At 41.7% G+C, this 60,948-nt stretch overlaps 4 protein-coding genes across 7 annotated transcripts in view; 3 read left to right on the forward strand and 1 right to left on the reverse strand.

Moving 5' to 3' along the window:
- The window catches only part of RSRC1 (arginine and serine rich coiled-coil 1), a 167,744-nt gene extending 160,969 nt beyond the window's left edge, over positions 1-6,775 (forward strand). For both annotated transcript variants that reach the window (XM_056358629.1, XM_056358630.1), the window contains 3 exons: positions 4,523-4,629; positions 5,559-5,705; positions 6,524-6,775. In XM_056358629.1, the coding sequence (XP_056214604.1) occupies positions 4,523-4,629; positions 5,559-5,705; positions 6,524-6,616 (347 nt within the window). In that variant the 3' untranslated portion in view covers positions 6,617-6,775. The remainder of the gene's footprint in view (positions 1-4,522; positions 4,630-5,558; positions 5,706-6,523) is intronic.
- Positions 6,776-18,766: 11,991 nt separating this feature from the next.
- On the forward strand, positions 18,767-35,700 carry MLF1 (myeloid leukemia factor 1). 3 transcript variants are annotated; one of them, XM_056358813.1, is made up of 7 exons: positions 18,767-18,895; positions 24,113-24,275; positions 29,561-29,650; positions 30,541-30,669; positions 31,751-31,910; positions 32,503-32,635; positions 33,583-35,700. In XM_056358813.1, exons 1-7 carry the CDS (start codon positions 18,849-18,851, stop codon positions 33,683-33,685), a joined length of 825 nt encoding a protein of 274 aa, XP_056214788.1. In that variant the 5' UTR covers positions 18,767-18,848; the 3' UTR covers positions 33,686-35,700. The 3 variants fall into 3 exon arrangements, with proteins under 3 accessions (XP_056214788.1, XP_056214790.1, XP_056214789.1); XM_056358815.1 differs by lacking the exon at positions 18,767-18,895 and adding an exon at positions 19,590-19,613; XM_056358814.1 differs by lacking the exon at positions 18,767-18,895 and having other exon boundaries at positions 29,564-29,650.
- Positions 35,701-36,518: 818 nt separating this feature from the next.
- GFM1 (G elongation factor mitochondrial 1) lies at positions 36,519-60,454 on the forward strand. The gene is made up of 18 exons (XM_056358033.1): positions 36,519-36,623; positions 37,228-37,368; positions 38,031-38,163; positions 38,383-38,587; positions 39,309-39,425; positions 40,010-40,160; positions 44,312-44,466; positions 45,395-45,479; positions 46,201-46,338; positions 47,022-47,123; positions 47,794-47,850; positions 48,257-48,394; positions 49,358-49,440; positions 56,279-56,441; positions 57,527-57,671; positions 58,176-58,336; positions 59,176-59,229; positions 60,040-60,454. Exons 1-18 carry the CDS (start codon positions 36,561-36,563, stop codon positions 60,169-60,171), a joined length of 2,223 nt encoding a protein of 740 aa, XP_056214008.1. The 5' UTR covers positions 36,519-36,560; the 3' UTR covers positions 60,172-60,454.
- On the reverse strand, positions 48,962-56,272 carry LXN (latexin). The gene is made up of 6 exons (XM_056358036.1): positions 55,540-56,272; positions 54,531-54,593; positions 53,752-53,926; positions 53,025-53,161; positions 50,914-50,976; positions 48,962-49,782 (listed from the first exon to the last, which is right to left on the reverse strand). The coding sequence occupies exons 1-6, from the start codon at positions 55,693-55,695 to the stop codon at positions 49,687-49,689; spliced, it is 690 nt and encodes a 229-aa protein (XP_056214011.1). The 5' UTR covers positions 55,696-56,272; the 3' UTR covers positions 48,962-49,686.
- Positions 60,455-60,948: the final 494 nt, after the last annotated feature.

Consider the following 60,948-nt stretch of genomic DNA (forward strand, 5'->3'; position numbering starts at 1 on the left):
TTGTTTAGTCTGGTATCTGTTTGTGTTTTCTTCTTTTAATCCTCAGCTCATAAGCAAAAGAACAGAAAAAATAGCAACTTTTTTCTGTATTTCAAAGCGTGTTACTTAGAATGTGTTATATTTCTAAAGGATATTAGCCAGCTATAGCTTTTTAAATATAATTAGTAAAATATGAAGAAACATATTCTGAGGACTATTTGAGGTTTATTATGTCATTGCTTTGTTTCTTAAGTTAGATCCACTTGAAAGAAAACTCTTTAGGTAAAGGCATGGGTTGGTTTCCATGGTCAGGATTATAGATTAGCAATGAATCCAGTCAGCATGACAAATTTACACCTAAATATTATACAAGAATATTTAAAATATGTTTGTATTTCACAGGTCATTCACAAGTTATTATTAGTTATATAATGCTTCAGTTTCAATGCTTGTTAAATTCTTAGTGGGCTTCATCACCTCTTCAGAAATAAGCAAAGAAATGGGAATATTCTACACAGAGCTTGGCGGCAAGTTACTTTTTCTTTTAGCTGATTCTCTGGTGTTTCTAATTATTGTGCGTGTGAAATTTTTGGATGGCATCTAAAGGATTAATACACATTTTTATTTCTAAAGTGACATTTCAAGTTATTGCTAATACAGACTATTTCAATATGAAAACAGCAGCTATAAAAGATGTGCGTGCATGTATATATATGCTTATCTATATATGTGTGTACATGGGAAGATGTAAATAGGTGTAAATAATCCTCTATGGCTGGGGTATCTGGGGCAAAAAGCCTTAGGTTACTATAAAATTACATTGACTGAACGTTTGCCTAATAGGATCTGGTTTATGGCACGAGGCATCGCTGGGGATGCTTGCCAGGGGGGGTGCTGGGGCCTGGCTCAGCACCCCACAGCTCCCCGCAGGGAGGGCATCGCCACGGCCGGACAGAGCTGGCAACAGGAATGGCAATTGTGACTGCTGCTGGAATCACCTTTTCATAAAAAATTGTCTCAACAAGCCCTAATACAATATTTAGTTTATTTTTTTCACTGTAACACAGTAAAAAGACTTGCTGTGCAATGAGTTAGCATTGATTTTTTTTTTTTTTTTGTCTGTAGCCTTTTAGCTTTCTGACTCCATTATTTTTGATTTTACTATGAAATACATATCCTTTCTACTGACATCTGACAAACAACATATGGAAGTAGTTTTATCTACCAATAATGTGTTTGTCAAAAAAATCATACGCTAATGGGTTATGCTTCCTCCAGTCCATTTTCCCCAAGTTAATGTCACTGATGTAATTCTAAACATCTAGTGATTTTTACCCCCTTAATAATTTGTCATTCCCATAGGTTTGCGTAAGATTCATGTGAGATACTGTAACAGGCTGGGAACTGACCAGAGGTTTTGTGAAATAAGAGTTGAGCAACTGATTTTCATCCACATTCACCTGCCTTTCTCTGATACCTGGTTTGATGCTGTGACTACCAGGGACCCTTCCCATTCCTTTGCTTACCCTCGGAGCAGATGTACCCAGGTGCCTGACGAATTACGATTTCCTCTCCCTAGTAGGACAATAGTATGTTTGGGTTTAGACTTCCTATGGGATCCTTAGGAATTTTTTTTTTAAAAAGAAGACTTTAGCAGCAAGGCAATAGAACTTTTAAACACAAGCTTAAGTGTAAGCAAGTGATTTTTTTTCCTTCTACATTCAAAAGCATCAGGCTTAAAGAGGTACTTGTGTGCTTTGCCGTAGTGCAATGCTTCTCCGAAGCTTTGCCGAAGCCAGAGCTTTACTGAGGCTCCCACAAACCCCTCCAGGGGCGTGCGAGGAACCCGCACAGGGACCGTCCCTGTTCCCACCTCTCTCCGACCCAGCTGCCCCGCGAGGTTTAGCTCGCTGCTCCCTGCATGTTCCCCACAGCACTGCCAACCTCGCGCTTGGCTTCAGTGGGGGGATTAAGATGTCAGTACGGGTCCCCTGTCTGGAGCAGTCGCAGTGCTGAGAGCAGTTCCCCAGCCTCAGCAGTATTTGACTTTCTGCACATTCCACATACACAGAAACAAGTAGTGTGTTCCTGATTTTTCCGTTCATCATATCCATAGAGACTAAAAAATATTCCCAAATAATTTTTAAGCAATGAGGCAGCTTCTTGTTTGCTTGAAGTTACATCTCTTCCTATCTTCTGTCTGCCTTACCTATTTTATAAATGCCTCTCTCAGCGAAAGCTGCCCGCTACTCCCTCATACCGTGCCTCGACAATTTTGGGCTGGCCCCAGTGTGTACTAGGTAAAAGCAAATGGTTTTCCGAAGTAAATAAGATGGAGATAAATTGCTTAAAATTATAAACAAAAGCATGCAGTTAGCAGAATGAATGCAAGGTTTGCTTGTCGCTGCAGTTAGTATGTGGAGGGAGGTGAGGAAGATGAGCTGAGCTGTGACTCTGAAGAAGCAGAGAATGAAACAGACGGTAAAGGAAATACTTCTGTGCCAGATGTACTGTAATGAACAAGCCGTGCTACCCAGTGCTGAGAAGAAAAGGTTTTGCGGTACAACCTGTTGGTAAAAAATGAGGTTGTTAATTTAGCGTGCACACGTCCGTTCCAGGAGTCTTTCTGAGCTGCCATTGGTTTATTTGCTCATCTGAAGCTCCACTTAATTGTCATTAGTAGACTGAGTTTTCAGTGGTTAGTCATTGCAAAAGGATGTAAGTTACATTTATTTTTTCTTGCACAAAATAGAAAATATTTTGCAGTGTAGGTGTGTATCTAGATGGATTTGGATTTAGAATTTTCTATAGAGGGAAAGAATTTGGTACTTCTGAGTTTCTGAATAATTCTGCAAGTTCCTTCCGTCTGCAAGCACTTTTCCTGAATTTAAATATACTTTGGCTTCTTTAGAACAAGAAAAATAATATTTTATATATGCATATGTATGTCTACAAATATATAATTACAATTGCTCTTCTATTTAAGTTTGTGGTTTATATAATGATTAACATGCTCTTGTGTATTCATGAAATATTTGATCAAACTTCAAATACCTGAAAAGACAACACTGTTTTATCCCAGGTTGCTTTCTCATCTTTTTGGCAATCTCCTTTTTACTTTGTCACTCGAGACCACAATTCTGCGACCCTTAAGCTCACCTCCTGAGTAGCAGACTGCTCAGCCACACAGAGGCATGGGCAGACACAGTTGCGCTTTCAAGCTGACCAGAAAAAAACCCGGGGTTTGTACTGGTGGTGTTAGCAGACCGGCCTCTGAACTTCGGCTGGTGCGGATGCACCTGCTCTGACGTCAAGCCTACCACCACAGAACCTTTTGAAAACAAATCTGAGCTACAAGGGAGTTCACAGCACATCAGCCTGTGTGTGACGTCGCTGCCGTGTGCTGGGTCTGGCAGCAGTTTTGGGGATGATGTCCCGTTTTGGTGGACGGTGGCATGAGCGTGAGCTTTCACCTTACAAGTCAGCTGATTTAATCACTTAGGTTTTGACAAAAGGAGTAATGCCAGGCTGCACAAGGGGCTTGGAGGAGAGAGAAGTCAGACCATCCCTTTGGCAACTAGATCAACATAGCTGTAATATGAAACTTCACTGTCATCCATCAGTAGTTTGATTTTTAAAACTAAGTATATCTTGCATTACGAATGCTCTCAGCTTCCTACCAGTCTAATCTATCCAGAAGATTTTCTGACTGAGCACTGAAAGAACTTGCAAAACCTACCTGACAGCACCTCCGTTACGTGTTCAGCATAGTTCATACCACGGTTGGCAGGAGCTGCTGTTCTTCCCCGTAACATCAGTGGGAGCTTTATTCGCTTCACCAAAATAAAATCTCAGCCTGGGATTCAAAAATATCATGTGAAATCTATGTGCGCTGTAAGACCTCAGAGTATAGTAGAGAAGCAGTTTTGCTCGTTTGATTAAACAGCTGCAATTTTGTCACCTGAGAATTGTATGAGCACACAATATTTACTGTGTATGTTAAGACTATTTTATTACCAGACTCTAAGATATTTGTTTGTGAAATTCACCTGAAGATGTAACCTCTCATGCCACAGTAAGCACTTAGCTTGTCATGAGAACACAGCTGATGGCACATCTCTTGGGACATCTGCAGCTGAAGCCAAATTTGCCTCCATACCAGCAGCAGTAGTTCTGTAGTATGCTGCTACATACAGATGGTACTCCACTGAGTTGTCTGCACTGACCTCAAATCCTGAACTTCTCCAGGAAATCCTCGTGCCATAAATCTAGCAGTTATCCTGCGAGGACATCTCTAGCAAATTCTTACGTTAGTATCTTGAAGGATGTATGTTGAACAATAATGGCCAGCTCACTGTTTTTATTTTTACTAAAGGAGAAAGTTTTTCTTTGTAACAGAGTGGTTTAGGCTGCATTACATGTTGGGTTTGGGTTTTTTTTTCTAGTATGTACTGTTGTAAAATATATTCAAGGCATTGCTTAGATGCGGCATTTATCATAGGCTTACACTAATGTATACTGACATTACACCTTCTCTTTGTAGACCAAGCCACCCTAGTAGAGCAAGTGAAACGAGTAAAAGAAATTGAAGCTATTGAAAGTGACTCCTTTGTTCCACAGACATTCAGATCAAGTAAAGAAGTCAAAAAGGTAAGTTTTCAATATCCTTTCTTGGTGCATAATCCTTTCAAAGTCAGGTGGAAGCTGCACTATTAATACAGTTCCCATTGACGAAAGAGCATCAGTGTTGACAATCTTAAATCCCACCGACTCTCCTATGTTCTTGGTGTAGTGTCCAAAGAGTAATACATTTAAATGTGTTAGAATTTCAATGAAATCAGCTGGTTTGACAGTATATTCTATCTATGCTGATCAACTCCAATTTTGTAAAAAATATTTTTAATTATATAAACCCATGAAGATTCTTTTTAGGAAAAGCAGAAGAATTAAAATCCAAAAGTAGTCATTTACATGGTAATTAAAGGTAGCGATCAGTATATTGAATAAAGCTTAACTGAAGCCAGACTTTAAGACCATATTTACTCCCTGAAACGAAACGGCGTTCTTTTCAGACAGTTTTACAAAAAACTAACAGGAGACATCCAGGTTTCAGAATTCTACCTGCATTTTGGCTGCCAAGTCTCCTAGGGAACTCAGATGCTTTTGTCTTTGGAAGTATGCAAACAAAGGCTTTGTTCAGTTTTTCCATGTGACGGTGAGGTGTTTTGAATTAGCATTGTTTGTTTCCCCAGGAACATGCATTTTCTTGCCTTTTCAGAAGTCTTTGAGAAACGCATGCAGCTGCTTCAGAAAGCAATCCAAAAACGCAAAGCTACAGTTCTGCAAGCTCTCTCATTGCCTTTGGCAATACCTTTTTTATTTTTTTTCCACTTCATGAGTTCAGTCTGGACCTTAGTCCATGTCCAGTGTGTCCTGCTAAGCACGCTGAGAAGTATTTGCATGAGGATCCTTTCCTAGGCACATGTTGCAGTGGGAAGAAAGAGTGCTTGGTTAAGGTAGTGCCACCTTTGGGAGTTTGAGGATAAAACAAACACTCAGATGTGTTTCTTTCTTTGCAGTCAATAGAGCCTACTGAACTGCAATACGAACCTGTAACTATCGACATCGGAACTGTTGAGGCATCTGCTCCTGAAAAAGAGCCACCGCCTGCCAATATTCCTACTGCTATCAAATATCAAGATGATAATTCTCTAGCACATCCAAACGTAAGCGCGCTGATATTTACTTTATCTTTAGAACAAGGCAGCCTATTGAATGAGAGCAGCTTCACGTGACCCAACAAACATTTGGCTGTGCTGCTCATCAGACCCTGCAGGCTGAAGACAGTTAGCTAACGGGCCGCTCCGCGGGCTCAGAAAGAATCACACTCCCTGCATCAGCCCACAGAGAATAATTACAAAAGAAGTAGTTCACCAGTGATGTGGTTTTAGAGTTACAAACAAATTTTATAATGAATTAGCATACTAATTTACTGGAGGGGAATTTAAGATCCTGTTCATGTAAAAATTCCCGTTCAATAAAAATTCAGGAAAAATTGCTTTTGGTTTCTGTAGTAAGACATGCCCACCTTGCCAAATTGTAAAGCTTTAAATACCTGACAAACTTAAGATAATTTTAAATCATCATGGCTAAACGTACACAAATTCCTCTGTGAGCACTTGTAATTGGAAATAGGAGTGCTTACAGTAGAGGTTTTTTAAGAATTAGCAAATTAGAAATTATTTGCAGTAAATAAACTAATGTGAATTCTGTATGACAAACATGGCTAACAAAGGCCAGGACCTGTACAGTATGAGGCATTTGCCGTTTCAGGAGGAGGCTGAAATTGGAATGTCTTGGTTTTCCAGTTATTAAAAGTCTCCACCTTTACTAATGTATTTTTATCACCTTTGTATTTTAGCACCCCTGTGCAGCTAGGCTTTTTCTTTGGGTGCTGAAATAGTCAACATATATTTCAACAGATTATAAGAAATGAAGTTAATGAGTTGTGCCTACTCTTCTTCCTCTCCCACTTGTCTCTCAGCTGTTTATCGAGAAGGCAGAAGCAGAAGAGAAGTGGTTTCAGAGGCTGATTGCTCTTCGCCAGGAAAGGCTGATGGGCAGCCCAGTGGCCTGAGCGAACTGCTGCGACCATCAGATACCAGTTCTCCACGAATGCTAAGAAATCCTACCATGAAATTGTTTTATTTTTCTCTTTTGAGGGGATTTTAATACTCCATATGAATTGTACAGAGAATAAATATTTCATCTGAATAAACAAGAATGTTCTATCCTCCGTTTTTCTCCTGAGCTCATTGCTGGGTGACTTGTATCGCTGCGCTGCTGTAGATGAGGAGGCTATCACAGCAGTGTAATTTCCCCTTTTTTCCTTTTCCTCTTGGGGCACAAAAAGGCTGACAGCCCAAGGAGATGTAATTTTATACCTCCCAATCAAAAAAATATGTATAACCATGTAGCAGTTTAAAGATAAATGAAAAAACAAGACTGCCAGAGTTCAGATTTACCAGTGCTCAGACGGTAGGAGTACGAGCGACACCACCCTGGGCCACTACATCTTCTGCAGCCAGAGGAGGATTCAGGGCAGGCGGTATCACTGTTATCTCTTCCTTCCGTTCTGTGCTGCGGTGGCAGCTTTTGAATCCCAAACATCTGTGGATGGTCTCCTTGCTGAGGGGCTTTGGGGCTTTTCTCACTTGACGTGTTTGCCTGCCGGCCCCAGCCTTAGCCTGGTTCCCCACTTCTGGTGGGCTTCAGTGGAAAACAATGTTTTACATTTCCTTGAACATCTACCCACTACGGTTAGCAGCCAGGAGTAGATATAAGGAAATAGTATGTTACCCTTTTAAACAAAATTGTAATGTTTTCAGCAGGTTTCAAGAAATACCCTTTTCTGAGCAATTTTAAGCACATTAAAATGTTCGATAATCTGTAAAAGACAGCTTTCTATGAACTTTTAATGGGAAATAATGTAAATATTATTGTGTGTAATGGTACCTTTTCAAACAAGACTAATGGGCTACCTATTTCTGTATAGAACAACTGTTTTCAGTCTATGAAGCTTCTGTTTGTCTAGGTGTGACTTTAAAATAATGAAAGATTAGTACTGTTTGAACATACTAAATTTAGCCTGAGTAGACTTACAAAAAAAAAAAAAATCTGTCCATCATCCAACCAAATGCCGGAGATCAACTGAATGAAATACAAAAGTACTTATTCTGGGGTATCTAGCAAGGCTGTGAGAAAACGATTACATCAGCAGAAGATTAAACAGAGCCCCCCCCACCTCTGGACATACCTCATTGGAACTTACCTGCATCAGCTTTACCATGTGAGTGAAGAAATTCATAAGGCTTTTTTTTAGTGTTATTTTTCCTGGTTCTCAGATCTGTGGTGGAAAAAAAAATGGAGGATGATTTGGAACCGTGCTTTGGTTGTCTTACGTTTTTTAGATCGCTGCTATAAAAGGAAAATGTATTAAATTTGCATTCTAACACATTTTTACTTTTTCTTTATGAACAGTGTTAGTTTTACTTGGTCCTGCATTAAAATTACTATCTGTGTTTCAAGACTACCTTGTCTGCAATGGAGTGGGAAAAAAAATTGTTTCCCTTGTTTCATTTCAGCATTTTCAAATGGTAAATATTTGTCATTGTTCTGTTTTCTAATCTCCATCTGTGTTTCTTTCATTGTAAATAAAAACTATTTGATCTCCATGTAAGGTACAGGTGTAAATTCCTCTTCTCACACATTATGTTGGATAATTTTGGTATTTTTATTGGATGCAGAGTGGTTCCTTTTAGATAATTCAAAACCCTATTGGATAGTAAAAAGTGCTACGAACTGGTCTGTTATAAGTAAGTAAGACTTGGTGGTAATAATAGGGTGTGTCTACTTTTGTTTATCAGTTAACAATAAAATTTGTCCAGCAAGTCCGTGCTAGAGAAGCAGGATCTGGAAAGAAAATGGAAACAGCATTTAGGTAATCTGAACTGAATAGAAATATGTAATGAAACGTGCCAAACATAATTTGAAACATGAAGCAAATAATTATAAAGTTTATTTTTATAGTTTCTGTTGCAGATTAGTGATCAGAATAACCAAGAAATAATTACTCAGAACTATGTAGTTTTCTGGAAATATCTGACTTGTTTATTGCCCGGGTGTCTGTTTGGAGACAGGTCATGTAAGAGGAGGGTTTTCTGGTGTCGGCCCTATATTCTGTCACCCTGTCTCAGTTCCTACTTGGAACATTCATTATGAAGGCATTGTCAGGATGGAGTCTTTACCTAGATGCCATCTGTTACAAATCAGACAATGTACTGTCCTTGTTGTTACAAACCTGCCATTTCATGAGTACAGGTTTCTAAAGATGCCCAAAGCAAGTCAGTGATGCTCATGTGTGTGTCCTGGAGGTGAGAGCTCATCTGGAGCTGACTAGCGACCTTAGTGATGCCAGACGTTGTCTTGCGAGTTGTAATCTTACTGATTCCACAGCTTAAACCTTCAGCAAAGACAGATGCTGTTCAACTGCGTTTGCTCCTGTAGAGTAAAATAAAGGTTGTATAAGGCCAGCCATAGGGTTCTAAGTGTAAATGTTTAGACTGCAGCGCTCTTGATTCATGTTATGTAAACTATTTTGCTTTTACTTGAATAGCATCCTGTGATAAATTATTCATTTTCCTGTCAAAGGTAGGCAGATATTTGAGTATGAGAAATGAAATACAGATGAAGGCAGCAACATCAGAAATGAACTGCACTCTTTAACCAGCTATGCACGACTAAGGAGAATTTTGACAAACTTACTGCTTAAAATTATTTTACAAGACTTGGATGCATTATAAATGGATTGTATCCAAATACACCTGCAGTCCACCATTCCACGTGTGGGGCCTCTCTGCTTAAGGAAAAGATAGCATGTGTTACCTAATCAGCCAGAGACAAATTTAATTACCCATGTCATAACATGGACATGAAACCCCTATCAATGTGTACAAATCAGTTGCCACTAACTTGGAAAAACGCACTGCTGACTCTCAACCCATGCATCTCCTGATCAAAAAAAAAGTGGCATCTTTCAACAATAATCCTACTTGCTTAGTTTTTTTGCTTTAAGGTCTTCTGATATGCTCACATTTAGCATGTGGGACTCTTCCCTGTGGAAAGCTTGTTGTTGTTGTATTTCCCACTTTGCTCTGTGCTCGTGGTGAAAGGGAATGGATTCCTGATTAAGAAGGGGAAAGAAACAGCTGTTTGTTAGTTATCCAAGGAAAACACAGGACTTTTAGCTGTGTTTTGCAGTCTGTAGAGACAGCAGTGACAAGGTTTTATCATTCAGGACTAGTGACGGGGTGTCTCTGATACAATCAGCTCTAACACAAAGTTCCTCCTAAAGTCAAACTACCTTAAATCTGATGCAGACAAATGGTGTGTAGGAGTGAAAAGATAATGCTGTAACTTGAGCCATTCAGTCTTCTGGTAGTCAGCAAAGACCTCTACCCCTAGAAATTACATTAGCAAACTCATTTCACTTAGCCTGCTGAACAGCCACCATCAATTAAAGTCAAACCAGGCTGATTTTTATTTGATAACTTTTAGGTAACATGTTCACTAGCCCTTTCTGATTTCTTGAGCCATCTAAGCATCTCCACAACTATTTTTTATTATGATAATTACTTGTAAAGGAGCTGTTGCTAGTTTTTAAATAATTATTACCGCTGTAATATTTTAGAAAGATTTTTGCTGCTAAAGTAACGGTATCTAAGACAAGACTGCCAGCCAGATCAAATTTTGCTACTTCTGCTTCAGGCACTCTGATATGAGCAGGACTGGATGATCCGAAGGCCATTTTTCCATCAGTAACCCAAAACCAACCTTCTCGATGATTAGTTTTCCATTTGTCAAGTTACAAGAAGGAAGTTATTTTTAGTGGAGATCCTTGAACTCTAGAAACCTGTTTCAGGAGAGAGCAGCTTGAACCTATGACTTAATCCACATATGACACAGAGCTGCGGCAGCTCTTCAGCTTCCAGCAGTAAAGAAAAGCAATGCTAAAAGTATTATTACTCCAGACTTTAAAATGTTCACCACTTGTAATTTTGACTTAATGCAGCATTGCCTGATTTCTTTTTTCCTGTTTTCTCCCTTCCTTGTCTCTCTCCATTGCTAAGACCTAGGAAAAAAAGAGTAGCAGTGGCTGGGCCAGATTCTGTGACACTGGTGAGCAAGACTTAGACACTGAGTCATTCTGGAATTGTCACTCCGGGGTGAGATGTGACACGATACGGCTGCTCTTTCTGGAAGGAAGCGGGAGCTGAAGCCTAGCCCGGAGAGGGGAGGAGGGAGCTCAGTGCTAACACCAGCGCTGTGCTGCACTTCAGCTGGGCTGCCCTCATCAAGGTGAGCTGGACATGGCTATGCCATGATTGAAACCCAGGTGAAAGTGAAAATCGCTATTTGGCTATCGTTTTGCTTCTTCAGAAACACAATATAGACCAGGGCTGCATGGGTGTAGGGACAGTAATGATATGAGAAACTTTTCAGCCCTAGGGGCATCATTTTTGAATGCGCTGTTTTGAAAAGGCTGTCATTTAAAAGCTGTCACCTCTGCTGAGCTGCCACAGTAAAAATGTCATTCCCACTAGGTGTCTCTGCTGTCCCAGAGCAGTTGTTGCTCTGAACCTCGGTGCTGCTTAGGGAGGCCGCATGGATGGGATGCAGATAAAACAAATTTGCCTTTTTACACCCTAACCAGAGTTGGAGTTAGGGTAACAAGATGGAGCCGTTTGTCTCATAGTTTTCTGGTGCCCTCCAATCTGCATCTTTTCAAATAAAAAATAGCACTCAAAAAGGTAAGGTCCAAATATTTACTATGTGGCACTGTCTCTGGGGGAGTTTGTAGGAAGGAAAAGTGGACTCTTGCCCTCCCTCATCAGCAAAATCAGCTGCCTGAGGGCATGCTGCCCCTCGCTCAGAGCCCAGCCGTTTGCGGGGGGACTGGCACCTTCCCTGGGCACTGCAGCTCTCCACATCCCTGGAGTGAGCAGCTGGATTTCCATGTTACAGTTCTGAAAGGAAGGCATAAACAAGTCTCATTAATTATTACTAATGGATACTAAATACAGCTAACATTTGTAAAAATGTCGAATTGCATTTTTTGATTCCTCTTCAGTGAATTTCAGAGTATTTTTTTTAAAAATATATTGTCGTCTTATTCCAGCATTCGTACAAGTTACAGAGCTGGGCAGCTATGTGAATTGAATATATATTTAAATAAAATATTACCGTAAATGTTATTACATGTCTACCTCTAGTTGCTTGCAGTAGAACGATGCTTTTATCTGACATTTACGAACAATCTATAACAAACTGCCTTTGCGAAAGACTGCACTGGGCTGACGTTACAGATGGAATGTAATCAGCTTTGTAACAACACTGTCAAAAGGCCACTTCCACTAAAAATACGCTTAAGCTTCTGGAAATTGCACTGCATCTTTAAGTCTACCTGTAAAAGAACTTAACTGTAAGAAGTAAGGATACCTCATTTATGCCAATATATTTTAAATTTAAATAGTAACTGCTGATCCTTACAGAACCGACTGGGGATTGAGCACTGATTGTCTGAGTCCTCTCAAATTACCTTCAACCTTGCTTCTGACATTGCTCGGCAGTACATGGAAATACACAGCGCGCAACTGAGCCGAGCCCGCAAGTGCTCTGTTACCAGTATTTTTCCAAAATAGTTCAGGAAAAGGACCTATTTTTATGTACTGTGCTGGTTTTCTCAGTAGTTGGGTAAACAGAGCTAAACATTTTCGTGCGCTTTTGAAAGTCAGGGGCTGCAACAAATGTGATGAAAAAGTAATTGTGTAGTAAAAGCTGGGTTGTTATTTTTTTAGGTAAACAGTGAAAATTTTTCTTGACAATTAAAACCAACAATTATTTCTTGCCTTACCTCTGAAACTTGTCATATTCTGGGCTCTATAAACTTGATGTTGTGATAAGTCATGCATTTAATATACCTGTTTTCTACAGGACTGATTTAAATATGGCTTTAATAATGTCTGCCTCAACTAGAAAGATTAATTTTTAGGTTTAGAGACGAACAGCCTAAGGCAGGCAAGACCTTTCAGATTAGTTCAATTACTTGAACAAACACAGTACTGTCCGAACTGTGGTCGCAAATTTTAAATAGCAGAGAAATTTGGCTTCACCTGGTGCAAATCACCTGAAGCAGGAAAGCTTGTTTTTGAGTTCCTATGGAAATTCGTTCTTGCAGGCACTGGGTAAATCAAGCAGCTCTCACTGCCTAGCTGATTTATAGCCCTGGATGTGTGTTGCTATACGTTTTGCATTTTTCTTTGTCTGATTTTACAGCTTGAGGCCATAGCCAAATTCTGAGCTCACTTTTGGCAGTCTTCACTGTTAACCTGATAAAGATTTTGCCCCATGAATACATTTGCTGCATTTACTCCTGGTGCCAGCAGTTTGCTATTATCTCTCCCTGATTTCAAGAGAAATGCCCCAACACGCAGCCCAGTAGAACAGGGTCTCACCTCTCGGTGTACGGGTTTGGGAAGGAGTCAGCCCTCCCCTGCACATGTTGCTGTTAGCCCCGTGCACTGCTGAAGGAAGCATCAGGAAAAACAACTTGTGAATGCCATGCTGAGACTTAGAGTGTGAATTTTTTTGTCTCCCTTCCACTGCCAGAGAGAAGTTGCCACGATTTAAGAAATAAATAGATCATCTCGAGGAAAGCTGTTCAAATTCAGCATCTTCAACATGTATTTTTTGGTTGCTTGGCCATTGGGAATGGCAAAATGAGATAGCTGCAAATTACTCAAGTGACTCAGGAACAAAACTCCCTCTGCTCCCTAATAATTTAACGTGTTCTGCCAAAGTTTTATAAATCAATAGTTACTGTACATGATGGCAATGGAGACCATTTAAACCAATATTAGTTTTGGATCAAATCCTGGAATCAATGATAAAAGCTGCCACTGGGGCTAGTCTTGAGTCTTTTTTGGTTATGATGTTTTTTTAAGAATGACAATATGTATATTCATATGTCTCAGTTTTCACTCTGCTAAACAAAAACAAGAACAAGAACAGAAGATAAAGGGAAAGGTCGCAAAATTAGGGCTGATTAAAAGAAATGCTGTTTCACGTGATGAAAAATTAAACTTGGGGATTCATTGCTGCAAGATGTAATTAAAGCCAAAAACTTAGAAACTCTCTAACGGATTTTTCTTGTGTGTAGAGGATTTGAAAAGTAACATGCAAATACTTCTTGTAAAAGAAACAGAAGCTGATTGTGCAGGCCTTGGAAATGAGTTTGTATTACAAAGATGCGAGAGGCCCCAGGCAGGCTATGTCACATACTACTAAAGCCTGCCCAAGAGCTGTATCTTAGAAAACATCTACCCAGGTAACGCGTAAATAAGACACCAGACACCATGCAGGTTTACCAGGTAATCCCATCTGGCAATTGCCACATTGTTTCTATTGGTATTTTGTAAACAGCTATTAAATAAGTAAATGAAATAATATATTGATTTTTAAAAGGGAGCGGATCTCTCATGTTTCTGTGAATCCAACAGAATACATGTCACCAGTTCTTTCAGCTGCCTCAAAGAAACACACAAAAAAAATCTCATTCTTTTACTTTGCTGAAGCCTCACAGATACAGAGGACTTCAAATATACTTGACACAACACGAGGATCTCTCTTGCAGTCTAAATGATATTTGTTGCCCTGACAACGGCACGCAAGCATTATTTATTAGTTCATACATTATTGATAATCCTCTAATTTGTGTGTGATGGGAGGAAGTTGGTCTGCAAATAAGTTATAAATGGAAGGTTATCAACAACTTGTAGAAGTCGGTGACAATTCTATATATAGCTAGTCCCAGCGCATGCTCTGCTGATGCCACAAAACATGTTTCTTACCTGCCAGTGGTGCCAGTACAGGGTTAGGAATCTCCTGCAGCCATGAGTTTCTACTGCTGCCTATGTATAACAGTCTTCTTTTTTTTCTTTTTTTTTTTTTAAATCAACTTCAAAGACAGAACAGAAGATTTTAAGGATATTTTTTAATTATATACAGAGTCCAAAGGGAGTCTCAGAGTGAACAGAGAAATATTCTCTATAACAAATTCTTGGGAGGAAAATGGAAAATTTTGCAATAACAGCAAAAGACAGAAATCTCTTCCTATAAAAAGCAGGAATTAATCTTTCCCAGTCTGCATCTTACAGAAAACATGGTTCAACTTATCTGCTTAACACTGACAAAATACATCAGAGACAAGAACAAAACCAGCTCTGGTCAACACCAAGAGACATTTCTTCTTCTGTCTTGCTCCATTTACTTCATTACTATAATTACCCCACTTTTAAACCATCTGATGTTTCATCAGTGTCAGACCCAGCATCTTCGAGCACCAATGAAGGGATGGAGAGGATGCCTCATGATTCAGATTAGATTTCATAGAAAAGTCTCCTGATAATGAACTAACGAGTATTTATGCTTTCTTTTTTCTTGGTGCCACCTTTGTGTATGCAAACTGACTATTTCTTTATAATATTACTTTTTAATCTTGGTATATATTTATTTTTAAAACAAGGGAACCTTGCAATTTAGTTATAATGATTACATATTTTAAAATCTTGCAAAATATTGGCCCTTGGTGTACAATCTTAAAATGGACTCTGGCTCTCATTCTCACAAACCAGTTGCTGGCTGGCACTTTGCCTATTTCAACAGGGATGCAGGAATGCAATTTTCACTTCCAAGTGTTAAGCATCCCTACTGGTTAAAAATAATCCTTGTAGAGAAAGTATAGCTGATGACTACCCAGATATCAAGGCAGAAATATTCCTGCATTTCTCAGCAATTGCACCAAATGTTTTCCATGTGTTTTAGAATATTTTACATAGCTGTGCTATTCTAAATAAGTCGATCACAATCAGGATCTTTTTGCAGTGTCACTATAATTGATTTGTACTCTGGACATAACAGAAAACATAAGCCAAAGGGAAACAGCTGTGGAAAAGAGCCACTCAGCATAAAGAGTTAAGATGAACAGAAGTGTTAGTAGAAAATGTTTGGGGCAGGAATCTAAACCCGTATCTTTGGAATCAAGAGAGAACAGAGAATTATAAATACTAACAAAACGTCAGTATGGCAAAATGACCTTTTGTTCTAGATGAATATGTTCAACAAAGCTCTGAAGTCTGAATCAGATTTAAATAGTCATATCACCGAAATGAATAAGAATTAAGAAGGTAAATTAATTCCTAAGGGAAATCACTGTAGATCTCATTATTTCAGGAACAAGATACCTTAAAACTTTTAATTAAAGATAATATTTACTGCAAATGAATAAGAGTTGGCAGGTTTCAACAGAAACCATAATCTCATTTATGCAAAGTTTTCTTATATTAAGGCAGACATCATTAATCTCATTGGAGATGCCCTCCAGACTGACAGTGCTGTAGCACAGAGGTGATTTCTTACAGAAGTCTTTTTATCTACACAAAAGAAATCTAACTGAAGCAGACACAAACCATAAGAAGGCCTGAGCAATTAGAGATATCACTCTGTGCAAATAGAGTACTGACTTTATCGTGTTAGTGAGCCTCTCATAATGAGCTCACTTCTAACAGGGCCCATCTTCCCACTAGAAGCTAAAAAATTAACAATAACTGGAACTCATATTGCTTAGTTCTCTGCACAGTAATCCAGCTCTGGATCTGCTCTTACTTGGAAAGAAATTTAATCGTTTGGAGTTGGGGTCTGCATAAAATTAAACAGCAAACTGCAGATGATGTGATGTACTCTGAATGGCTGTCGGAAAGCTCTACGTTTCAGTTTCATCGTTGTATAGAAGGTTTGGTTTTGCAAGGCTGAATTCGTACAAAGGCTGCATGGTGCTAACTGAACTTGTAGTCTGTTTGGTATCCGTGTGCAGAAACTGTTAAATAAATATTGTTAAAAAAAACAAAACACCAAAACTACGTAGGTACTGATAGAAGACTGCAAACAAGTTAACCACACCAAAACAAATATTTTGAGAAGATGAAGCTCCAGGAGGATATGAATTTGCAGGATTTTGTATTTGGCATGCTGATTATGTTAAAGAAAATTCACCTTGCTGGTTTGTAGCAAGTAATAAGTGAATGTTCTGGTATACCATGTCATGGATATTAATGAACTGCTGTAATAGCAAACCCAAATTGATCCAGGGCATCTGTCTATTAATCAAAATATAATGGCATGTAATTAATAAATGAGCACTGTACGTGACCTAATCACTATGGTAAAGCTACTGTTTATTGCATTTCTAGCACGAAAACACTAGCTTCAGAGGAGTTTTAAAGAGCTTTAAAATCTGTGGATTGAAAGACTAACTACAGTGCAGAGGATGATACTACTACAACATTTGCAATACTTTTGTGTGCGGTTTGAAACAAAGCTTGAATTCTGTCTCTGAGCAATAAAAAAGTTCTTTGATAACATCATAACTGGCACAAGATTTTGTTATAAAAAACCCCAAAGCGGCAGAGTTCACTTCCATGACTACCGCCTGATTTGTTTTATTTGCTAATCTTTCATCAGAAATGTACAAACAGTTCACAGACTTCACCTGGATAATCAATGGGTAACCCTTTTTCTGTCATGCTTCCCTGCCCACCAGTCAGTCAGTATAAACGTTTTCACTGTAACAAGTGCTCGAACTTGGGAGTGCATCTTAAGGCTGCAATATCACCACTTGCTAAGGTCTAAAGAGAAGTCTACATCAGTAGACAGCAAAATCAATGCTCACCCGATTACAGATATTTTTCAAAAATATTGCAGGCTCCGTTCATTCATCTTTTATGTCAGTTTTCCACTTTGGGCCAAATACCAGCAGAGCTGCTTCTGCAGCATGATGATGGATCTTAGTGGAACAAAGGATCTACTTTCATGACTACCATATAAATACTCCGATGCTCTCTAATCCCACCTGGTTATCCAGGGCACACTTTCTATATTTCCCCTAAAAACTGGGATATTGAAAGAGATGTGAGGAGAGGGGGGAAGAGCCTTCACCTGTCTCTCGACAGGAGATGCTGGAGAGGAAACAGCCCTCCGGCTCACAGCTCTGAGAAGCTTTGCCCTCTAAACCAGGGGAATTTTTTCCAAACACATAAATGCTTTTCTCCACAATTCTCCCCTTTTATGAAGAATGAAGGGAAGACTCTTATACCTCTGGTTCTTTCAAGCTGTCCTCCTTCAGGAGCGAGTTTATAGGTGGCCGCTGTTCTTACGCACACCCCTACACGTTCCCAACCGCGCTGCTCTGCAGGAAACCTAGACAACAACCGCAGCTCCGTTCTGATACTGAAACCTTCCTTTGGGGGCCGTGCCCAGCCACAGGGTTTGCTGAGGGGTTCCTCCGTGACAGCCGGCCGTGGGACTGCCGCTGCCCACCAAGAAGGCAAAGAGCTCATTTTCCCTTTCTGTTTAACCAGTAACGCTAACAGTCCCCGCTCCCCAAGCCGGCACAGTTAAGCGGTACCGAATGGAGGGCAACTACCGCGAAGCCTCAGCAACGGGCTGTGCCGCGCCAGTGCTCAGCCGGTGCGGAGGGAAAGGTGACCCCGGGACGCCAGCGGCCGCGGCGGCCGCCCGCAGGCAGGGCAGCACTGCGGCCGGACACCCTCCCCGGCCGCGGTTTGTCGCCGCCTCCCCGTCCCGCTGACACCGCCCGCGGCTGCCCGGGCGCTGGCCGCTGGGGGCCGCCGCTCGGCCGGAGGCTCCCGTCCTGCCGGGGCAGAGGCCGGCTCAGCCGCGGGGGAAGGGACGCCGCCCGCCCCGCACACGCACGGGCGCTTTATTTTGCTGCCACCTACCGGAAAAACCGCAATTATTGTAAAAACCGCTCAGGCCGGGCCGGCGGCCCGAGCCGTGCGGCGGCGCCCACCCGCCAGGAGCTGAGGCGACGGCTGGGCCGGCTCCCTGCCGCGGACAGCACCGCTCCGAGCCGCGCCGGGCCAGACCCCGCGGCCTGCCCGGGCAAAGGGGTGCGGAGGGAGCGGGCCCGAGGGGCGCCGCGGGGCCGCACGACCGGGGCCGCCCCCGCTCCGCGCCGGTCCCCGCGCTGGGCCCCGGCCCGAGCCTTCCCGAGCGGGACCGCGCGGCGGCGCCAGTTGCCACGGCAACGGTGGCTCGCGGCGAGCCCCGCCCCTCTCGCTTACGTCAGAGCGGCGGCGGCCAGTGGCGGCGCTGCGAGGTGTCATGCGGGGGCGCGGGAGCCGCCGCGAGGGGCCGGCGGGGCTGGGGCGCTCACTCCGCCGCGGACCGCAGCCATGTTCGGCGGGCTGGGGCGCTGCTTCGAGGAGGACCCCTTCTTTCGGTGAGGGGCCGGGCCAGGCCCTCCGCAGCCCCGGGGCGCCGGGTCGGGCTGGCGGGCGGCGGCCCTGGGGCCCCAGCGCCGGGGGGGTGCGGGGGGTCGGCCCGGGCGGGTCTGAGGCGGCGGGGGGGCCGCCGCGCTCCCCGGCTGTCGCCTCAGCGGGTGCCGGCCCGGACGGAGCGCGCGTGTCCGGGGGGGCAGCGCCGGGGCGGGCCGCCGCGCTCCGCTAGGGACCCCAGGGCCGTGGCCGTCCGCAGTGCCCTCTAGAGCTGTGCAGGGGGTGAAACTGCCCGTGGGTGTTAAAGGCCGCGGTCTTGTCTCTTACCCCCCTCCTCAGTAACGCTTCGATCCTTACCGCCCATAGCGCGGTGGGGAGCTTAATCGTAATGTCATAGTGGTCTACCGAGAGGAAACCTTCACCTCCGCTGGTCTGAGTGTCTTCAGTTTGTTTTTTCTTGTTTCTTAAAAAGCGGATAGGTGCTGAATGTTACAGCTTTTCTGGATACTTTTTTTCCTTTGGCCACAGACTGTTCTGAATTCATGTCAGTGCACTAAAGCTAACGCCAGGTGTTCTTGCATTAAAACTTTGCAAACGCATGGATGAGATCAATAAAGGCAAGCTGTCTCCTCGTGCCGATTTCCTGAGCCGATGGTGACACTAGCGCAGCGGAGGCGTTTTCCATATGTTGAGCACAATGATAGTGCTTGGAGTAGATCATGTGTATGTACTTAGCTCTGAAATAAATTTCTCTTCTACCACTGGAACCTAAACCAAAGTAGTGTGCTGTGCAGGTGCTCCCCTGGCGTGCTGGGATAGCTGAAACTGCTGCAGGATCTAGCCTGGCCCCATTTCACGGCTTTTGCCAGAAACTGTAACCTGTAGTGCGTGAGAGTGGGATCTGAGAACTCGGAGGAGCCTAAATGATTTTAGTAAGACCGCATCTTTAGAAAAAACTATGTGGGGTTTAATTACAAGGAAAGATAAGGGGTAGTGCTGGTGGGTGGCTGAGGAACAGTAAGGCATCAGGCCTTGTGATACAGGTTTGTTGACTGTCTCTCTTAGTTACAGGGTTTTCTGGTTGGGGTTGTGTTTGTAGCTCTTAAAGAAGAATCGATTGCTTAGTTGCAAAAGCATGTTCCTAGCAGTGGGACAGTTTCTAGTTTTTAAAGCTGTGCAAGATGGATTAGTACCCTTGGTTTCTAGGAATATGCATGCTATTGTAACAACTCATCAGTTACATGCAGGATACGCTATGTAGAAAAATTCACTACGCAAATCCTCTGTGTGAAAGTAGAATAATAATGGAAATTAAGTTTTGTTTGTAGTTATTTGTAGCATGCTTTTGAAGTCTTGGTTGCTTTCCTCTTACTTATCAATTTGATTTATTAATTTTTTATTGTAGCCACCGATGCAGTTTAAAATTGTTGGGGGAAAAAGATTGTGGAAGATAGAGGGAGGGAGGCAGTGTATGTGAAATAGATGAGAGAGACTGATGTTGAGATTAATTTTCTTGGCACTGCCCTTGTAAATCTGTTTTGCGTATAGTTAAGGAAATGAGCTTATTACTTCAGATAAGATTAGCTTCCAAAATAGTGTAGTAATAGGCTTCTGTTGCCTCTTAAGGAGAGATTTTTGACTGCTGAACTGGAAATAGTGCCTGGTTTAGAAGAAAGGTCTCCATCTGTGAGCAGCTGTCCTGGGGAAGCACCAGTCAGTCAGCCAGCCAGCCAAAGTGCTGCTCAGGCCCAGCTGAGTTTCATCCCTAATAGCCTGGACAGGTGCAGAAGTTGTGTCTTCACTGCCAAGTGCAGTTGGCCTCTGTTTTTAATTCACCAATACACAGCTTTTGTTTTATTGTTCCAGGTGTTATCTCCAGTGTGGTTCTGCAACTTCAGGCTTACATAACTTCCTAAGAAAAAAAAAAAACCAAACCAAACAAAAACTAACATGAAGTACAATTTGCAAACATAATAAACTTATTTGATTATTCTAAGACACTGATTTTTCAACTGACCAGAAACATACATCGAAGGAGTAACATTGTATTTCAACCTGGACCATAGAGCCTTAAACTTTGGAGTTTAAGCCTGAATTGTGCAAGAACTTTCCAAGTGAGATGCATCTCAGTGAAAATTCTCACTTGCAAGTGCATTAGCAGCATCAGCCTTTTTAATGTCTCTTTCTCCATACAGTAGACATACTTGTTTGTGACTGTAACAGTCTCGGAGGCTGAACATTTTTATTTTCTTTATTGATCTCTGTAAACACCTGGATGTCAGGTGATCATCAGATTACCTACTTATTACACAAAATTTTGTTACTGCAGAGTAGTGGAACAACAAACGCATAAATTGTTTGTCTCCATTCAGAACTTAGTCTGGAAAATAACTTATGGTGCTTAACATGTGAGGGGCACAAATTCTTTGTGCAAAACCCTTCTAGAACCTCCTTTCTTTTTCCTCATCACTATTATGCTGTAATAGTGAAAAGTGTGCAAAAATCTTGTCCTTCTCATCAAATGTATCTATCTTTCCCCCCTAAAAAAGGTCATATTTTAAGTCAGATGTAATCAATGGTAATTAAACTAGGGTTCTACACTTACTGCTATCCTATAAAAACTATGATAGGAGCAAAGAACTTAAGATCTTGCATCCTCTATGGGAAAAGGTTTGACTTTTTTTAAAAAAACCCCACATATATATGATTATTTTTTTGTTTGTTTGTAAGGGTGACATGCTCCCTTTTGTAGTTATAGTTTGAGTTTCAGTCATCAGAGCTGTCAAAGTGGTAGGTTTAATTCCTTGGAAGCCTTTTCTTCCAGACAGATTCTCTGTTGATTTTCCATTGGTTTTGCCCTACTCCAGAGTATACAAAAATTGTAGTATTTTTTTCAAGGCTTGACAAAGCTAGATCTTTTCATGAATGGTTCTCTAAAATGTCCCTAGGGAACTGGGAGACTTCTGTTCCTAAATCTGTCACTCCACAGCATATATCTTGCTTCCCTGTCACTGACAGTAAGAAGCTGTATTTCTACATTGTGTCATAGATTTTTCATTAAAAAAACCCAAACAAACAACAAAACCTCACAGTTTTAGATGCAGGTATAAGTGTGTCAAACAGATGTAGCAGAGGGTAAGCAGCCAAGAGGAGTTGCCAGAGAAATTGAAATAAGGCAAAAAGGACAATTTCAGAAGGTATAAAGCATTGTTTTATATCAGATGAGATGTACTACAGTGTGTTATGCACACTAAACCAATTTTTCTTACCAACATTAAATATATGGAATCTTGTTTTGCTTATGATGTGTTGTTGAGTGCTTATTTTACGACTGTCCTTCTTCTTTTGAACTGGAAGGTAGCAGGGAGAAATTTTTTTATGTCTAAGTTACTGGTGGAATGAAGTTCATATTTTTTTGTGTTTTGAAAACCAAATCTAACTGAAGTGTGTGGTGCCAAAATAGATTTGATGGAAGTATGTATACACTGTGGTAGTGTTTGCGTGCTTCCCTCATCTTGGATTCAGCAGCATTTTTTCCGTCTGTTCTTCATCCTGTGAAAAGTGAGGGGACACTTGCTGTGCGAGCTGCTTATCACATTAGGACTGAAGTTAAAGCTAGCAGTCATGTGAGTGGGGCAGATTAGTGTCTGCTTAATGACAATGGTAAAACTAATTCTAAACTATAAGGGTCTATTTGCACTGGAAGAGTTAAGTATGTATGTAACTTAAAAGGATAATGTGCTAAACAAAAAGCCTTGTCTGAAAATTAATCCAGTGTTATATTTGGAACTTTATTTTTTTGAATTGAAAAGGAAAAAAACCAACCAAACCAACAACCTATATGTAACTTTGGCACAAGAAGAGAGTACAAAGTGAAGAGATGAAAGCGGCTATGTGGCATGGAAACTAGTTTTCATGGGACTGGAGAGACGAGGTGGGAAGAATAAAAAAACTGTTCAGGAGGCCTTAAAGAGATGATTGGGCTTTGAAGAAGTCAGAGGAACGATCTGAGGCTTCTCTTCATAGAGGCATGAGATGTGACAGGAAAGGTTGTGGCGTTCTGGAGAGAATGAGGGTGTGAGGTGTCTGGGGAGTGCCAGGAAATTGATAGGAAGGAAGATGAGGTGCTTCTAAGTAAACATACCTTGGAAATGACTGTTAAATGTTAATAAAGTGACTTTCAGCGCAATAGCAAAGGGGAAATTAGAATGGAGATGAAGGGAGGAGGAAATGAAGCATGTTTTTTGTATGAAGTAGTAATTTGTAGCCTTGGACCACAGGCAACAGTACTGATCATATATTGTGCTTCTGACAAAATCCTGTTTTGCTCCTCCTCTGGCCTCAGTTACAAATACTTAATTCTTGTTTAAATTAGAGAATGCAAAGAATGAAGTGAGTAGTAATGGAGAGCACCTTGAGCAATGTTTTACCTGCAAGCCAAGCTTTGGGAAGAAAGAGGGGGAAAACTTAACAGGAAAGCAAAAAGCCAGTAGGAATATTTCTTCCTAAGCAGAGAAAAGGAATGTGGGAACATGATTTGTGGAGGGGAAGGAAAAGGAAGGCAAAGATGCAATAGCGAGTCACTAAAGTAAAGGCAATGGAGCTGGCTTGAGTTCAGAGGACAGTGTGCATTATTGAGCATGTGGGTCAAGGAGGATGAAAAGTTATCTTGCTGGCTGCTCCCACTCAAATTTGAGGGATGAGGGGGGGAACATAGTAGGACATGATGACATTCTGTGAGTGGTACCATGCTAAGCTGTGGAAGATGAAAGTGAAAAAAGGAGAGGAAAAAGAAAGAATTCCTTTAACATCAGGGGTTGGAGGTAGAAGTAGTGACAAAAAAAAAAAAGGTCAATTTTATAGTTTCTGGCAGATAATAAATGCAGGCTGGAGTGAAAGGTGGCTGTAAAGGACGGAATCTTTTTGGAAAAGATGAGGAAAGAGAAAAAGCAATACAGGCACCCAAGACCAGAGGAAAGCGATGAAGGTAGCTGAGAAGACAAAAGACCCTAAACACCCAACCAACTTGAGAGGTGGGAAGAAAAGTGAAAGAAGTGAGAGTTTGTGAGGAACAGAAGATTGCCCAGTTGGGTGCTATTAAATAATATTAATAAAGAACTGTATGGAATGATTTAAAAATTGAGTTTTAAAAATTTCAGAGCCATTTTGCATAGCTTGGAATAAACACCAATGACTTCCTATGCAAAATATCTCTTTTTCAGTGATCCTTTTGTTGCACACCATGAATATATGCGGCAGATGATGAGAGGCTTTTCTGATCCTTTTGGACGAGATCCATTTCTCAGTATAACAGATGGTGGGGAGAGAACAGTAGATCGAAGAGCACGCCAGGACTCTCAGGTTGCTCTAAGAGGAAATCGCAGAGTAAGTATTTTCTTAATCTCTAGGGATTGCTACATGGAATTTACATTTACTGGTAATACAGTTGGCTTCACATTTCCATTTCTGTTAGATTTGGTCCAGCGGAAACGCAGGTCTGGCTGGGTTATTGCAACCTTGGGCAGATTGTTTTGTTGCTGAGTTAAATGTAAATAATGTCTCTCTTGGTTCCTTAATGGCCTATGACTTAACACTGACAAGCTTCTGTTAGGACTAATAACAAAACCTGTATGTTATTGAACATTGAATATGCAATATTTAATGAAACAAACTAAACATATTTATCAAATGTTTGGTTTAATAAATATTATGTATTAAATGTTTCTGTTGCAGAAAGGCATTAAAAATGCCCAATGACAGCCTTCTGTGAATGCTTATTTCCCTTTCATGCCAACTTAACTTAAAAAGGGACCTTGATGTATTTATGCCTTCACTCTGCATTTTAGTACCTTGTGTCTAGTTATTAGCTTGATTTAACACAAACTTGTGGTTCAGCCACCTAAGCAGTATCTACACAGGTATTTTAAACCCTGCTTCAACTTGGCAACTGTGAATAAATGCTTAATATTCTTTATTTGGTCTGATTCTTAATGCTTCCTCTAGATATAAGACTAAGAATTAAAGATCAGGGAAGTTGATAGGAAACCTAGTATTTCTGTAAATTACCACCTGAAACTGAGAAGTTGACAGTAATCTATGTTTTACGTAAAGTATCTTTCCAACTTTCTCGGCCTGTGGGACGATTATATCTTATACTTCTGTAGCTAAGCCTTATCTAATTGCTGTATTTAGAAAGGATATACATTTCAGGTTTGTTCCTTTCCTTCCACCAGGCTAAATATTTTGCAGCTGAATGATTTCTTACTTTAATGAATCACATTTGATTTTAAAAACAGTTGAAAGACAAGACAGATTACAGGGGCTTGTGGAACTCAGCCAAATTTGGTGGTGGTTGTTCAAACCTAGATAGTTAGAGCTTAATAAACACAGCTGAAACACAGACTATCACCTACAAGTCAAAAGGGTAACTGTCAGATTCTTTCCTCTGTGCTCATACATTGCCAGTTAGTTTCAAATATAGATGCTGCTGGATCTAATTAGGGCTTGATCTTTCCTCTGCTGAAGCAGATTCTTAGGCCTTGGTTCAGTAGATGCCTAAAACCAGATCAGACTTTTTCCTTTAAAAAAAAGAATGTCAAACCTTATCCTAATAGCTTAGGGGTTTATGTCCCTTGTTGTTGGCGGTGGGGGATAAATGTGAGGCATGGAAAACATTTATCTGTGGTTACAGAAAGAAGTTAAAGGCACAAGAGTGCTGTGTTATTTTGATAAGCACAAAAGAATTCCACACATGCTAAAAACTTTCCAGTATCTTTTCATGTTCCTCATGTTTCACCTAAGAGTTGTCAGATGTCACAGAAGACTTGGCACTGAGTACTTGAGCCTTGTTGTGGTCTCAAACTGTGTTGACTGGTTTCCCTCCAGAAATGATTCAAACACTTGAAATAATCATCTTTTCCTACATAAAAATATAATTGTCTTCACTGCCATGTAAAATATACTTTCTTAAAATGACCCATACTGATTACTGATACTGTAATTCTATGTTTAAGCAAACTAGCATGCCTAAAACTGCTTTAGGAGGAGCAGAATGTGTCAATAATAGCGTTCAAATTTGGAAATGCTTTTCCTTTCTCAATCAGGTTTGCAGCATCAGGTTTTAGCCTCTTGGAGGGAGGGGAGGAGGAGGAAAGAATATGAGCAGGAGGAATGGAGTAAAACATCTTAAGGGATACTGTCATTTGGTTTTGTTTGGGTATCTGGTATTTCTGAGGATATCCTTTTGCGCTTGGTATATACAGAAAAAATATATTAAGCTGTTTTCTGTCACTACATATTAGAACTGCAATCTGAAAGAGTTCATGAAAGTATTCAAGAATTGGCTAATTCTTTCCTTTTGTACTTAAAACTACTGAAAAGTGTTTGGTAATTCTGTCTAACCAGTCTTTCTTTAGGTAGGCTTTTATATAACTCTCCAATCTTAGTTTCCTGGAAACATCAATGTGTTTTCTAGCATCTCATTGCCCTGTCTTATAGGGATATTCAATATCAGTTGGTCTAACAGGAACTGTATTTGTGGTGTTTATAGCCACATCTATTTATATGACTGCAGAAGAATATAATTTGCTCATGGGGATTTGTCTTCGGGTGATTCTGTATATGATGATAGATTTACCTAGAACTTCTTTGCAGTGACCTCTAAAACTGCTGACAAGTTAGACTTGATTTTTTTGTCGTGAGGGATGTGTGGATATTTTAAAGAAATACCTTTATACTTGTAATACATAAAGAGTGCTTGTGAACAGGTCAGCTGCATCACTTAATTTTTTAAGCTCTAAAATTGGATGCCAACCTTCTGAAATTTAATTACATAAATTTACATTAAGGGGACTATTGATTTGTTGATTTTAATCAACTTTCGGTGATGGGCTTCTATTGCATGACTAGAATGAAGTGTTTTCAGAGAAGTGGGTGATGTCTGAAGCACTGTCATGTTTTACATGATTTTAGTACAAAGGTTGCTATGGTATACAAATGTTTCTCAACTTCTAGCTTTAAGTGCTTCTAGTACATACATATGAATATGACTTATTAAATGTGATGACAGCTATCATTTTCCAATATCGTTAGTATAAATATATTGCTTCTATATACCCAGAGACTACTTCATATTATACGGTCATAGCACGCTATAAATTACCAAGGTCCTCTTGAGTGACTGTTTTTATTTGATCGGAAATATTTAATATCACCTGCTGTATATGAAAGCACACTGTGTAAGTGCTGTATATGCAAGTTACTTCTGCTGTGTCTGATAATGAGTATAACAACTAAAAGATGCTGGTACTTTTTCTTCCAGGCAACAAGCTGCTCCCTTATGCCCTTTGCAGGCTTTGGTATAGTGGTTAGTATCCCAGGAGCAATAACCGTGTAGCTCTTGCTAGTATGTGTATACTGTCTGCATAACTAACGCATGGTCAAAGTCTAGTCTCAGTGTGCCTGCAAACTGCTTTTGTTGGTGTTTAGACATATGGAACAATATTATTCAAGAAAGATATCCCCCCCTTTAATAAACAAAAATGCTGGGATAGACTAAGTATGCTGATCTCAAGATTGGAGAAGTTACTACTGAGCAGCTGGCTTTTCTACTTGGCAAAGTATCTATTGGTGCTTGATCTCTGATGGAAATGAATGAAATAATACCTGGAGAGAGAATCCAAATTTGGGTGCTCCCTGCAGATGGACACTACCGGCTTGGAGTGTTTGTGGGTGTAATACCAGCAAGACCTGTAACGCTGGTCACAGCTGAGACACGCCAACTTCTGGAGACAGTTTCCACTGGAACTTGGAATAGTTGGGGGGTGGTGTCTGGAATATCTTGTAAAAAATTGTAAAAAGTGCCTGAGGGAAACAAAACTTATTGTTATGACCCTCGTGGAGCTTTTTGCTTCCTTTGGAAGGCTTTAGAGAGTCCTCAGATCGAAAACCAGTAGCTTAAGAGAGTGGCTCTCACAGAGCAGATAAAAATAAGCATGGGTCGTCTTGAATTTTCAGGTCTAAAAGTGTTACTTATTTAATCATCTTTTGCAGTTGCGTGAGTTGGCAACTTGCTGTATGCAGAAAGTGTTTTAGCTAATCAAAGTTCTTTTGCTATTAACTGCACAGGCTATGGTTTTACTCCCCCCACCCCAGTGTATGGTATGTAATTCCATAGGTACAGCTGATTACTATGTAATGGCATAGGTCATTGCCCAGATTCAAGCTGAAGGCAGTTTTCTGGAGTTACTGACACTTTAAATCATTTGATCCTCTAAATTGTCTGTAGTTGTTGCCCAGAGATTTTGATATCCCTTAAGGATTCAGATTTCTTGCTACTCAAGAAAGAAACTGAAGATCTTCTATACCTGAATTTTACTGTTTTTTGTGCTTAAACTGCAGATTTTATTTTTAAACTTGTAAATACATAGCTATTTAAATGAATTTACTTAAATTTAATTCTATATATTTCCCATAGTTGGAGGAACATGGGTTGTTTGCTATTCTAACTAGCATCCTGGTGTTTCATCGCACCTCAGTTGTGTGAAGGGCTACTCTGTGCAGCCTGGCAGCCTGCCTCTTGCCAAAGCTGCTGGGTTTTGCAGAGCCCCTGGGAGCTGTTTTCCTTTCTTTTCTTAAGGCCTCACGTGGACCGGAGTGTGGTGCTGGCACAGTGGCTCTCCTGGGAAGCAGCTAGGCATGCCTGTGTCCAGAAGCCCACCAGCCACCAAGTTTGCTCTCAACCATCATACTCCAGCCAGAGCTGCTTGTCTTGGAAACCAGGCAGCCCCATAGGGAGTTTGAAGAGGTCCTAAGGAAAAGCTCTTAGCAAGAGAGGAAAAGCATGGTGAAAATCATCTTTATCATCACCACCTGCTGCACTGGAGAGGAGCCCAGAGAAGGATGCTCATTTGGGACAGCATTGCTATCTTCCCAGATGGTCACTTAGGATCCTGAGTTCACCCTTTCTCTACTTCATCTCCCTGTATTTATTTTTTTATTATTTCTTTGGGGTTTTTTCTTCCAAAGTTAGCTTTCATCAGTATGCCATCAGTATCTGTCTTTTGTGCAACACCACTGGATCTCCTGCTTTCATGTAGAAATAACAAATGAATGTTTTGTTTAATACCTCTATAGTGTCAAGTAATTAAGCTGCTGTTAAAATACCAAGTTATGGTTTTCCGATTTTTCTACACTGTCTTTTTATGAGTAATGTACACTACTTTTGCAGAGGAACACCTGTGTCTGCTGGGATGCATTTTCAGTGTGATTCCTTATGCATTAAGGGATTTGCGTAAGAGAGATAAGTTATCTTCAATAGATTACAAGGCATGGAGGGTCACACACTATTTTACAGAAGAAGCTGGTTAGGTTAGAAGGTATATGAAAATATTTCTTGTAAACTGGCCACAATATGAGCTTATTTTGACGTGTGAGAGTAAAATCTTTCACTTCTGTCCTTCTAGTCTCTCCAACTTAACCAAGCTCCCCGTGCTAGCTTGCAATTTTCCGTTTGAAAAGATGCGTTTTGGCTTGTCTATGTCTATGAATTGCAATCTGTGGAAGAAAACCTTTTTGATGGTCTGGTTTGCATTAAAAAATGCATGTAGAAAAAAAGCTTCAGAACCTGAGGAGTCAGAAGACTGTCTTAATTTTGATGTCTTTTCTTTTAGCAGGATGCAGATTTTGGGGAGCCTTTTTTTGCAATGGACAGGATGATGTCAAATATGAGAAACAGTATGCTGGAAATGCAAAGAAAATTTGTAAGTGAAGTTGTTAAAAATTTGTTCTAAAATTAACTGTATTGGAGAATTACAGTTGTTTAAAATACTACTCGGAAAGTCCTGCCAAGGAAAAGGTTACTAGTCTCAAGCAGATAGCAAGAACTTTTTTGGCTTTTTTCCTCAGACTGTATGATGGTTATAATTCTCTGTGCTGTCACTGATTATTTGCTAACAACCGTGCTTTAAATACATGCTTGATTCTCTAGGGGTTAGAACTGCTGTAACTTATCTGGTCTCTGGCTCTTGCCAGAGCTGACACCTTAAGTGAAGGAGCAGTTTAAAGTGTTACTGTACACTTTAAAACAACAAAACCACAAACACCTAAATGGCACCCTGCATATAGGCTTTCTTCTGATTTTATTTTCAGTCCTGCTTCTTTCTTCACAGTCTTTGAAGATAAAACCGATACACTCAGCAACACTCAATAGGTATTTACTGTGTTTTACTGGCCTTGTAAAATGGCTTGTAACCATTGTTGCTCAAGTCCTAGTTCACCTGAACTCTTTACACACCTTATTATATACCATATGTGGCAAGACAGGACTGCTGTTACAGGTTGTATCTTCATTACTGAACCAAACTGTGCCAGGGAAAACCTTTGAACAGTTTACTTATTGCTGCCCATGCTTTTTATTTGTTGTCACGTTCCCTGGCATGGGGAGGCCTGTGGCCAGACAAGGCTAGGACAAGAGCGAGTGCTTATCAAATGCCAAGGTCCCTTTCCAACAGGCCATACTTATGGTGCTGGGACTGTGGGTTAGTTTTTCAGGGGGGTATTCTTTTTTGTAATAAGATGGTTTCAGAATGTGCTTACCTATTATCCACAAGTTTTAACTTTTAGTAACAAAAGAAGTTTACATTGTTTGTAGGATGACCTGACCATCCATCCAGGTGCACACACATTCAGCTCCTCCTCTGTGATGACATACTCCAAAATAGGGGATGAACCACCAAAAGTTTTCCAAGCTTCAGCTCAGACACGCACAGCTCCAGGAGGTGTAAGTAGTCCTGAGACGCAGCAAAAAGGTGGTATGTAATTATCAGAATTGAAGTTCATCTATACCAAACCACAGTTTTCTTCAGGTTCTTTTTACTAGAGACAGTTAACTCTTATAATTTTGTAAAATATATGCCTGTTTAAATACTGTTCTAGATTAAAGGCTTCTTTAGCTAAGCACAGTTTTCTTCCTTGTAATTTGTATGTTTCTAAGTAAACATCTAAATGAATTGTACGCCTATCAAACACTGAAAAACTGAGTGCTGGAACAGGTGATTCTTCAAGGCAGTCTCCAATGGCTTGGCTATAATTAATCCTCTTGTACATTTAAAATTCTGTCTAAAATATAAGATAGCAAGAGGTAGTCTGTTTATGCAAAACATGGGTTCAGATAGTCCCCTTTACTCAAGCACTTTTAAATGCTTACGTAACGTTTCAGATGAAGATGCCCTTTCATTGACTTCCTTGCAGCTGTTGCATCTAATTCTGCTAAGAAATTTGAATTTGAATTTGAACCCTGAAGCAAGGTTCATGAAAGACTATATGTGAGCAGTAAAGGCCGTTGAGCATGATTGGCTGTGGGATGTGTTCAAGCTCAAGCAGACACTTAGTTATCAAAAAGATTCTAATAATATACCTATGAACACAGTGATAAGTGGTTGCCTGGGTTTCAAGCCAGTCAACATGACAACTTAGTAATTAGTTGTCCCTTCATGCTGAGAATATTGGCATCGGCTGTTACTCATTCTGTTGTCAAGGAGAATGTTAAAGACTTGTCTGTGTGTAGTATATTTAGACTAAGCTCCCCCACCCCCCAACAACAATTAATATCCAGTATGTATGTTACTTAAGAAACTTTAGGTGTTCTTGCTTAATCTTCCTGTCTGTTAAGGAAAAAAAAATAGACTTGATTTGTGCTTTGCTGATGTATTTTCAGCCAACACAGTAAAGGAGACAATTGGAAAAGCCTGTAAAACCTAACTTTTTCAAAAGAAAGATATAAAACCTTTGGGGAAGGAAGTTGGATTTTTTAAAAACTTTTTTTTTGGTTAGAAGGACACTTATTTCTCTTCGTTGTACAGGTTAAGGAGACAAGAAAAGCACTCAAGGATTCTGAAAGTGGACTGGAAAAAATGGCTATTGGTCATCATATTCATGATCGTGCTCATGTCATTAAAAAGTCAAAGAACAGCAAGACCGGTGATGAAGAAATGAACCAAGAATTCATCAACCTGGATGAAAGTATGTCTTTTTATGCAGTTCTCTAATGGGCTTTACGCTGTTCTTTCATACACCAATTTTGAATTTCCAGCTTGAGACTTCTTAAAAGGGACTGTCTTTCAGACAGTCTGAAAGTCTGCAAATCAGGTTTCCTTAGTTGATAGAAATTTGGACAACCTAAATTAACCGGTTACAACTTGAAAATGTTGTATTCTAGTGCAGCTGGTATTGTTTGCTTGCACAACAGCTGTTCATATTTGAAAATACTTTTAATGATATTTTATGGTTTCAAGCAAGCTCTTTACAGAATTGTACTATTTGTTGTGTGTGTTTGTGGCTAATATACATATTTAAGGGATGTGTGGTTAAAATGTGTGTATACTTTTACAAACCAGTGACTTTCAGGGTTTTTTACTTTTATCTTCCAAACACAATCTTACTGGCAGTTGTCTTTTACAGATCCCCTAGAAGTAGTTTGCAGGCCATGCGGAGAATAATGGACCACAAATTTAAAAAACCACTGTTCTAACCCCCCCCTGATTTTCGTTACATGTTTTCTCCTATCTTGTTTGCATTTATTAAAAGTAAAAAGTAAACTTTAACTGCCTTTCAGCTGAGGCCCAGACCTTTGATGAAGAGTGGCAGAAACAGATTATGAAGTTCAAGCCATCTAGAGCTAGGTATACTTTAGAAGCTCCAAAATACAGAAGTATTCACCACATACCCAAAGAGGATGGATTAAGAAGGTAAAAAGTTTCCTATCAGCATAACAAAATACTAGCAGCAGAATGAAAACTCAATTCTGAAGCAATCTGTTCATAAACCAACAATGCTTATTGGCAATCTGCGTAGAAATAGTATGTTTTATTCCCCCGTTTCTCATGATGCCACAATAAACAGTGTAAGGCAGTATTTTGTTAACCAAGTTTTGAAGAGGTTTGGTATTTTGACTCTGAAAATAGTGAATTAATAGGCTAAAACAGTGAGTGTTTTTTCTAGAGAAATATGCCAGTGCTCTTAGCTCAGCTATGTACAAATGTTGTAGCTGCCCCCCAGCCATGAAACTGTTAGTTGTATTAAGGTATAATCCTTATTGAGGGCTAGGTTGATCCGTTCTCTTGGGTGAACAAACAAAAGACTCCATCCATATAGTTGGAGATGGAAACACCCCTCTCTTGAGGGTTAGATTTCAAATGAGACCTCACCTAATCTTAAAATCAGGAAGTCTGTGTAGGAATGAGGACTTTATCCGTAAATAGAGGAGCTCCCCTCCATAGGCTGCATTCTGCCAAGCTACAGGTTTTCTACCTCTTCCATTTGACATGGTGTCACAGGGTAAGTTGTGATGCCTTTATCAGTTGCATGTTTGGTAGAGAATGCTACGGAACGGAAACCTCTTCTGTAAACTACATGGAGCACTTCCCCTCCAGCACCTCTTCAGTTCTAGAGGCTAGTTACAGAGGCTACTTTACCTTCAATTTCAGTTTTCAGGCTATGCGATTTTCTTTTTACTCATTCAGTGTGCAAGATGAGGAAACAGTCCAACTCTGTGGTGGTAACAGTGGAAGTAGTTCTGGAGGGAGAGTCCAATCTGTCTTACAAATAAACTGTACCTTTGCATAAGTAATTAACAGAATGTATATTACCCATATCATATGGTGGTTGTGACTTTTTTGTTGCTGTTTTATTTCAGAGAGAAACCACTTGCAATTACAAGTTCCAGGGAGCCCAGAGTTTCTTTTGAGAATCTCAATGTGAAAGGAACGCATGTCCCCATCAAAAGCAGCAAAAAATAAATTTATTCCATTCTCCATCTGAATGGAGTTTCTTCAGGAAGATAATGGTGCTGCATTGCTTATGTTCATATAAGTATACACGTATATATGACCAATTTCTGTTTTTTGTTTTAGTAAGCATTAGTGTGCCTTGCTACTCTGATTGTTTGACAACTGAATGTTCTTTAAAACTACTAGTTTTACTAGTTTCAGTAAATTAAAAACCCCACAACTTTCCACTTAAAAGCACTTTAATCGATTATCACTGATTCTGTTTTAAAAAAAAAAAAGGTTTGATTTGCAAGATTTTTCTGCTACAGCTGCACCAGTCCCACTTTATTAAGCCTGGTAATGGAACTAATTTTTCCCACACTCAAAAACTTGCACAGAATATAAATTCTCTTTTTTATTTTGTGTGGCTGAAATATTATTAATTTTCTAGGTGATACAGGAATTAATAGCTATTTGAATACACTGTAGCCACTCTATATCTTTTTCTTTAAAACCATGCTGTAAATTGTTACAGAAACCCCAGATTCACCTTGATTTAACATGAGGAAAAGTGAGAGGAAATACTAAAATGAAAAATATTTTTAGTTTTAGTTTACCAGTGTTCTTATGTTCATAGGCTGTGCTTGCATCTCTTATTTTCTGTGCCTCAACTGTCAACTTTGTATTTTTCATCCTTTGTGTATTTCCTTTGGAGGTGGCCCATTATTTTTCATTCTTGGAGGTCCTCTGTAGTAGCTCTTAATTATTCTGTAGTAATACCAGTGTCCTAAAACTCAGCTGTAACTATTAGTTATTAATCAGAAAAATATGTGGGAGAAATGGGTTGAGTAGGCAGTAGTTAACTGGATAATGAATGATTACACCATTTCTGCTCTAAAAAGCTAAAAGAGCCCTGCATACAGGAGAACACTTCCCCGTCAGCTGAGATGAGACGAGATGGTGTTTCTATTCTTTAGTGTCCTGTTTTAGTGAATGTAGAATGATCCTAAATCTAACACTTGATCTCCCTTGATGTTGTTGTTAGTTTGGTTAAAGAGTCTTATGTTCTAGAGAAAAGCCAACTGTGCGGCTGAAAACAGGAGAGCTCTTTGTACTACAGCTGCGCCTAGGCTGTTTTGTTACACAGACTTGATCCCTATGTTGTAGCGTAAATAACTTCTGTAGGCTATAACATTACAGCATTAGCATATATTTCACGGCTAAAACATTATAGCATAGCCCTAAAAAAGGCACTATTTATATGATAAAAGAATAGGTTTAGTAAGATTAATATTTGTTTTGCCAAAAAGAAAATGGCCTTTAAATCATATTTAAGCTCTCTGCAAATTCCCCAGATTATTTAATTCTATGTTTATTAATGTGCAGAAATAATCAGAAGTACTTTTGTTGAACTCTGACTCACAAGGGGAAGGCAATTGTTTATTTGCTTCTTTAATGCAATGGTCTCTTCCTATTATTAGAGCAAATACTAATGGCAGTAAGTGTAAGTGTCTGGTAGGGGGTTGGCAACCTCTGACAGGGGGAACAGGCTGAAACCGTGATACTGGAGTTGTGCTTGCCAGAACCCTGGCTGTGAGGGATGCTTTTACTCTCCTTAAAAAGCAAAAGTACAACAAAAAAAGAACAAGCCTGATCTTCCATACACTGAAGGCAACTTTGATTTTTGCAGTTAATGTCATTAAGCATATAAGGTATTTTCCAGGAATGTCACTTAAATTTCCCAGTAATAAATGGCAGAAAAGTTTTTCATGTTGTAACTTCAGATAAATCTGAGGGATGCTATTTAACAGAAAATAGTATTCATCTGACAACTTAAAAATTCTTGTCTATGCTTTACAAAGATTAAAAAGATACATGCATGTAATCAGTAATCCAATACTTTGGTTTTAAAATTATAGTGGGAAGAGGCTAATATTCATTAGATTATGCAAAACAATATTCTAAAATGTCATCCAGAAGAAGCTGTTCTGTGTAGAAACATCTGAAACTGTAATTCTTTAATAAAGTTATTTATTATTTATGGATTTTGTTTGGCTTACTCTCACCACAACATGCCCTGTGCATTGTTTATTTTGGGCCACTTTGGTGTAACATATTACAGTGTTTCAGTAACAAGGCAATGAGGGAAAGTGTGCCTCTTTCCAGAAGGAAAACAAGCATTTACCGTAAGTTTGCTAGAAGGAAACAGATGAGATGGGACTTGAGCATGGGGATGGCTGGCCTTCCTCTGCTTCAGAACTCTCCTGGAGGCTTCTTGTGTATGCAGGGTCGCTGTGCCTGGTGTAAGCATAAAAGCAAGGGTTTTTTGTTTTTTTTTTTTTTTAATGTATAAATGAGAGTATAGGTACACACACCACAGCTTCCCTGAGCTGTGGCCGGGACCGTAGGTGGCACACGAGCAGCCGGGGCACGTGTGCCCTTGCTTGACCCCAAGTATCAGAGCGCCCGGGCCCGCTGGGTGCTGCGGGGGGTCCTGCGGGTGCCCCCGTCGCCCTGCCCCCAGCTGTGTGCGCCCCGAGGGCCGCTGCCTGTGCCCCACGCGCCCGGGCAGCGAGAGGCTGGAATTGCCCTTTTTCCTACGGGTCTGCGGGGCAGGAGCCCAGTTAGTAAACTGCGAGGAGCGGCCCTGTTCTCGACGCCAGATTTCCAGGCGGTTTTGTTATTATTATTTTAATGCAGAGCTGGTTTATCCGCAGTTACAGCAGTGCTTTGGCGAGGCAGTGCCTCCCGCCACCCACCCCCGCGCTTCGGCAGGGCCAGGGCCGGCCGAGGTGCCCCGGGGCTGGGCCCAGCGCGCCCCCGGCCCCGCCCGCTGCCCCGGGGCGGTGCGGCCCGGCCCGCATGCGCGGCGCCCCGGAAGCGGCGCGGGCGGAGGGCGGCGGCCATGCAGCGGGCGCTGCGGCGCGGCCTGTGGGCAGCGTGGCTGCAGCGGGGACGGCGACACCAGGTACCGCCCGCGCCCTCGCCTGGAGGGGGGGCGGCCGCCCGACGGAGGGGGCCCGGGGGGGCCGGCCGCGGCCGTTGGGGGAGCTGGTCGCAGGCAGCCCCGGCGCGGGATGGCGGCCCCCCCCCCCGTTACCGAGGCGGCGGTGCCGACCTCCCCTTACCGGGGCGGCTGAGGCGGCCCGGGCGGTGGCGGTGCCGGCCTCCCCGCTGTCCAGGCGGCGGGCGGGGGCGAGGCCGGGCAGTGAGGCCGGGGGGGAGGGCACGGTGGCAGGGAAATGCAGACCTGGCCGAAGGCACCGCGTCAGCTGCAGGGAAACGTGCAACCGCCGGCTGAGGTGAACGGGAGGCAAACCCGGCAAAACCGGGAATGTGCAGCGGGATGGGAACGTGGGACTCGGCGTGGAGGGGCTGCCCGGTTTCCCCGGGGGACGGGGCAGAGCTTTGAGGTGACCCCGTGGGAGCATGGAAAGGCCATTGTGCCTTAAATGACCAGTTTGGCGCAGTGACTGGAAGCCACAGCAAAGCAGCTTGGCTGGAGGTTTGGCAGCACCGTGAGCTGCCTGTGAGCCGCTCCCAGCTAAAACCAGCCTTCCCTTGCCTTCCAGGGCCTGCGCTGCTGCTCTTCGGAAGCCTTTCCCAATGAGAGGATCCGCAACATTGGCATCTCGGCCCACATTGACTCGGGGAAGACGACATTAACGGAGCGAATCCTCTTCTATACGGGCAGGATAGCGCAAATGCACGAGGTTGGTTTTCCAGAGGGCTGGGCGTGCTGGGTGCCACTGCGGCGCTGCGGGGACTTGTTTGTCCACATGGTAGTGCATGGGGTGAGGGAGTTGCCCCTGGTGGGCCCAGTGAGGCTCTTTTGGCCAAGCTGGAGAAGGAATCCTAAAAATACACTAGTTTCCCTGATACCTGTTTAAAAATAAGTGGAGAGCAGGGGAATAGAAAGCAGTCCCTCCTTTGCTGCAGTGTTCTCCCACTTTCAGAACACTTCAAATCTTATTTCAAGACTTACTACGCCCTTACCATCTCCGTGGTAAACATACAATGGAAGATGTGTAAAGATGACTCTGAGAAACAGAACACAGGGATGTCACTTTTAGCTTCAGGTACGTTATCTTGTTAAATTCACGGTGAGGCACAATTTCCCACAGATTTCTGATAACCTTTTCCCGGAATGATTCTCAGGAGAGCAAAATACATTATAGTTGCAGATGAAACTGTAAAAAATAAATCACACTTGTTTGTAGTTCAAGAATTACAAGCGATTCTGCCATGTCTGTTTTTCTTCACTGCATGAAAGGTGATGCTCAGTATATAAAGCATCCCTCCTGCACATGCAAAATTCTTAGTAAACTCCCTTAGGCTAAGTATTTTTTCTTTTTTTTCTTTCTTTCTTCCTAAGGTGAAAGGTAAGGATGGAGTTGGAGCTGTCATGGATTCAATGGAGCTAGAGAGACAGCGTGGAATCACAATTCAGTCTGCAGCAACATACACCATATGGAAAGACACCAACATCAACATCATAGACACACCAGGTAACAGTGGTTCTGAATGCATTAAGATTCCTGTTCCTTCGTGTACGCAAAGGACATGGTGCCATCTTCGTGTTCATTAGTTGCTCAAGCTGAGCTAATGTGACTCTGTACAGCTGGAGACTGATTCTGTTGGCGGTTGCTCTTTTCTGCATGTATGAGAAAACAGTGTCACATTACCTTGTGTCATGATGAATAATGGTGGGTTTTTTTGTTACTCAGGACACGTGGACTTCACAATTGAAGTGGAGAGATCTTTGAGAGTTCTTGATGGAGCTATTCTGGTTCTCTGTGCTGTTGGAGGAGTTCAGTGCCAAACAATAACTGTGAACAGGCAAATGAAACGTTATGGTGTGCCATTTTTAACATTCATCAATAAACTGGACAGACAGGGCTCTAGTCCAGTCAGAGCAGTACAGCAATTGAGGTATTTGTCATTTAAAGTTATTTGTGAAATAATTCTGAAATATGCACATAGGAGGTTAAGACTAAGAATATTGAAAGGGGTTCTTCTGTAGGGTCTGTAGTTGCAGGTTGGAGGATAATACCTGACATGAGGTTAAATCTGAACCTGACCTATAACAAGTTTCCATTTTCTCAAAACCCCCAAGCGTTAGTGTCAACCCAGGCTTGCAGTGACTGAGTTGGGGGGTTGATACTTAGTTGGCTGATGGAACTATATTTGGGGCCACTTTGGAAACATCCTTTTAATTTTTTGTGGATCCTGGTAGCAAAGCTGCTGTAGCTTACAGCAGGGAAATGACATAGGGTTGGGCAGTTTCTAGTTTGGATACCAGCAATCCTCCTTGCTCTTTCTTGTGTGTAATTTGATCTGTGAGATACATGCATTAATACACGTTAAGGGAGAAGCAACTCCCATAATCAAGTAATTAATCTGAAACCAGTTTGCACTGCCTTCTTTCCCATGAAGTTGCTCACTGTATCTGTTGGGATATAGAGGGCTGGCAGTCACATCAGGTTAAAATGCAGCAGGGTGTTTTTCATCAGTATTGGTAGATTTTTGGCACTGTCCAAAGAACAAAAGGTGGTGATTTTGTAGGGGTGGGATGTTGTTCAAAGACCATCTGGAGCACACATATAGAAATGAGTCTTTTCTTGAACTAATTTATATTTGTTCACTTTTTCAGATCCAAGTTAAACCACAATGCAGCTTTTGTTCAGATTCCAATTGGGCTGGAGGGAAACTTCAAAGGAGTTATAGATCTTATTGAAGAAAAGGCTATATATTTTGATGGTGCATTTGGGTAAGTTTTGAAACTTGCATATTTCTTTGCTGCAGATAGTCTTGGTATGAGGTACTACCTGTTGTTTCTCTTCAGAGATGAAAAAGCTTGCTGTTCGGAAGGTTAGGGATGTGGCTTGTGCTAGGGCTGAGGTGTTGCCCTTCAGCTCTCCCAAATGACAACAAAATGATTCTGCAGGGTCAGGTTTAGCGGTGGGTAGCCACAGCATGAATTGTTTGGCAACTGCAGTAGTGTGAAGGGGTGGTAGCCACACTTGCCACCCTGAGAAAGAGGAGACTTGCTTCATAACGGGATCTGATAGTGTACGTTTGGTTTGAGCGTACTGGGATGAAGATACGATATGGGTAAGGCTGTTGAACAGGTTATCCCGCATCTGTGCAAACTCCTGCCGTGAGTGGGAAGAAACCCTCTCCTGCTAAAGCATCAGAGATAACGTGTTGATATTCTTAACGTGATTTTTTTTCCCTATCTGTGTCAGCGGTGAATTTTTCTTGATTAGGCTGGTCATCACCATGATCAGTGATTGAAATGTTGATTCATGTGGTGTTCAACCTAGGGTGGTCATGTTATTTATGTATGTGTAGCCAGACTCTTCGTTATGATGAAATTCCAGCTGAGTTTAGAGCTGAGGCTTCAGAGAGACGTCGGGAGTTGATCGAATGTGTTGCTAACTCGGATGATCAACTGGGGGAGCTGTTTTTGGAAGAACAGATTCCTACAGCTACTGAGTTAAAGGTAACTTCATTGCAGTTCTTCTTCCTGTAGCACTGTTATCTTGCTCTTTCGTGTCCCTCTCCTTCAAGGCCCAATAAAAATTTCTTGATGTCTTGAAGAAATTTTGTTTGCTTGAGTTCTCTGGTATGAGTGTCACTGGCTGCGGGTGCACTCCCACTTCACTCCCTGTTGAGGCCCCATTCCAAATTTGGTTTTTTTATTTCCATTGGAAAGTTTGAGCTTGCGTGTGCCCTTGTAGAGGCCAGCAAATGGCTCAAAGGTACATCTAGTCATTTCTGTCATTTTGTTGCCTTGCTGTGTTACAGCTTGATGGTTGTGACTTGCTTCACGTCCCACAGCAAGTCAGTTGTTGAGATGCTGTAGGTCCTCTCTGTGCCTAGGAAACCCTGCCTTGTTTTGTATTTGCATTGATCGCATCCATCTGAGGTGAAAAGAGCAGAACACTAGAAGGGAACTGGAATGAGTTGACTTGGAGAGTCCAGAGGAAATGAATCTAGGTCAAAATACCATTTTCAAGAGTTGCATTTCTTGAAATAGGGGGGGAAATGATATGTCATTAGTTTTATTGAGTACTTCAGATATCAAATGGCAAACATGCCAACAGAAAGGGATGCTCACAGAAGGAATGAATAATTCCATTTTCCCAACATCAGATGGCCATAGACTGTAAGTTACTTCTTTTCGTGGCAGTTTGATGTCGCCGTTTCTTCAAGTGCATGTCCACATGATACAAGGTGATAGGGAGGCCTGGAAAGATCAGCTGCAGTTGTTCTGTCAGTACGGATATCCTGCCACTGTTTACTCCAGAATGAGATCTGCTTGTCTGGCTGGACAGCAGACACGTGTGTTCAGTGCCCGTGGCAGGGGGGTTGGAACTAGATGAACTTTAAGGTCCATTCCAGCCCAAACCCTTCTGTGGTTCTGTAATTCCTTGTTTTAGAGTGTTCTGTGTCAGACTTGGCAAGCTGCATGTACTACGGCAGGTTGTTACATGGGGTGGCAATCCCTTCTTTGAGGATCGTAGTTGACTAATGGTGCCTCTTGAGTTACTGTGGTATTAGCTTTAGTCAGGACAGGTGCAAAAGCTTGGCCCTCCTGTGGGAGCATAAGGGAGCCTGTCCTGCACGTGGACCTGCGCCTGCTGTGCCGTGAGCATAAAGGCGATCTGAGGACACGTACCCTTAGAGAAGAAGCTCTAAGCTGGTTTGCATTTACCGCACAGCCCCACGGGGTAGGTGTATAACTCAAGACGACATGTGGCTGTTGACATACAGCAGTCTGCTGGGCTTTGTGTCATGGCAGGTGACAGTGAAGGGAACCGTACTGAGGGCTCTGTGGCTGGCAAGCCTGATCTCGGCGTGGCTGGGTTTTGTCCTTAATGCATGCTGCGTGTAAGGATTTGTGTGATGCTTCTCACTGTTTGCCACCACCTCTCGCTGTGTTGGAAGTTACCTTGAGCAGTAATCTTCTAGTGCCCACTGTTAATAGTTAGTAATTAGTCAAAAATTGATTCTGGTACAGGAGATCAGTTGCTTGTTGAGGTTAAATACAAAAATGACGCCTGAAGAGTGTGTTGCAGTGGGAGAAGCCTTGTATTTTCTAAGAGAGCTGCTGTTGGAGCTAGAACAGCTTGTCTTTGAGCGGTGGTGGTGCACTGAGTCTCCCTGGGGCCTGGAGCCTGCCTGACACGACAGTTGCTGCCTGCTTTTACTTTTCTTTGCTGGCAGCTGGGTGCTTCAGTTGGCAGCTGGAGAAGACAGGCTGAGACATAAACGTTATAAGCAGGAGCTGTTCCTCTGAGTGGAGCCGGCTAGGCCAGCTGAGTTAGTGAGACATGGTCACTGAGGTTGCTGCTTTAAACATAGCTTTGATGTTTAAGTCCTGTTCGAAGGATTTGGCTCATTAGCAGCACCTGGTTGCCCCTGCAGTAGCCCTTGCCCTGTTAGGCTCTGCACTGCTTGCTTTCCTGAAGTTGCCCGCTGTCGGGATGTAGAGGACTGGCAGACTCTCAAAGCCAATGGGTGTTGCAAGTCCCTTTAAGGTTTATTTATTTGAATCTTCCTGACCCGTAAATTTTGATTGCTTCTGACTTTGCTGCAAACCTTGGGTTTGGAGGTGTTCATTTGTTTGTTTGTTTTTTTACATTGGCTCAGCTGTGCAGGTGATTTACTGGTGATTTAATGTCTTGGGGAAGAATACACAAGAATCTGTGTATCCCAGCTTGGCTCGAGACAAAAGCACGAGATTTTTTGTTTGAAAGCACCAGCTCGTGTGTATCTTACTGGCAACCAGGCATTTAGTTATTTCAGTAATTAAACATTATTTGATGAAGCCTGAGCTATTCCTGTTACAAAGCAGCCCTTCTTGCTCTGGTAAGACAGAAATGTTATAGCAGTTTTAGAGACCTGGCAGGATCTGTCCTTCACCTGACAGAGGGAGTGGTACCCGTGTGAATACATTGTATTGCTGTAAGAGGTGAGAGATTTTTAGCAGGAAGCTATTTTTGATAGTTCCTGCTGAGAGGGAAATCTGTTACCAAGATAAATTTGTCTACTCAGCATGCCTCTTCTTCCCACTTCTGAAAGCCAATTAATTACAGCTCTAATGGCTATAGTATTGCAGATGCAGGTTAATTTGTACTAATATGTCCCTGAAGATGGATTTTGTTTCATTGGCCAGCAGCCAAGTTTCCACTGAAAATATCTTTTTGTGGAAATGATGCTAAGTATCACTCCTGGATGCCACAATTGTAGCATATGATGTTTGCTGAAGATCAGCTGCTTAAACATCACCTAATCTGCTGCTCTCCATAATGCTACACATTGAGGAACGGATGTGCCCCCGGTACTCAGTGGGGCACTCAGTTACAGTGAATTTTAAGTGAAAATAAAATTACTTTTTCCCCAAGGTAACTGTTGGTGAGGATGAATTGCAGGCATGTTGCTTCGTTTGAAAACATGTGGCCAAATAAAAATGCCGGGCATCAGCACAGCCGTATTTCCAGCGCTCTGCTATATGAGAACAGACACGGGCTAGATGAGCAGAATTGTTGATGTAGGATTTTTCCCTTGCATCATTTTTGTGAAGTCATTACATCAACAAATTTAAGGAACCACTGTTCTCTCTGTTAATTAGAAAGATAGCTCTGTTAATTAGAAAGATAGCTTAACCGTCTGTCTCTGGGTACTCTAAATAACTCTCAGAGTAAATGATGTGGTTAGCTATCTGGCTCTATCAAGGAGAATTCATTTCTTTTAGCTTATCAAAGAAGACAGGAGTTGCTTTTGATTGGAGTGATGGCCTCAGTAAGCATAGGGAGATGGCATCCTCTAGTGGCAGGGAGAGGTGGGACTGAGGTGGCAATCTTGGCTTCGGTAATTAATTGCATGGTGGGAGGGGGGCAGATAACTTCCATCCACCTTTACGGAAGATGGCTAAGATCACTGTTAGGGAAGCTGTTGGTGCCCAGTTGTCTTTGCAGCATCGTGTGATGCTTGGGTGAAAGGCACAAAGTTGTTAGTTTATCTTGCTCAGTTTGCTGGGACATCCTGGAAAGATTCCCAAGACAGTGCAACTTCAGCAGGTCTGTCAATGAATGTGAATAGGTTCTTCTGTTGTGCTTTTAAAAACATGTTTCATCAAAAAATGATGATTCATGGAGGATGGCACTTACCCAAATATCCCTTCCCTACCTAACTTCCCTTTCAGAAGTTTTCCGTAGTTTAAAGATACTGAAGCATCTCATCTTACTTTCACAAATTTAAACAGGTATTGTTTCCCAACGTAACTACATAGGGGGAATGAGACATCTGAAACAGAAATGAAGAATCCTGACTCTATCAGCAGAGAGCTGATACCTTTTTCTGTGTATTTTGGGAGTCTCATTATGTTTATCTTGGACATTTTCATTTTTAAGTTGGATTTAAGATAGGGGGAGAAGGAAAATATCTCACACTTCTCTGGAATTCTGGTGAGCAAATTTTATGGGAAGCTCTTGTGTAGGGCGTTGTACTGGAGACTCTGTGGGAACCTCATTCCACGAGTGGAGATGACCAGCAGGGAGAGTGAGAACCTAGACCGCTGCTTGGTTGGTACTGCGTCAAGGCTCTGCAGTTGTTGCAGGAGGAGAGTAATGCCCTGGTATTTTTCAGCTTGCTATCAGAAGAGCAACGCTGAAGAAGTCCTTTACCCCAGTACTTCTGGGAAGTGCTTTAAAGAACAAAGGAGTACAGCCATTGCTGGATGCCGTCCTGGAATACCTCCCCAATCCTTCTGAGGTGGAGAACTACGCTATCCTTAACCAGGAGTAGGTATATTTGTAATATGTAGCAGAAAACATTACTAACAGAATACACAATCATTTACCATTTGTATTAAATAATGACATCATAATTTTTCACAAACTTCCAAAACTAAGAAGCACACATGTTATTTGAGGGTTACTGTTTACACCAGCATTTTTAACACACATTAAATGTTAAATTTGAAAAACTGTTATCTGGTGAGATAGCTCTTTAGAAATTAATGGCAACCCTTAAAACCATGCCTACAGTAAAGGAGAGAGCGCATCTGAAATACATAAACAACATTTTATTCATTGGATGTATTTGTTAAAGTAGATGTGCCTTCACAATTAAGAAGCATGAAACCCAGCATTAGGGCCCGTAAGTAGCCCTTAACGTTCCAGCCATGGCTTAGGGGTGGCTCTCAGGTCTTCCTGATGTACTTGAATTGTTCAGGCTCTATAATCGTAGCTAAACAGAAATGATGCTAATAAATACAGTTTATGGCTTTTTCTCCCAGTGGCTACCTGACGCTTTGACGCCTCACTGCTGCTGTGCTTCTTGCTGTCCTAATGCCTGCTCACTACGATAGACTAAAACTTCTCATGTGGCTTATGAGCGTTGTCAGAGGAGCCGCTGCAGTGTCTTTTTCTTCACTCTAAAACTCATGAGTTGTGTCTGAGTGTATGTAATTGCTTTCGTGGCAACACAGTTGGATGATATGAAGGACTAATGATGTTTGTCATAGTTTTGACCTTTTTGGGATTGGCTGCGGTTTCTCTGAGATACTTTCTGAGCACACAGGAGCTACGTATCTGAGCATCTTTAAGTTGCTGTTATAAACCTGTGAAACTGAAGGCCCTTGGGGCTTTCTGAGGTTGGGCTCCTGTTTAGAGGATGCTGCCATGTTTGCTTCATAATATAAACTCCCTCTCCATCCCTGTTTTTAAGGGATTCTGAGGACAAAACCAAGTTCCTATTGAACTCTGCTCGAGACAATTCCCAACCTTTTGTAGGCCTTGCTTTTAAACTGGAGGTAAGCCGTTACTGTTTTCCTTTCTAATGCATCTGTCCAGATTTATTATTTATGATTTGAGTAGAAAACAAAGCAAGTCCAAACAGATGGTACTACCAGAACTTAGGTAGAACAAATTTTAAAATCAGTTGATGTTTAAATTTAATTTAAATTTAATTTCTTTTAAAAAACTGGTTTCAACCATAAAATTCACAAATGTATGAAATGCTGCCAATTTGGAAGCTTTAAAATGGTTTTATGTGCCTCAAATACTTCATTATTTACTTAGTTAAGACCTGAACTTTGGGGGGTTTTGTGGTCTTACTTCAAATACTTTCGGAGAAAAATCATGGTTTTGTTTGAAGTTGAAAACAGTGGCATACAGGAGAGGAAAAAAAAAATGCACAGTTTTAACCAAACAAGATGTCAGCTACCTAGAGAGCAGCAGTTCAGATTTCACTTGGGAAGTGGCTGGCCAAATTGCTAGTTAATGTATGCCTGTGGAGAAGGTTTAGGAGTGGTCGAATTGGTGAAATAAGGAAAATTGCCAGGAGATGCCAAGTTCCATTCCAGAGCCAAGGGAAAGCTGAGGCTATATTAAAAAAAAGTTTTGTTTACATGACCACCATGTAAATTCGAAACAGAAACATTTAGTCAGTCACTGCAGATGATGCTTTGAATAGTAGTGGTCTTGACTCCCAGCATGATTGTATCTGATTTTTTTAATGAATCTTGATTCCAGGCAGGCCGTTTTGGGCAATTAACCTATGTTCGAGTTTATCAGGGGATGCTGATGAAATCTGATTATATATATAACACTAGGACTGGGAAGAAAGTGCGTGTACAAAGACTTGTCCGTATGCATTCAGACAACATGGAGGTGAGTGTGAGAGATACCATCCACACAGTTGCCTTTTGAGCCGCTCTTACTGTAAGCTTCTCACTTTTCAACTATCTCTGAACGATGTGATATGTCAGATTGCTGCTTTTGTTGTTAATTCATACTTGCCTGTAGCGCTTAGTAGAGCTCTACAAGAAACTGGAGTGATCTCTGGTGTATTATTTCCCCTGAAGTGGAAGTCTTTGCCCAAGAAGCATTATAAAACGTCTTTGAGGTGATAGCTAAAGAAAGCCAGTTGTGGGATTAACCCCATAGTCCATACTTCTTGGAGAGGGAAATTGGATTGGCAAAATACACACAAAAAGTTTTCCTCCGTGTGATTATTGAATACAATTCTTAAACTAAAAACTGACTTGAACTGCTGCAAACCCTTTCCCATTTAAGATTCCTGAACTCTATAGCTGGGTCAGGGCTGCCTGAAGTATAGCATGTTGCTTGCTTCACATTCTTAAACTAGAATAAATTAGCACCCAAGCTGAGGTTTCCTTTTTGTGCTTTGAATAAAGAGATAGAAGATTTACAGAGCATTTTATCAAGGCTGAAATTTTCAAAGGAGCTGAACTTCAAGCTTTTAAACACAGTATTTATGTCTTCTTCAAGCCAGGTGTAGTTTGTAATAGATCTTTCAGTGTTACATAAATAGTAAACTTTTCTTTCTTAAGGATGTAGATGAAGTTTACGCCGGAGACATATGTGCACTCTTTGGAATTGATTGTGCAAGCGGGGATACGTTCACTGATAAAACTAATACTGACGTTTCCATGGTGAGTACACCTTTTCATCTATAGGCCTCGTCCATTGGAATTCACCGGGATTTCGTTGTATAAGTTTGTAATCATTGTTCAGTGTAAATATTTTTTGATGTATATGCAACCGCAAATATTTTTTGTGATTATTTGTTTGTTATACCTCAAGGAGCTTGAATATATAGAAGTATGGTGTGTGCAAGAGATACACACCTGTTTACTATGCTTGACATCAAGTATTACGTGAGTGTTAAAAATCTGTTCTGGGCTGTGAGAAGTAGATGCTGTTACCCAAAAGTACTTTGCTGTGCATTTGTGTGTGTACTTAAATACATCATTTTTACTTTTTTGAACATATATATATACACACACAGAAACTGATAGGAAGCAGTCTTCTAACTAGTGTGATATCCAAGTATCATTTTGCATCTAGGAAAGAGTGTTGGATATACTGTGGTTGGCAGTACGGTATGCATTATGTTACCACCTTGTAGTAATTGTCAGCAGAGTTACATATACATATATATATATATAAAAGTTTGTTATATCAGATGCAAGCTAGATAAGTAAAACAGTCATCCCTGTTTGTAACCCCGAGTCCTTGTGACCAGACTGTTGTTTGAGAAATTAACATCACCCGGCGTAGTGGCACTCGATTGTATGATCTTTTCCTTTATGGCCATTGCAGGAATCGATTCACATCCCTGATCCTGTCGTTTCAGTAGCTATGAAGCCTTCCAACAAGGTAGGAACCTATGAATCAGCCTTTTCCTGACTGAGTTACCTTTCCTTTGCTGCTTTTATAATTTTATGCAGGTTAGCAGTGAAATATGGAACCACAGACTAAAATGAGCAGTGTTCTAAAATGTTCTCTCTGAACTACTTAAGAATATATCATTTGGAACGCAGCATGTGACTGCATTAGGTGGTATTACTTAGCCGTAAAGATGATGCATGTCTTTGACCTGGGTAAACGTGGACTTGAAGTAGCTGGAGGGATAAATACAGCTATAAATGTATGGCTGTGTTCCAGGAAATAACCTCATGAGAACAGAAGTGCTAAGCAGTTGATAGGAAAATTTGAGGTCTTTTTGTTGTGTGACTTCTGGATGTTGACTTGATGTTTTCTTGTGCCTGTAATTGTTTTTCAGAATGACTTCGATAAATTTTCAAAAGGCCTGAGCCGCTTTACAAGGGAAGATCCCACTTTTAGAATCCATTTTGACGATGAGAGCAAAGAGACCATTGTTTCCGGAATGGGGGAGCTGCACCTGGAAATCTACTCCCAGGTAATTTGGAGAACAGATGCCATGGACTTTGCTTCTAGACTGTTTTCCCAACCAAGAATTCTCCTTCCTTCCTGGCTGAGACCAAAATCTGTCTGTGGATGGGCTAACTGATGCCAGCCTTTACGCCTGGTTTTGTCACTGGGTGCCTAAGCACATGTCAGGTTTACAAGGTGTTTGGAGGTGTACAACTCCACTTGCTTTACTGTAAATCAGGGTTATCATGGGACAACTATTTTGAGGTCTTCCCAGCAGAAGGCACCGTGGCATTAATGTGAGCCATGGTAGCAGCTTAGGGAAGAGCTTAACTTCTTAGTCAACTTCTGAAGATTCTTTGTCTCCAGCGGTTCTGTTTTGAAGGTTTGTAAACTATTTAAATGAAACTTCTGCCTGGATTATTTTTACTTTTTGGTTCAAATCCATAAAAAAAATTTATTAAGCACTACACTTCAGCAGCCTTTGCTTGTAATTAATTTTACCATGAGCCATTTCCTACAGGAGAGAGAAATACTCTTGTTTCTGTGTTCTTAGATGTATCATTCCCATAACAAGAGATGACGCAGGCAGGAATAGTTACTTACAGTGATTTATTTGTTTCTTTCAAGTTGATGCCTGTATTTTAGTCTTAACACAATAGATGTATCTGAAATGTTGACAGAATGAGGAAAAGATGGCTTTGTCTTGAAAAACTTAAGCTTGAATAAAATTATTAATGCTGCTCCCTTTTCCTGTATCTAAAGCTATAGGCCCTAAACAAGGTTGACTGCAGAATGAGTAATTATAACATTTTAAAAAACCAGCCACCCCGCCACCAAGACCCCAAAACTCAGCTCCAACCCCAAACAAAAAAACTGGTTAACCCTGATTAAGTTTCTCATTTCAGAAAGATCTATAAATAAAATCATTTCCAATGTATTGTTCCAGCGGAACAACTCTGTATTTCATTCTGGTTTCCTTTTCCTGCAGCGAATGGAAAGGGAATACGGTTGCCCTTGCACCATGGGAAAGCCAAAAGTTGCCTTTAGGGAGAACATCTCTGCACCTGTGCCGTAAGTATTCTTTCTGGTAACAGAGGTTTTTTTAAATGTATTTTGATGCAGAGTTTGATTACATAGCAGAGAAAGTGCCTTTTGGGTTATCAGATCAAAGCACATCATACAGGAGAAGTTTAACTGAGGAAGAACTTTTTTTCTTCATACCTCGATTGTCTATCCACCCTTATCAATTTATCTGCCCTCCCTTCAAATGCTTATTGCAGCATTTGAGCTTCTTCCGTTGCGGTATCAGGTGGTCCGTCATTCCGATGCATGTTTTGGCTGACGGCTGTCCTGTGTTACTTGAACACCATGCTGTGGGTGCCAGAGAACTGTCATTTGCCAGGGAATGATCTCCTGTGGGTAGAAAACAAAACCGTAGAAAGTCAGAAGGTGTTTTTGTTGAACGATGCTGAAGGGGAATTGACTGCTGTAATACAGCCATAGGTGGGCTGATGATAAGTAGGTTGATGAAGCACCAGTAACAGTGCAGGGTAGGCACTGCAACACACAGTCCTATGACCTGTCCGAATATCTGAAGTTCTGCAAGCTTTTTTCAGCCTGTGTTGTGCTCCATGCTGCTGCAATTACAAATTTCTTTGATTTGGGCAAGTTTTGCAGCTCAAGCACGTCTTTGTTGGGTTACCCTCTTACTGTTAGTGCTATTGATATTTTGGGACGGTGCCCTTCACCAAATAGCACAATGAAGAACCTATGCTTTTGTTCTGCAGTTATGTAGCTACTACTTATCAGAAGCTTTTCTTCATAGAAAATTTAGGAACTAAACCCACTATAGATGCCCCAACTTAACAGAGCGCAGCGGAGTGGAAAGCAGTGGACCTAGATGTGGGGGTAAGATCTCTGTTACCAGTGAATGATCTATTACAGGAGGTTGCACAATTAAGAACTACTTCAAATTTTCTGCATTTTTCTGATGAAAACACTTGCCTAGATGGCAAAATCTTGATGGATAATAGCACACAATATAAGTACTGTTTTGGGAACCAAAGTTTCTGCTGCTTGCTTCTGTGAGCTGCTGGGGTAGACAGTGCCTCTATGTAGTGGTCCACCACTGCTGTCCTCTCACGTAGAAGCACCCTGCAGCTCCAGCTGGAATGCAGCTAAGCAAGCCAGGATGCTGATAGCTGCATCTTGCCTTTATCCCTGGCCAGTCTGGCAATAGTATCTCCTGAGTGGAGAGAACTGTATATGACCAGTATATGGAACCTCTGCCAGGCCCAAGGAGGCCCAGAAATAGCTGAAAATCACTGTCTGCTGACAAGTTAGAGAGGTTGTCTGCTGCCTGCGTTGGGGCAGAAGCTGACAGTGCTGAGACAGATAGTGATTGTTGCCCTAACCTCACCCTATTTGCTAACTGACCTGCAGGCGTCAGATCTGTGACCGCCCCACCATCTGCATGTCCCAGTTAGAGGTGACACAGAAGTCTTAAAACAGAAAAAAAAGGCTTTTTAGAAATACAGACTTTACCTGGGATACCATTTCGTGGAGTAGAATCTTGTAGTCAAATTCAAGATACTCATCACTTCTTTTCTGGAAAGACAAGATTGAAAAGGGGTGAATGTGGGCCTTCCCCCTGCCTTAACCAAAGAGAATGGATTCACTTCTTTTATCATAAACGTTCTCAGAGATACTTCAGATGAAACTGACAACTTGTGTTAACTAATAGGTGGAGCTTAGTCACTATAACAAAACAGAAAGATACCGTTTTATATTTCTGTGAACGCCAAAATTGCATTGGAGAGATGGAATGAAAATTAAACTGTGCTAATTCCTCCCTTAAAGGAGCTAGATACATCTCAACTTTCAGGAACTCATCTGAAAAGGGAATACCTGATTCTACAAGGTGTCAATTTAACCTAAATCATCCTAAATAAAATCATCAATAGGATAAGACTTGGAACACACTCCAGAGGCCTTACAGCAGGTAACAGGTTATCAGTGATTGTGTAAGGGACAGAATATACACTGGCCTTTGGAACATACTCTTTATGTATCTATTCTTCAAGGAAAAGAAAAGGAACAAAATTAGTACTAAAGAGAGATGGCAACTGGTTTAGCTTCATAGTCTTCTGTTTGCCTTATCCTTGAAAGTCATCTGTTCCTAAAAGAGGGTTTTGAAATCATGCTTGTGCACAGCCCTGCAGCATCTGTGAATTGCTTTAAGATAGCCATCAGAGGGAGCAAAACGTTAACAAATGGTGTGCTCAGAATGAGTTTCTGCCTTTCCTTCATACCCAGAGCTCCATGGGAATTAACCAGCTGTTCTGAGTGGCAAAACATTCCAGCAATGGTGACAGTCTGTTCTGAAGACTCCTGATACATTGGGGTTTCTAAATACGAAGTCCTGCTTCTTTATCCTAGTTTACATACCAAATTTCCTTGAATTTCAAGTTGATCATCCCTTTAGGAATTATTCTTACCTTACAGTGTATTTTCTGCAAATAGAACAGAGAAGAACTGGGAGAATCTATACAATTCTATTAAATCAGAGCAAAGCTTTTGGTTTTGAAAATAACTTTTCTGAAAGCAAGTTGCTTTATCAGTTAAGCCTGTTCCAGGTAAGAAGTCAGCAAGGCTTGTTGACAGTGGCAGGTGATGACTCAGTTTGAATAACTATAGTGAGATTTGCCAGTAATTTTTATTTTTTAGCTTAGGGCAGACCCAGATCTGCTCAAAATAAACACATCGCTTGTAACCGCTCAGAACTAAGCAGAAATAGAAAATACTTCGTCCTGAAGTATTCTGTTCCCTTTCTGTCTTGTGACAAGTCTTCCTGAATTCAGTTTTCTTACCATAACTTAAATGATGCTCATCATGCTAATACAAGTCTAAGAGCTCAACTAAAAATTAATTTTAAGTTCCCCATCCGCCAGTGTAATTAAAAATTAGTAAAAGTAAGTTTGGGAAGAACAGAGTAAAAAAGCTGATAATGAGGGTAGAATTACATCAGGGTTTTCTTTCTTGATTAGCATTTTGAGGTGAACTAGAAAATGGATGGAGACTGCCATACTGCAAACAAAAGCAATGTAGTTTGTGTTTTATTGAATTTGAGGTGCAGCCCATTGCTATTTGTCTAGACATGGCTATTGCAGAGATGTCAAGCAGTATCACCGTGACTGATGGCTAGATCATGGTGTAGATGAAGAGATAAAGGACGATATTCCAGTGCATGTTACGCAGATGAAAGACTTCTGTCAGCTGGGCCTACGCTACAAATGAAAGGCAGGGAAGTAATACAAAACTGTAATCCGTGTGATGACCTCCAAGTGGAAGAGTCAATTTTCTTAACTAAATAAGCATGGGATACTGCTCTTGCTAAGAAGGCATGGCTTCTATAAGCAGAATTTATGAAGAGCAGAAGTGATCTGAATAAACACTCAAGCATTCATGATTTGCTAGAGGAAAGGGATAGGTGGAACAAAAACCAGACACTGGGTTAAGAACGAACCAGACCAGGGAGTTCAGACACAACTGAGGTTTCTTGCTTGAGAGCTCAGCTTCAGCCATACTCCAGTACCTGCCACAACTGCCAGGCTCTTAAATGCTAATTTTCTTGCAGGGCATTGATGGTAACTTACCACTTGCTTCACGTGTTTAATTTGGGCAAGTTGGAACTTGGTGTTTTCGGTTGAGTTCTGCCATATCACAAAGCCAGAGGCAACCCACGCCAACAGTTGGATGGGCTGCATTTCTGGGGACACGTTGCCGTGGCTGTCTGACAAACAAAATAAATAATGCACATTAAACAATACGGAGTTGCAAAACCTTACCAGCTAATAGTAGGGTTCAGCGCTAAAGTCACTCGTTTGCATTCTTTGCTGTGTCACAGATCTTCCATATAATCTTGGAGGAGCTGCTACATCAGCACTGTGTTTTCCTTCCACTGCTTTCTCCTAACACGTGTTCTATAAGGTCTTCAAGGCAGGGGTTGCTCTAAATTAGGAGCAGACCCTAGTGCTACAGTTGGGGTGTCTGAGCCACAAACAGTGAGCAGGATGCTGGTTAAGGAAGAGGTGACAGTAGCAGGTGGTTTTCTGGAACAGTCACGTGCAAATCATGTATCGGTTCTGGATTTCAGAAATAATAAGTTTAGGAGTCTTGTGATTGACACACCGCCTGGAGTCAGGAAAGCAAAGCGGCATGTGTCAGAGCAGGTCTAATGGCCTGATCCCCCATGGTCCTGGTTTCTATAGGAAGGGCTGCCATATGGATTGTGGACCACCACCAGCTGAGCTCAGGTTTGCTTCTGGCCATGGAGGACACTGTCTCAAAAACTTCCTTCTTGCCCAAACCCTTTCTTTGTACCTGGTATGTTTTCTGCCACAAGCTCTTCTTCCAGGCTCTTGATTCGGTTGTAGAATATGTTATCTGCTTCATCTGTGTTCTGAAGTTCTCCCTCAGTTGTGAATTGCACATCTGGTGCAATGTTTTTGTTGCCCAGATGATAAAGAACCTCAGCAGTGCAGTTAACAGTCCTGTCCTATTACAGAGTAAATTATGCATATTAATATTCAATTAAACACATGTATGATATTGGTAATTTGCACTTCTAATTTTTTTTAATGTAGTTGCATTTTTCTCTGGGTCTGGCCCATAGAGATTTGTGATTATTTAAGACAAGGTTAAATTCAAAGTATTTCTGTGAGTATACCATAAGGGCAGTTATCTTTCTACAGTGACAGAAAGGGCAATGTTTGTGGTGCTGAATGTCATTTGTGGTATTCAGGTGGAGTAATAGGTTGAAATAAATTCCACTTGAAATTGAATGACACTGAAATGTCCTTGTCATCCCTCATGCATTTTCCTGTGTCATTGTGGTCAGTACCAGGTGTTCAGGGCTTTTATGGTGTAAGAAATGGGGGTTCCCTTTTGGTAAGATTAAGCTTTTTTTTTTTTTTTTTCTCTGAGTTGCAGTATAGAAAAATCTGAAACAATACCAAGTATTATTAACTGGTGTGTACACTGGCCTCAGCTAGGATCAGCAGCATAAAGTGATGGCTTTTTATTACACATCACCAGTGCCAACTTATGCCCACAGAATTATGTGCCCACAGAATGTGTGAATTAAATAAATCTGAACTCACATTGTCAGTGATGTCTTCTAACACCAATTCCAGATAGTACTTATGCCCAACACCATCGATGTCCTAAATAAGGAAAACATGAAGACTTATTTTGTAAAACATTGAATTACTTTGCACTGTAGAAAAGATTCTAGTTCTTGTGAGATGCTGCAGCAGTGTCACACTCTGCAGGGCCCGTACAGAGCTAGGGTACTCTTTGTTATTTCTTCCTGCTGTGTTAAGATAGCTCATTTGATGTGCACCTGGTGTAGCATCTGATTAGTACCTCCTCGTCCATTTTTAATCTTGTATTTTTAAATTTTTTTAGAACATTTTAAAATATTTAATTGCTGATTTGGGGCTTCCCATACAATTCTGTCTGGTAGTGTGCTGCTTGGTTAAATACCGAGGGAAGCGTCTTAACTGGGTTCCTTGTCTTAAGTCCATTTAGCCCTTTGTTACGGATTGTATCATGTCCCAGATACTTTGGATATCTTCACGAATGACTGCAGCAAGCAGCTTAGTTTTGCTGTAACCCCTCTTCTAGCAGATTTACTAGCAAATCCAGAACAGGTCAGTCTGTGTGGGTAGCTGTGGCAAGAACATCCTCCTGAGTTTGCGTGGGCGGTTCGGTAGGGACCGACCCTCGGTTAAATGCCACGGGCAGGGCGCAGCTCCTGCGGCGGTGCTGTCGCGGCTGGCGAGACCAGGAAGCACGAAGCACGCAGCGGCGAGGGCTGCCCCGCCGTTACCCACCCACCCGAGGGTGACTGCCCACGGCCCTCACCAGGACCACGTGCCCCTGGCACACCTTGCCGCCGCGGCATGGCAGAGGGAACTGCATGGGTGGACAGAGCTGGTTTTTCAGCCGTGAGACGACCTGTCGCAGCAAAGAGGGAAGGTGAGAAACCCATGTGTGGGACGCTCCGTTGCCCGCTTGAGGCTGCCCACGGCTGTGGCCCTGTGAGAGGCGAAGGCGCTGCCCGTGGGGGATGCGGCCGGCCGGCAGCCCTGTCCCTGCAGCCCTCACCTGCCTGTGGGCGCGACGGACAGTCCTCGGCGCCAGCCCGTGCCCGGGGCTCCCCAGCCGGTGGCAGATGTAGCAGGCGGCCAGCGCTGCTGCCCGGGTGGCCGAGTAGTGGCTCGGTGGCAGCTCGGTGGCGGCCGGTCCCCGCGGCAGCTCCATGGCGCCGGTCCCGCTTCCTTGTCCCGCAGGAAGCAGCCGGGGCGGAGCGGGGCGCCCCGCCAGCTCCCACGCCCGGCAGAGCCTGGCTGCCCCCGCCGCGTGGCATGGGGGCTCTTGGCTCGGAGGGACCTCGCGCCCCTCCGGGTTCGCTCAAAAAGTATTTCACAGTTTGTCTTCAAGCGTTGCCCCCCGTTATCCCCTCGCTCCATGCCTGTGCTTCACAGCGAAGCACTTTGTGGGTGGAACAGTAGGTATGTGCAGGAGCAGCAGAAAAACGGCGTTACTGGGGGAGTGAGCAGGCTTTATTGGCTTTATTGGCGTGCCTTGCTGCACACGGAAGCAGCTGGGGGTTTGCAGTGTTTTGAGAGGTTTAACTCCTTGCTTCCCGCTTGCAAGATGAAGAACCGCCGTGCGCCCTCTTTGGGCATCGCAGGTACTCGGCTGTCACGGCGTGTGGCTGGTTTTACACACAGCCAAGAAAAATGCAGAACGGGAACTTTGTCCTTAGAAAACCGTGATTAGAGTATGGTTTGTGTAACGAGTAACACAAACTGATGTTCTGGGGGCATTTGTTTGTTTTTAGGTTTGAATACACGCACAAGAAGCAGACGGGAGGAGCAGGCCAATACGGCAAAGTTATAGGTGTGCTTGAGCCCCTGGAGCCAGAGGACTACACAAAATTAGAATTTGAAGACAGAACTGTTGGCACAAATATTCCAAAACAGTTTGTGCCTGCAATTGAAAAGGTACAAAGCCTTTTGTTTGTGTGTATAATATAAAAAAATGCTGATTCTTGTTTCCCTGCTATACTGTCCACATTTACTGTGATTGTCTTGCTCCAGGCACAGAGGCTTTTCCCATTACTTCAGTGGAGGCAGAACCAAATTTGCGTGGCTTTCCTTCATATCTTACATTCCTAGGTTTTCCACTTAATTTAGAAGCTGCTGTTTGTTTTCTTTGGTGGTGTCTGCTTGCTCCGTTTCCATAGCAGTGCAGAAAGTCAGTTTTCCTTTCTTCCAAACAAGCCTCCTGTTGAATCCGCTTTTTAATGGCCCTCTTCTGCTTTTGATTGTGGCCGCAGAATTCTCATCTCTAACCCTGAGATGCGTAACTTTTTTGTGACTTCTCTGAGGCCAGTTATGTAGGAAACTGTAATTAAGTTAGATTTCCTGTGTGAGTTACCAACTGTTCGTTCTTTGTCATCTCATCTGTGGGCTTCCTCTGTGTCTGTCTCTCTGTAACTAAGTTACTACGTACTACTTTAATTAATAGCTACCTTGATCTTTGAATTCCTGTAATAATGGATCAACCTAAAACAATTACTTCATTATTCCATGATGCAATACCTAGAGATTTTTGCCAAATCCTAGAAGCGGCATGCAGTCTTAAAAGAATCTTGTTCTTTGGTCAGGTGGTTAGAGCAGTTCTTTCCACAGAGCATTCTTTTGGTTTTCGATCATACAGTCCCCTTAACAAAGCAAAATCCTGGGTACATTTCTTGTGCTGAGCTTGTTACAAGGTTTCTGTTTTTGATAAAAATAACAGTATCAGACTGAGGTGCCACAGAATGATAGTACACAGTTTTCAAAGGCTTTGGAATGAAACATTTTCCCTGCTGTTACCTTCTCCCATCCGCTCATCAAGCAAGAAGGCCCATTGGGTAGATTAGGGATTGCTGTTAAAAATTTGTGAATGGTTTTGGGGTTAATTTTTTTGTTATTGTTGTTTTGGGTTTTAAGTGCAATGTCTTTTATAGGCTGTTTTTAATGCTGCTTTTTTTTAAGCTTCATTTTGGTCTACAGATTGCTAACTTTGAGATGTTATTTGACAGGGATTCCGAGGAGCATGTGAAAAAGGACCAGTGTCGGGGCACAGGATATCTGGAGTCCGGTTTGTCCTGGATGACGGTGCACATCATATGGTGGACTCTAATGAAATTGCTTTCATCAGAGCAGGAGAAGGAGCCCTAAAGCAAGGTATAAAGCAAGTAATTTGAATGTGTAGTCCTGCTGCCTTCCTTATTGTTGGAGCTGAATTTAACAGCCTCATCTCCATAGGTTCATTTGTTATCCTGGTGTATCCGTACATACGTTCAAAGTTTGGCCAGTTGTGTAGAGCAGAATAAATGCAAGAGTTTATAGAAATGCTTGGGGAGGCACAACAATTCCTTTAATTGTATGAAGGAAAGCCTTTTTGCCTGGAATATAGTACAGAAAAGCCAACAGCTTCATCCTTACACAGGTATGGAGAGAACATTTTATGAAACTGTGTGCCTCCCAGCATTACAGGCTTGGGAATAAAAGGCAGGGGAGCTGGAATTCCACATGGTCGATTGTTGTTTTCCCCCAGTGATGCGAGAAACACTTGGCATTAACCATCGAACGCTTCTTTGCTATGCATAGGGGTATCGTGAATTATACCAGGCCTGTTCTTTGATGTTTGTTTGTTTGGGGGTTTTTTGTTTGTATTTTTTCCTCCAGCTATGGAAAACGCCACTGTGCGTATACTTGAACCCGTTATGGCAGTGGAGGTGGTGGCACCCACTGAATTCCAAGGAGTGGTGATAGCTGGAATTAATCGCCGTCACGGAGTAATCACAGGACAGGACGGCACCGAGGGTTACTTTACTCTCTATGCTGAGGTTTGTGGCATTCACTGGTTCCTGACTTCTTCTTGCATTGCCCTTTGACTCTGTTACTGTTGTGCTTCTTGACTAATATGTGTAATTGTAGCCAGGTTTTTCAGTGGATAAACATCATATTAGTTTTTCAGTGGACAAGCATTACACTAATTTTCAGCTCGTGGCAGTGTATTGTGCTGCAGGATTGGTAAGCCTATTAGAAATCTGGCTTACTAACCTAAAATCATACGGTGGCAGAGAAGGGAGCAGAACTCAGATTTTTTGAGCTGGGCAAACTGTTCTGCCTCCGAGTGACACAAACCTGCACAGCAGTACAGGTACACGGAGCGCAGGGGAAGATCTTCCTTCAGCTGTTAGCTGCATTAACTGTAGTAATTGCAGGTAAATGCAAATGACTTGTCTTCAGTGTTCCTTCTTTTATGCGCCTTCTAAAAACCTACATGTTCTCATGTTAGGTGGTGGTAGGGTAAATCGTCTCAGCAAAGCCTTAGCCAAGGACAAACTACACACTTTGTCACTTCGGCTTCATTAGAGTTGCAGTCTTGAGATATTTCAGACATTATGATCCCTTGCTGGGTGACACAGATTTCTGAATTTGGGTTATTCCAGTACCTGATGCATGCAGACTCTGAGATTTTGGGGGTTTCTTGCTGAAAACACATTGTGAATATAAATTAGTTCAAGTAAGAGGTACTTTACAAAAATAGATAATTAGATCAGTACTGCTTACAAAGAGCACTGGATTTTACTGCCCCTTTATATCATAATTAACTGGGTGATAACCCAAAGCTGATGGAAAAATACCTTGTTTTTACAAGACCAGTATGCTTGGATTTTAGGTGCCACTGAATGATATGTTTGGATATGCCACTGAGCTGAGGTCTTGCACAGAGGTAAGTACTCTCGGTGCTTTTTGCTACAACGTGTTTATTTCTGTAAATAAAGTGTGCTAATTTGCATCATCGTCATCATATTAGTGTATGCAGCAGTAAAAGCAATAGAAATCAAAACAAATGCAGAATAGGAAGATAACCTTGGAGTCTTTACTGTTACTTCAGCTGCTTTTTAATGAACATGGGTATCATTAACCGTGCCATTTCTGGCCAAAAGATTCTTTCATACTTTGAGGAGGGAAGAGATTCAGGGTCATAAGTAATAGAAGGCGGTGGGTATCAGTAAAAGTGTTAAATTCACAGGCAGGAAAAGTTTAGGTATGCTCCTTCAGTTACATATGTCTGCAAGCAGACAGAATTTTTGACAGCAGTGCTCACGTTACGAAGATGTCCTTTAATAATATATGTGCCTGTATGTACATGCTTATTGAATGCATTTTAATTGGGTGAGTTTTGTGTGGTACATACAATTTGCTATTCTGCATCTCGTGATGCACAGGTGCCAGTATTCTGTGAGCACTTGAATGGGTTGTTACTAATACTGTGATCATTTCCAGTTTTTAAGTAGAACTGTCACACTGCTGAGGTGGCAGCCACGGGCAATCTTACAGTCTTGTGTCAAAGAAACAACGTTCAGATACTGTTCGTATGGGTGTGCATCTCATACCTACGTGCCCCGGCACGCGGTGTTCATATACTTCGTTGTAAATGATTATTGCTTGTTATTTCAAGGTTAGGGTGTGGGCTGCTGCTGAATAGGTTTACGTATTCAGCATCCTCACTTTGACGATTTTTTTTCCAACCCTACAGGGAAAGGGTGAATACACAATGGAATACTGTAAATACCAGCCATGTTTGCCCAGCACTCAAGAAGAAATAATTAACAAATACCTTGAAGCAACAGGGCGACTTCCTGCAAAAAAGGGCAAAGCCAAGACCTGAGTTTTCTTCCTCTTGAGAACGCTGAATAGTTTTTCACAGTCTTCTCAAAAAGTTAATTTTCCCCAAGCCATGGAAGCAGTCGAGGCTGGCTGGATAAGGGGGGCTTGGTAATTTCGTTACAGTATCCTTCCTTGTGGTGTTCTCGGAAGACACCAGGAGATTACAATGGAATTGTTCACATGCAAATGCTACTTGTTATCAAAATACATACGTGTTAAAACTGATGATAATTTGTCTTGAAATTTGTCTTAATCCATTTGTATTAAAATAATTTATTTTTTGACTTTATATTTTCTACATCATTATTTTATAATTAGGCTAGTTACTGTTTCTCTGGTTTTCAAAGTTTAAAAAGTTTAACTCGGTAGACTCTGCTAACTATTGACTGCTGGTCAGGCATGGGGGGATGAGTCATCATCCAGTACTGCGCATTTTTCACAGGCGTGCTACAAGCACAGGTCCTTTAGCACCGGCACGTAGCGCATCCAGCCCAGAGAGTGAATGTCACTTTGCCTTCCGCGTCCTTCGGAAACGGTGCCGGCGCCTCCGAAGTCCCAGCGAGCTGGGCAGAGTCATCCGCTGGTGCTGTTTGCTGGTCACCAAACCTGCTTCTTGTTGGTGGTACAAGGCGTTTGAAAAGAGTTGATGGGAATGTAAGTAGAAGTTAACTCTTCCCAAAACTATGAACAACATGGATTTATTTTATGGGCTTGCTTTCTTGTTAGAAAACCAAACAAAAGATTCCTTTTCCCAGAGTCTTACAATCAAGAGGGTGTG

The sequence above is a fragment of the Falco biarmicus genome, chromosome 13 (assembly GCF_023638135.1).
Source record: "Falco biarmicus isolate bFalBia1 chromosome 13, bFalBia1.pri, whole genome shotgun sequence".
Classification (NCBI taxonomy): Eukaryota; Metazoa; Chordata; class Aves; order Falconiformes; family Falconidae; genus Falco; species Falco biarmicus.

Coding starts and splice junctions, on each gene's coding strand:
- MLF1 (XM_056358813.1), top strand. CDS start 18,849: ATGTTCGGCGGGCTGGGGCGCTGCTTCGAGGAGGACCCCTTCTTTCG. Junction 18,896..24,112: donor GAGGAGGACCCCTTCTTTCG/GTGAGGGGCCGG, acceptor TCTCTTTTTCAG/TGATCCTTTTGTTGCACACC. Junction 30,670..31,750: donor CACGCACAGCTCCAGGAGGT/GTAAGTAGTCCT, acceptor TTCGTTGTACAG/GTTAAGGAGACAAGAAAAGC.
- GFM1 (XM_056358033.1), top strand. CDS start 36,561: ATGCAGCGGGCGCTGCGGCGCGGCCTGTGGGCAGCGTGGCTGCAGCGG. Junction 36,624..37,227: donor AGCGGGGACGGCGACACCAG/GTACCGCCCGCG, acceptor CTTGCCTTCCAG/GGCCTGCGCTGCTGCTCTTC. Junction 44,467..45,394: donor TACGCTATCCTTAACCAGGA/GTAGGTATATTT, acceptor CCTGTTTTTAAG/GGATTCTGAGGACAAAACCA.
- LXN (XM_056358036.1), bottom strand. CDS start 55,695: ATGGAGCTGCCGCGGGGACCGGCCGCCACCGAGCTGCCACCGAGCCAC. Junction 54,594..55,539: donor TCCGTCGCGCCCACAGGCAG/GTGAGGGCTGCA, acceptor TTCCTTATTTAG/GACATCGATGGTGTTGGGCA. Junction 50,977..53,024: donor TTAAACACGTGAAGCAAGTG/GTAAGTTACCAT, acceptor TTGTCTTTCCAG/AAAAGAAGTGATGAGTATCT.